Source organism: Electrophorus electricus, chromosome 4 (assembly GCF_013358815.1).
Source record: "Electrophorus electricus isolate fEleEle1 chromosome 4, fEleEle1.pri, whole genome shotgun sequence".
Classification (NCBI taxonomy): Eukaryota; Metazoa; Chordata; class Actinopteri; order Gymnotiformes; family Gymnotidae; genus Electrophorus; species Electrophorus electricus.
In genome coordinates, this window is record NC_049538.1 from 19,581,069 (window position 1) to 19,651,741 (window position 70,673).

Here is a 70,673-nt window from a genome sequence, read left to right on the forward strand (position 1 = left end):
ATCAGTGGGTTAGGTATTCAGTGGCATAATGTGACTCAGACAGCCTTACCCTCAAGCACATCAAGCATAGCCTACTTTCAGCAGGCCCCATGCCAGACAGGGAGGCTGGATTGGAATGAGAGGAAGCAAGAGGGAGACAGACAGAGAGAGTGAGATAAAGAGAGAGGGAATTCTTTCCTTTCCTCCTCTGCCTCTCCATCAATCTGCAGCACTCTATCTCAACCTCTACCTTCTCTCCAGTTCTCTTCTTGACTGTCTCCCTCATTCTTCCAGGGCTTATGCAATGCATGCCCTATTTTTATGGGGGAGGCTGTGAGGGGAAGTGAGAGAAAGATGGTGCGTGTGTGTGAGAGAGAGGGAGTGTGTGTGTGTGTGTGTGTGAGAGAGTGAGTGAGTGAGTGCAGGTGGGAGGGAAACAGAGGGGGGGGGGGTGCAGTCAGTGCATACCGCACACATCAGGTGGAAGACAAACTGTCCCGACCTGCCGCGCTCCCCTCTCCACCCCCCTGCTCAACACCACCTCTCTCCGTTTCTCTTCGTCATCGGTGCTCTGCGCGTGTCACCCACCTGCTCAGAAACCGGGAGCAGCCGAAGAGATGCCCTCTCCACTCCACGCATAGCAGCATCGTTTGTGTTGAATGAACCCTGACACTGTCAAAGCCAATGAAATTCGACTCCCTAGAAAGGCGTTAATAACGTAGGAGTTAATTTAACACTGTTGAGTTCACAGTGTGGCAGTCAATGGCAATGAGCTCAGTAAATGGCATCCTTAGTCAGAGGAGACTGACTAACAGCTTTTCTGTGTGATAGGCTTTTTAAAAACTCTGAAATAAAAATTACAGTCAGAACTCCATATAAGTTCCATAATGTAGAGATCTGACCTGATACAGAGAACATGCTTCAAAGGTTGACACTTGTTGAAAAATGCTCAGGCTTTTTTTTAGATTAAATGCCAATAGGGATTATTTTCAATAAGGAAAATGCAGAGAATGTGGGCGTGCTGCCATGAGCTACATTTTCAATGACTAGATTGGACCACCGACTGGAGTTGTCAAAAACCTGAACCCAAACCAATTAAATAATAATTATGCTTTACAGTATCATTTATTTTATTTTTTCCAGGAACTAGAAACCTATGCAATTGTGTAATGAGGAACAATTACACCACTCATGCAACATGTATTGCAGATTATGTTCCCCACGGCACAGGTATCGGGGTTTTCTTGTTCCCAGTTGTCATGGTTTATGTACTCCTCTGATATCATAATCATATCTGTGGTAACGACACCTTAGTCCTGGCATATGGTCCTCATGGCACACCCCCAGAAACCTGACTAGCTGTTTCAGGGAGGCTCATGGCCAACCTGTCTTTACACTCCACGAACGTCTACACACCTGTGCTGCCAGTCTGATTCATCATCTCATTACACTGCAGCAAATGATTCAGCTATACAGTAGCAGTATGCATATTTCCCCATTTAGCACACGCCATATGTAGTTTTGAAAGGTTATTACTAATTACGTATCTATATTTATAATTGTGATGTTTGTGGTTTTTTAAGAGAGGTAGTTTGGCAGGAATTGCTGATTCTGTTGGTAAGATTCACAAAGCAGCACTGTGTGCTGGGGCAGTTCTTTCTGTTGACTGGCAGATACAGGCTCAGAATGTGAGCTGATAACATCATAAGAACTGGAATGTTGTTTCAACAGTGCATTTCCATTTCTCAGCTTGAGCGTCTCCTCCTTTGACTTTCAAAAATAACAAAGAGCAAACGCATCCAACCCCATGATTATGGTGTATGTATGAGCGTACTAATAATGTTAGTACTAATAATGTAATAATGTTATTAATTTTTTTCAGTTGTTGGTCTTTTTACTGTTTTAAAAACACTGATCACAAGATTAATTAAGTAAATGACTAAAATGATTAAGCAAATAAAAAAGATCAGTTTCTCCTAGTCTTATGATAACATCTCAGAACATTAATAAGCACTTGTTTGGATTTTTCTTTGGACATCTTGTGCTCAATTACTGATCGATTTCGTTCCTGCTCAAATTTGTTTTAGCATTAACAGAGCACAGTACGGCTTATACTAATTCCACTGTAGATGTAGAATAGGATAAAAAAAATGTAATAAGCTGAGGTAAAGCAACCTCAAACCCAGCTAAACCTTCAGTGTGGGTGCCAATGCTTAAATCCAGTTGGAGTTGCCTGGCATTAGTCAGAATTCACACCCAAAAAGATGACATCCCCCCCCCCCCAACTGTTGCTGTTCGTAAGCAGTGACTCCTATACACCCTCTAGTGAACGAGGTCATTTATAGAAAACCGCCAAGGCTTTGACTGTACTGACGAGTAAATAGCTTTCAATGTGATGCAAGATAATTGAGCAGCGAGGCGTTGGGGTGCATCCAGCATTCTGTCTTCGAATATCACGCATTTCCCCTAAATACACTGAACACTTCATGCCAACACATCTTTAAATACACCCTGGTGACGACTTCACCAGCATTGTGTTCATCAACATCAACACGCCGGCCGGATCTGTATTTGCGTCTTGGCAGGCTCTTCATGTGAGCCCCCCCTCCCCCCTTCGGCTCCTGGTCCCGCTGGATGCCTGACTTCCACTGCTCCCCACCTCCTCGCCCACGTCGGCAGCCTGGCGAACACCCCCCCCACGCGCTGCACTACAAATCTGGCTCTATTCCTGTAGCCGCCCCCGGTGGTACCGCGCCAGCAATACTAGCGCTGGCAGGAACAGGCGCTGGGCTGTGTCACTGCAGCCTGGCAGCAGGATCAATGGGGGGAAGAAGGGAGTGGGCCGAGGGAAGAGAGAACACGATGGGGGCGAGAGGAGCACAGATGGAGAGAGGTGGACGAGCGGCTGGACCAATCTCTTCGCACCCCAGCCCCCTGCACCTCTGAATCAGCCGGCGACAGAGGCACACGTCCCTGTGAGCTGCAGCGCTGTCGTCCATGTGCTCGGGAGGAGGAGGAAGACTCGGTCAGTTTCGGCAAAGGGGGATGTTTTGCATGCCAGATTGCGTGCTTGGGTTTTTGCTGTGCTTTTAGTGAAAAAAGGTGACCGTCAAGACTTCACTCACGGCCAAGCTCTTTGGGACAGATTTGACTTATGATAGTCAATGTGCATATATTTCTGCAAAAAAGAAAGTTAATTGAAAAAAGATTAAATGAACACATAAGCACTACAGTAGTGACTAGGTCCTTCTTGGTATGAACAGGGCAATATTCAGAAAGCACAACTGAGAGGAAATGCTGTTGTTTCAGACCGATTCACTTTATCTGCAGAAAGCCATTGTTTTTTTTTTTTCCTTTATTGATTGCACTACATTGAACCAGTCTGAATTATAAGTTGTCTTACATATAGTAAAAGTATATCTAAAGGTTTGGCATAAATGTTTGGTATTTTCAGGAAACTCATATGCATCAAGGGCACTCAAGGATGAGTTACTGTTCTTGTGAGGCTGTTCCAATCTTGCACATTTTTTTTGCCCGAGTTGCTGTTGGTAAATGTGCCTCTAATAAGGGTTTATCATGGCCTGTGGTGCGTCTGCGTGCACCCATGCTTTTACCCGCCGCTGTAGCACACAGACACAGCACAGCCCCTGCTGTTGTGCAAGAAAGACAGAATGAAATTGGGTTAGAGAGATCTGATCACACTGTGTAGGTAGGGTGTGGGGGGGGTTTGTCCTGCAAGAGACAAGGAAACCCCCGGGGTGAGTGGCTAGACAGAACCCAGAGTTTAAATGACACCAGGGTTAGAGAGAGAGAGACACTAGTGCACAAAGACGGAGGCGAGCAGAGGAAAACGCGCAGAGAGGCACTCGGGAATAAAGGGGGAGAGGGAGAGGAAGAAAGAACAGGTGTTCCACTGCAGCGACAGGTGTTCCTTTCCAGAAGCGTGTGGACTGTTGCCGAGGGCAACCTCTGCTTGGTCTCCTATAAATACACATCTATAAATAGGAGCCGCAGAAAGGACGAGAGGGTATGAAAAGTGTGTTGAGGACGTGTACATGGAGAGTCAGTGTGTGCGTGCATGTGCGAGGGCGCGAGGGAGGAGCAGACGGAGACAGTTACTAGAGAGAGGGAGAGAACGTGGCGGAGGAGGGAGCGATGGCGTGATGACGCCGTACGTGGCGTCAGAGTGATAAGAATAGAGGCGATGCGTGCAGCGCTGCTGAGACATCGCTTTTAATACCCGCAGTCACTCTCGCTCGTGTGTGTGTGTGTGTGTGTGTGTGTGTGTGTGTGTGTGTGTGTGTGGAGGTGGAGATATATGCACACCATTTTTTAATGCAGAAAGGTCCCACTACAAAACTAATGATTTGCGTTTATATTTGGCTATTTGTTCAGAAATAGACACATGCACCTGAGAAGAGAAAGTAAAGGCCACACAATACAGCGTCTGCAGGGCATCTCATTCCAAACAGCTCTTATTTGGATTTTTTGTTATGGTTTCCAACTACATTCCATTTTTGGTTAGCTTTAGGCCTTAGAGTGATTGTCAACATTCCAGCACCAACACTCTCCCTAGCCTTAAGAGGAGCATATTCTTGAAATGACATAATACTGTTTGATAAAAAAAAACAAAAACAAAACCCAAATAAACAAACAAACAAAAAAAAGCAGCATCAAAAGGAATGCTTAAAACTCTAGCTAAAAATATGAAAAGATATAAACACAGACTTGTATGGATAAAAAGTACTGAACCACAAACTGAGCAGTTTTAAGAGTAGCATATTCCTGAAATGGCATAATACTGTTTGCTAAAAAAAAAAACCCAAAAAAACCAAAACCCACCATCACCAACAACAACAATATATGTTTAAAATAGATTATAAACCTATAGCTAAAAAATATGAAAAAATATGATGGCTTGTATGGATAAAAATGGATGTATCAAAAAACTTGTATGGATGTAAAAACCTGTATGGATACTGAATCACAATTATCTTGAGTAGGGATAAATGCCTCTCTACTTTGCTATTTTAAAAATACTGATGAGGAAAGTGACAGCATGTACATGGCATTTGTCTGGAGATGACCAGAAATGACCCATATTGCCAGTGTGGTGGAGGAAGGCGTGGGTGGAGGTGACTGGTACATGACATGGGTCCAGAGGAAGATGGCGTATGGAGAGAGAACGCGAGCACATTATACGCAAGCCCAGGTGGATGACGTTGGAGCAGTCCCGGCCAGGCAGGTCCGTCCTGCTGAGGTGTCGCATCCGAGCGCGCTCACACGGCCAGCAGCTTGAGCATCCACTGCAGAAAAGACCGTCGACGGCAGGCGTTAAACCCCGCCCACCAGCACGCAGGTGCCGCTATTAATAACCCCACTCTGCTCTTCAGCCCGACACAGTTCTGTGCCCTCATGCTCGAACACAGAGGGATCCGAGACAGCTCAGCTTGTGTCTTTGACGCTGGTAATTACATTAAAATCTGCACAATACCCCGAGGGCCGTGTCGTACCATGACTTAGAGCTCTAGGCTCAGTTCCTCGTGATAAACACAGAGCAGGGCACGGCTGGCATGCCAAGGTGTGGCCCGACCTGTTCTGGTGGTGAAGGGAATAGTGCAAACAGCTAGGAGAGGCACGGGAGGCGTTAGGCAATGGATAAAGAGGAAGGCGCAGAGGAGTGGCCCGAACGGAGCTTACCGCATTGATGCCTCTGGTCTTCACCTCCGAGCTGCTCTCTGACTCATACAGCGCTGGGGAGAAACACAGAGTGAAATTCCTGCAGTCCCTCCAATTAACATGTTTACACTCATGCTGCTGCGCCATGGTAATGACGTACGAGTGACGCAGTAACGCGCTGCAGATGCACGGTCATGCCGCGCGGAGTCAAAGATAACCTGACGGGGAACCCAACGGTTGCACGTGTGCCGTTGGATTCCGGAACTCGACGATAAAGCCACGTGGAAAGACATTCAGCATTTGAATATTTACTGCACTGTTTAGCACACAAACTGAAATGCTCAAAACAGTCAAAATGCTCAAAACTCCAAATGATCCCTCAAGTCAGACACACGCAATAACCGGAGTTGATGAGGGACAGCTGTTGATTGATCATTGCCCGCCCTGTTTGATAACTAACAGCAGAAGAGAGGTCCTAGGCAGAGCTGCATGTGTCGTGGTGGACTGCACGAGGCAGCTCAGGCTCTTTGAAGGAACAGAGAGAGGCTTACTGAAGAGCGAGCGCAGTCTTGTGACACATGCCACGAAGCTGTAGAAAGCCAGATGCTGCTCTCCAGAGCCAAACCTCTCCCACAGCACCTGCAGTATGCTATTATCGCACTCCACACCTGTGGGAAGGAACAGGGAGAGAGAAAAGGAGAAAGAGAAACATGAAAACGTGTGTGCGGGGGACAACCAGAGAGGAGCAGAGAAATAGGAATGGGGCTTGCGTGCGGTTTCTCTCTTACGTCATATACATGCGTTTGTGAGTGCGAATATGTGTGTGTAAAAATGTGTGAGTGAGGGTCTCGAGCCTGTACCTGCTGCCTTAAGAGCCTGACTGAGCTCAAATGGATTCATGGTCCCTGATGAATCCTCATCATACTCAAGAAAGATTGACTACAAGAAAATTTTTTTAAAAATTTAGAAAATGGTCTTTACATTACTTGTGTCCAGTTTCTATGGAGAATCAGGTAAACGGAGTGCAAGTAATTCCCTACACACATGCACGATCTTCAGTCTCTGCACAGACCAAGAGTTTGGCTCAACTCTGCATAATTTATTAGGCCCGAGTTGCAAAATTACTTGAGTTCAGGGAGAGGACATGGACACAAATCTTTCCCCAAATGAAGCTCAATCCATCTTCCTGCAACCCCACTCCAAAAAACAAACACCTTTAAAACTGGCTAAACCTTTCCATGTTTCCTTTGCCATTCAAATATTCACGCGGAGAAATCTGGACAGATTGTGGCCGTCGAGGAGGTGCAGGTACCTGCAGGGTGCGCAGAGAGGAGAGCAGCTTCTTTGCTTGATCCCGGCTAACTCTGCCTCGACCGCCAGTCTACACACACACACAAACTCAGGACATTAACCAGTGGAGGGAAAGGACAAGCGGAGCATACAAAAACAATGAAAGAAAGGAGAATGGAGGGAATAAATAGTAAGAAGAAGCAGGAAGATGGCACGTCCAGATGAAAGGATACATCTTCCCCAAAAATAAGTTGCCTGCAAGTTTCCAGAGGGAGATTATAGTCCTTTTCCAGCACTACAACACAAGGCAAAGACCATGAGACTCTACAGAAGAATTACATTGAGCATACAGAACATATGCTTCTAATAAAAGGTAACATGGGGTCCTTGGGTTCATGAACTTGCCCTGACATCAGTACAAGTCAACTCAATCCTGCAACCTTGTGGCCATTGTGAGTACTACAACAAACGTGAACACAAAATTGGATGATAAATGTAACGGTGGTACTCTGCACTTTGCTTTAGTCAAAACGAAAAGTATCATCCTATGCTGATAATCTACAAATTACAAAACTAAACATAATAACTGTTATTTTCATGTTATTATGTCATATTATAGATTAATTCTCTCTCTAAAAATATCCCAGACTTGGTCACCTTGGCCACTCTCCAACCATTTAAAATGTTTTGTTTTTTTAATTTAGTGATTTTGGTGTTGGTAAAAAAAAAGCCTTTGTCCATCTTGTGCCTAACAGGGGAATTCTCCAGACCTGTGTTTGCCAGCTTCATGAAGTCCACCGCATTCAGCCTGTCATCCTGAGGAGAGAACGCTTCGATCAGCAAGGATGTCCAATCACACATATATGCATGTCTTAATGAACTTAATTCATCCAGTGTAATGTGTGCTCGGGCCAGAGCGGGGAAGCTGTCTGCTGGAGGTATACCGGTCCTGCTCCCTCGTCAAAAAACTTCTGCACTCTGTCCTGATCCTCTGGCAGGGGAGGCTTGGACATTACGGTCTTTAGGACAAGCACACGGGTGTTAGCTCGTGACTGGACGAAGCCATCGTAACTGGAATTGAATTCTTATTAACAAAATACTCACCGTGGTGATGGCAGCGGGACAGCTGATCTCACGGACGCTGTAACAGGAGTCGTCACTGTTTAAGATGGAGGTCTTCGAGTTTTGCAGTTTTGCAGACTTGTAAATCACCCGTTTTTAATCTGGTAATTCTGGTTCCATTCTGGTAATTTTATTCTGGTACTTTTATTCTGGTAATTAAAGTTCTTGAGCCTTTAATACTAGCTCAGGTGTATTGACAGCTAGATTAGAGCACACATATGCACTCGTTTTAAATGATAAAATACATTTTATACTTGATATTGACCACAGTTTCCCCTTTAAAGCTTCATTAAATCTGTTTGGAACAGATGTCATTCTCTAAATAACAAGGACAGGTGTAAAACACTTGCTTAAGCTTGGTGTCATTAGTGAAAATCAGGCCCGCATGCTGCTGCGCCCCCTACAGGCCATGCTCCTGCATACCCAAGCGTGTGGCCTTCCTTGGCATAGACGCGGAGGAAGAACTCCCCCTGCTGGTTGGGCCTCTGCGTGGAAGACACGATGACGTAGTGGCCCGGGTCCAGGTGCACCTTCCGCCACACGGCCCGCACATTCCGGTACTGTCCGGAGCGGCTCACCAGCGTCTTAGTGGTGAAGAACTGCTGGTCAAAAGAACCTGTAAAGTCCTGAAGCTAGAGGGGGATTGTGGGGGCAGAGGAGGGCACATGTAAGTGAAATATTTATATGATATATATGATGTATATGTGTATGTACATGTGTGCATCACTCACCTTAGGAGGAACCTGAAAATACAAAGAGGAAATAAAGATATTTAGAGAGAAAGAAAAGTAGAGAAAAATAGAGAGAGAAAAAAGTCTTGAGTTTGTGAGTGCTACATGTTTCCATCATATTTCATCACAGCTTGTTCCACTATTCTGTGAGCGGCCGTCTGGCTTTGGCTCTCACTCTGTAGATGTGGAAGGCGATGTAGAGGAAGTTGATCTTGTCTCGCTGCCTTCGGTCTTTCTGCAGCAGCTCGATGAGCACCGTGCACTTCTTCATCTTCTCCTTCTGCTTCCCTGTGCTGCTTTTCGCAGGGACAGCATCGTCATCGTCGTCGTCGCCAACATCCACGTCATCCTCGTCGACCTCCACGTCCTCCACGTCCTGCTGGGACAGCACCAGGTGGAACTGCGGGTTCTTCCAGAATGTTCCTGTTGAAAGGGTAAATACAGTCAGGAGAGCTAAACCAGCAAGAGCAGACAGAGAAAGAGAGAAAGAAGGGTCAAAGGGGAGAGAAGAGAGGGGTATGGAGGAAGTGAAAGAAAATAAAATGGAGAAATGGGTTAATGATCTAATTTAGGCTCTCGAATTACTCATACAACCATGTACAGGGGCAGGTCGCTGCGTAAACGCACGCATACACACGCACGCTGGTACTTGCGGCTGCCCCCTGCAGAGCACATGGGAACCCAGGAGCCCTTGTGGGAGGTCAGGGCCCAGGAGGAGGTGGTGGTGACAGCATCGCTGTCCTCTGCATCATCAGAGTCAGGACTGACACTACACAACTCCACCGTATCAAACAGTCTGCAAAAGTCCTCCATCCCAATCCTACACACACATGGAAATACACATACAAGAAATACATATGCGCGCACCTGTAAGTTTCTGGCTAGTAATATTACATGATAAAAATGCATACCAATTGGTGACTGGTAAAAGCTACTGTTGTTGTTCACTGACCAAAATTCTCCATCCTCTTCAATGTTCAAGTGGATTCTGGTTTTCTCAGCACTGTCTATGCCATCCCAGTCTTTACACCTGTCCACCCACACCCACACCCACACCCACGTGCGTGCACACACACACACACACGCGCATGCACACACACACACGCGCACGCACGCATGCACACACACGCATGCATGCACACGCACACGCATGCGCACACGCATACACATGCACGCACGCACGCACGCACACACAGACGCACGCGCACACACACGCATGCACGCACACACAGACGCATGCACGCACACACAGACGCATGCACGCACACACAGACGCATGCACGCACACAGAGAGAGAGCTGAGCAGCAGTTGGGAGCAAGTCAGTAATTCTAAAATCAGAACTGAGGCATTTCTCACTTGTCGCTCCAGGGGCCACAGAACTCCACAAACCCCCAAGGGTTACGCAGTCTCACCAATAACACCTCCTCAGTTTTCCTGTGGACCTATACACACAAATCACACTATCTACTCAGGCCCAAACGAGGTGTCACCATGTCTATGACAAAAAAGCCACAACAAATAGCCCATCTACTGTACACAGCTGCACATCTCACCTTATCTGTAGCAGTGATAGCATAGGCGTGACCTTTGACTAGCCCCTCTGTTGTCACTGTGCCAATCTCTTTCACGGTTTTGGCCTGCAGAAACATACACAAGCTTAACTAATCCACCACCATTCCTCCAAAATTCTTCATTTCAAGTCTGTATTCATCCTCTACTAAATGGTAGGACATGCTACTGCTCACGGGTTTAGTCACTGTGGCACATGAGGGCATCAGTCAGAGGGATACATACAATGGAAGACTTTTACGATTAATTGACGAATTATTGAATTAATTTGGGCTTTTATTTATTTTCTAGCAGGCACGTCCAGTGGAACATTCTGATAATGCTTTGTTTATATTTCCACTGTCTGCCCAGTGAATGATATGGCTCCGCTTTAATTAATTGATAATAATAATAATAATAACAACAACAATAACAACAACAACAACTACTACTACTATTATTCAAATTGTGAAAGGATTTCCCATTTGTAGATTTCAAATTTAGACAGATAGTAAAGTCACTGGAACTTCATGCTGGAAGAAACATGCATAGAAAGGAACATTTGAAAATGGTTGTAAAAAGTAAAACAAGTAAAAAAAAAAAAAAAAAAAAAGTTTTTCATTTTTTCCTCAAACAAAACTAAATATGCATTTAAAGCAAAATAGTGTACTGAAGTTGAGGGAGTTTATATATGTGACAAATGCATATTTCTACTTGTAAAATGTAGTGTGTGGGTTTATGCATCTGTATGCGCATATATTAAGCTCTTTGTGGAAACCAAATGATGACAGACAAACATGACATTCAAAAGTCAAGGTTAGTTAGGTTAATGGGCAGGCATAGCATTACTTGGCTATAGCAGTAATCCAATCAATGGGAATACCCTGTAAGGATGATATGGATATGTGGTGTGTGTGTGTGTGTGCGCACCTGTATAAAGCAGCTCAGCAAGCTACCTCTGGACAAGGCTGCAGTGAGTGTTCTCCACAGCACGGGTGGTGTGCGGGAGGAGACAGGACGGGTGTAGGCGATGCCCCCTGTGAAGTCCTCCATGCCTTCAGAAATGTTACCCCCCTTCAAACTGCCATAGGAGCCAATCAACCTGGAAACGCGTGCACACACACACACACACATACACACACACACACATACACACACACACACACACACACACTATTCCTTACAAATTGTGCAGTGACTACAGCCTACACTTTCTGGAAATATCCACTCTAGTGATTGTAAAACATCTGAAACATTTCTGCAGGTAGAAGGTGTACAGGGACACACGTCCACCAACCCATGGACCTCTGGATTTTACTCAAGTCTAGAAATCAAGTAGTATATTAATAGAAATTTGTTTACATGCAAATAAACTGCAAAAGCATGCTGAGAGAGGCATGAATGTGGGCCACTGTTGGCACCTATCCCACATGCTCCCACACACTCTTGCACACATATGGCAGGACTGACTTGGCGTAAGCCTTCTCCACCAGGGCGCTCCAGAACTCGTTGTTGGTGCGGGAGTAGCTGAAGAGCAGACGGCCCCCTCGCACGGGTAGCCTGTCATCGACCACCACCTCCACCCACTCCCCATACTGCCAGAACTGACGGAGGGGGTGGGGGGATAAGAGGCAGACTGTCAGAGACTGGGGAGGTTGTGCATAACTGCTTTACCTGTGGCTTTTTTTAGTGTTTGAAAAGAGCACTACAAGTTTTGTGAGTGCTATATCCACTGCCTTCTGAGCAGGCCATAGGGCGTCAATTAAACTCACTTAAACAGTAAAAAAACTTCAACGGTAATACTGGGCTTGTGCTGGCTTGTTGTTAGCAACATACGAATTTGGCTGGGTAGGTATAGGTGTGTGTGTGTGCGCGCATGTGTGTTCATAGCCTCAGGCAGTGGCTGCGTGTCAGAACACTTCAAACGTCATCCGCTAAATAACAGACTGACACTTCTTTTCTCCATCCATCACCTCCACCTCTCCTTCTCTTTCAGGCTCTCTCTCTCTCTCTCCTCAGAAAAAAACCCCACTCTGCTAACAAAAGAGATCCACAGCTCGACATAACGCACTGTGACTACAACTTTTCACTATACAGTTGGGAACATAATAGCATGCAACTATCTCAACTATCATCTTAGATGGCTCGCCACAGTTTACACAGGACTACCAGTAAAACTCACTGAGGATTGGTAATAACTCTCATTCCTAATACGTTAACACCACTTCATTAAATTGGTATGCTCTCAGCAGATAAGGGTTTCTTTATTGATGTGGACAGATAATCCACAATTCCAATATACTAATATAATCTAATCTCATCTCAAGTGCACAATGCTTGCCGTCAGTAATTCACTTATCTTTCATTCATTCGTTCCAGCAGGTTTGCTGTGCCTGTTGCGTTGTGCTCGAGCCTGTTCTCTCCTTAGGAAGCCTGGTCGTGTGGAGCTGATCAGGGGACAGCAGACACAGTTCTGGGGGTTCTATTACGGACCCGGAGGGGCCAGGGCCTTAGCTCTGCCTCTACTCACTCCTGGAGGTCTTAAGTGAGGACACATGTAGAACGGAATGTACTACCGCACTGCACATGCAAGTCCGGGGACGAATAAAGCGCTTACGCAACGGAGCCACGCTGGAGAGCGTTCGGACAACAGAAAGCAGAACGAAGGGATTAATCATAGCGTGTAAGAGAACAGGCTGTCGGCAGTGGGGCAGGGAGATGTGTACGTGTCACTTTAACATCAGGGGGGTAAGGCTGGGGGCAATATGGAATGATCCACAAATAGCACCCATGAGGGGGGAGGGCTCATGCAAATTACCAACCCTGACAAAAGTCTCAAAACACACACACACACACACACACACACACACACACACAATGAAAAATTAAGCGCCCTCATCCTCACTTCACCTCACAAATGAGTTCCTTTATGTAAAATTTATGTCCTTTGTGAAATTGGAGCCCTGACTAATATGAAATTGGATAAACGTACATCATCTTTTACATTTGTGTTGTGTGTGGAGATTTGTGCTGCAGAAATTATAGCCTGTGCTGGTTTGTTTTTTGAGATATTAGTGTTATATTTCAGTACAAGTCTGACGTGCATTAAACCCATTATTCAACAAAAATCTAAAATTAGTGACTTGTTACATGAAAATATCACAAATAAAACCCAAATAGCACAACCAGTATTTTCTCAGACACAATTCAGCACAAAACATTTTGATTTGGTTTCATTTTAGAAGGGGATCCACATTTATAGTGTATGCCCCTCTTTCTTTTCTCCATCATTCTTTAAAAAGGTAAAGAACAGTGCTTTCTGAGTTGAGAAGTAAAATGTGCTTTCCAGGTGTACTATTTAAATTCCTGTCTGTGATTTTCCTACATTAACTGCCATTAATCCACTTTACCCTGAAGCGGAAGATGCCCACGTAAGAGACGTCCAGGGTCTGTCCCGCTGGGACCACCTTCTCAAACAGGGTCGGGTGCATGGTGAGACAAGACAGGGCAGCGAGTAGCCAGCAATTCCCTACAGACAACAGAGCAGGGAAAGTCATTAGTGTCTCCCGTCATGTGAAAGTGAAAGCACAGAGTCATACAAAAATGAACCAAAAAAAGCAGTGAACAAGCTGTGTCCGATGGAGGAACAGCTGCCTGTTCATGCACATGCGCGCGCGCACGCACACACACACACACACACACACACACACACACACACACACACACACACACACACACACACACACACACACACACACACACACACACACACAGCATTCCACAGTAACAGTAAACAGCTGGTCATCTCCTGTGTAGGGATGTGTTAAGAGGTTTTGGGGTTTTCATCTACAACTCAATCTCAATGCAACATAAGCAAAACCACATGCTTTACATGAAATTTAATCTTTCACACTTCATAACTGCAATTTTCTTTGCACTTAAATGTAATTCTCAGGTAAGAGGTGTTACTATAGTAAAAACTCTGTATAAAAGGCTGACAATCTGAATAATGATCGCTATGCATACTCAATATTCACACACAGAATATACTGCAGAATGTACTATAGGTACAAAAATAAGATTCCATATTCCTCAGCATGTAAAACTGCTAAAATACTGTTAAGTAATTGTATTAGCTGTGTTTCTGTAGTGCTGTATTAACTACAAAGAAACATGCAGTCTTTGTACTGTGTAAAACAATGTTTTGACACGCTAGGTGCTGACTTCCCTTAGGATAGTTTGACAAGCATAGAAGCCACCTCCGAGAGGCTTCCCTTGAGATCATCTGTCCGGCTCAGAAGCCACCACTGAAGACCACCACTGTATACCTCTTTGACCGCATAGCAACCACCTCTGGCCATTGCTTAACTTTGAGCAGGAGTGTTGTTTTGAAACTGCCCTTTCCGGTCAGAATCTGCGGGAGACTTTCAGAGACATTAAAACCTTGGCTGCAGCCTGTGCTTTTAACACTAATCCAAACCAGTGCAAGAGGAAGAAAAAGTGGGTGAGGTCAGAGGGGGAATAACCCAAAACCTGCTGTGCAAAATAATTGTTATTGTCGAGGTGGGAGGAGGGAAGTGGGTGCATGCAGATGATGCCACCATCCCCTCCCCGGACCCCCACCCGTCGCCTTTGCAGTTTTGAAGTTGGGGCCCTCAGGCAGCTCTGCTTTTATGGCTCTCGGCAGGGAGTCCAGATCAGGGATCTACACACAGCCTCCCAGCTAGGGGGGAGGAACAGGGATATTAAACATTATAACGTGGATAATGAGGATGAGGCAATGAAGAGGAGATAAAGAAATGAGAAGGGGTGAGGGAGAGCAGGAGTGAGAGAGTGGAAAAAAGGGGGAGAGAGAGAGAGAGAGAGAGAGAGAGAGAGAGAGAGAGAGAGAGAGAGAGAGAGAGAGAGGGAATCTGCATGATAAGGAGGAGAGGGGAGGCAGGAGTCTCGCCAAAACAGATGTCTCTCCGAGTACGCTCATGCCCAGATGCCCAGAGGCCATCCTTTGGTGATTAGGTTTTTTTTTTTTTTTTTTTTATGTTGTTGTTGTTTTTGCTTTTTTACTGGAGATACAGTAAGGCTTTATCCATTAGACTAGCTCAAAATCTCAGTAAGGGGGCACTGACTCACCCAGCTGACCCTGGCAGATATCAGTGGTGCCCGTGGTACCCTCCACAAAGACAGCATTCTTGCTGATTTCCTGAAGACAACAAGAAAGAAACAGTGAGTGTCAAACAGAAACAGGCTGAATGTAGAAAATCTGCATATAATAAGATAGCACTGTATAAAATATTAATGCACATCACTGTAAAGTGAACTAAAAAGTCACTGGAGCAAATCTATATTTTATTAGTATAGTTTAACCTGTACACTTATGTCTTTTAAAATCTTAAAGCCTGTTTCCAGTGTGCTTGTTGATTTATTAGTACTATCCAAATGTCGTGGCCTGCATCTCAAACTCAGGGGACTTCCTAAGGTCTATAGACTAGCTCCTTTTATAGGTCAAAAAACAAGACGGGGTGGTCTGCATGATGCAGACCCAGGTAGTGCACAAAGCCTCTATAAGTGGTTGCCATTAAGTCTGTATAAGATCAGAATACCAGTCTGCAGCTGATGCTCTTCCACTGAATAAAAACTCTGAAATTCATAGGACGCATTTGAAACGTCATTGACATGGGAAAATGTCAGCATTTGTCCATTTAGTTACCTTTGGTCGCAACCACTTGATTGCCATTTTTGGATCAGGATCTGCTGGCATGCGGATGGAAGTTTGATCAGCTGCAAAAGTCGGGTCCAAGAAAAGGCAGCGGGACTTGAGACACTCGTCCAGCAACGACGCATAGTCTTGATTTTTAAATTTGACCGGGTTTGCAATTGAACCCGGATCGGAGGAGCTGTCAGACATTTTTAAAGTTTCTGCACGAGCTCAGCGACGTGAACGCGGAGAATTGAGCCAACGTACCTGGTCTAAGTTTGAGTTTAGACAAGTTTTCAGAAACTGGTGTTTAAGTAGTCCACCTCTCCGCCCACTGGTGTCACGCCTCCGCGGTCGCTGCTGTCCGCACGCTTCTTCTTTTCTTTCTTTTTTTTTTCTTTTTTTTTTTTTTGAACGCGGTGGGTCCTGCAAAGTCTTGCAGTGAGCCACGCGAATTTATATTGATTCATAAGGGCTAACAGCGCTTATGTTAGGTCATCTAAAATACATCATTTAACGAAAACGATGTACGTCCAAAGAAACTGCCATATCAACCCAGAGCGGACTCCGTTCACCTTCGAAAATGTAAAAACGAAAACGGTGAATAATAATGTAAAGTAATGTAATGTAAAGAAGCACTTTACTGCTGTTTTCTTACAAACCCAATTACAAAACTAAAATATTTCCAACCGTAATAGTAAATGTCATGTAGCAATAACTGGAACGCCAAAACAGACTCATTTACCGTGTTTTGACTGAACATACACCAAACTAGTCACTAGATGGCAGTACCCTCCATTCAGTAGACGACATCCTCTCTAGTACCTGCACCAGTTTGGTAACGACGTTTAAATTTGCTTGCGTAACGTGGCGTTTGTTATGCTCGTCGGATAGACACTAAAGCCCAGCAATAGCGCTGTTAATAAAAACTAAATCCCGACACTGTTACTGGGTCATTTGGACCGGCCAGAAACATGTAAAAGAACGAGAGTCGTATTCAAAAATTGTACTACTGTTCGAATTAATCCTTAAAAAAAAAGACTATATATACATACGTGTGATAGGCGAAATGATGAAGTTTGATCATTTACATTCTATTAACTGGATTCTTCGTCAAGAGTTACTTTAACAGCCTGCGTCTTCAAAACGCGAGACAAACTATGACAAGGACAAACGTAATTGGGAACGTAATTAGGAGCCGGCTCTAAATAATTGTTCCAATTTAAGCCTATATTATAGTGCTATCCCTATTATCTCCGTATGGTCTTTGAGTTAAAGGATTATGTACGGAATTGTGAGGCGCGACGACAAAGGTCGCTGACCCGCCCCGTGCATAGTGACACTGCTTCAGTGCCCACGACCTCACTGATCCCACGACCTTTAGGCTACGCAAAGCCTCTGTGGTCGACGCACCAGCCGCAATTAGCGGCAGCAGGTTCCCAGGCCAAATCTCCAGAGTAGAATGGAAAAAAAGGTCACACGGGTAAACGGAGGCATGCTGGTTGAGAATGTTCATCCATCTGTTTGATTGTCGTATGTCAGAAGATGATCAGCTCATTTCTAACAGCTCCGTGTTCTATGTTTTGTGCCCCCTGTAAACCCTGTGTCTTCTTCTCCCCCTTTCCACTTCTGTTTTGGAGAGCGTTATGGTTCACTCCAGAAATTCAAGCCTTATTCTTGCCGATCGAGCAGAACTGCTCAGTTCAGTTTCTACCTGCGCTAACTTAATTGACTCACTAGTGAATCCTCGAGCCCCATCAGATGAACGGGGACTGGAGGAACACCAAACCCTGCAGTGTCACTTCACCATCTCCCTGTGGGTGAAGGGTGGTGCTGTTGAGAGACACCGATGGCTGTTCCACGGTGCCATTTAAGACAGTAAAAATTCTGCATGCCAGGGTTAACCAGCTCTAAAACCTCCAACCACCACCACCACCACCACAGTGAGGCACAGAGCTGCCATGTGCAGACAGAACACTGCAGTAAAACACACAAGTGCTAAACAGTGTTGTAGGCCATGCCTACCTGAGGTCACCCTGTACTGTGATGTGTCCAGTTCTACCAGTCCATCCAGCACAAGAGTGTGTGTGTGTGTGTGTGTATGTATGTTTGTATGTAATACTAAACATGGAGGTCACCAGATGGGGTTCAGTCACACAGGTTATCAGTTTGCATGAAGGCGTTGGTGCTGGCTTGAGTTGTTTTGGCCCGATTTATCTTTCTGACACCCTTAAGAGAGGTGTGAAGGCTTGATCTCATGCTTTCAAAGTAAGATCTGTAGTTGTAAATAGCTGGTTCAAGATTGTATTTGGTGTGAAAACAACTCTGTGTCAGTAAGGAAGCAGACATCAGGGCATTTTGTACACTCACATCTTAGAGGGGCACACACGACCATACATCATTGTCACAAATATACAAACACATAGTAGCATAAAAACACGCAAGACCATGCAAACACATAATAGCGGCACATTACCGCACACTGTAATGATTAATCGCAAAATCTCATCCACTGTTTTTTTTTGTGGCATCTCATAATGAGTCAATGCCCTCATTTTGAGTGGTGACTCCAATTCTATGAGGAGACCTTTTTTTTTTTAAAACGAAAGCAGCAAAGTGTTTGACCACATCATCGGTGGCCCCCTAGGAATGTGAGGATCCCAGTGTACAAGCCGCAGCAAGCTCTCCCTCATCCCCCCCTCACCTGTGGGAAGAGCTTGTCATTATATAAGCCCATATCTGCGCCTGTCATCTCCATACACTCTGTGTCATGGTTACCTGTATGTCATGGCAGGGCATTGTTAGGCAGCTGGACTGTTCTGTCCCTCTCCCAAGTGTGTGTGTGTGTGTTGGGGTGGTGGGGGGGGGGGGGGTAATTTTAGGCTTCAGGTTTCTCTCTGTGGTCTGTGTGGAAGACTGGGGCGGGACTTTCGGGCAAAAGGATAAAAAAGCATTAGCGAGTGTTGCTGTGGTTTAGCCCTTTAACACGTCCTTCCCTCTCTCTTCCCTCCCGTCCACCAGTATAGCTGCTACAGGAGCGGAGATGACCAAACTGGTGGCGGTCAGCCATGCTTCTCCGAGAAACGTAATTAAGAACACTTACTTGCCTTTTAAAGAGCGAGAGAGAGAGAGGGAGAGAGAGAGAGAGAGAGAGAGAGAGAGAGAGAGAGAGTATGTGGGCATATGTGTGATATTTTTCCATGCCGCAAACATGACAAATATCAGGTCTAAACTTGCACTCATTTGTTTAGCCTGAATGATTGCTATGTGTGCAGGCCTAACCACAGGTCTGCTGTGATATTTCAATATATTTTATATTACAATTGGGCACAAATTCTGATTTAATTGAACCCCCAGTCACTGTTCTCATTAATCGACACAGAAATGGGTCAAGTGAGTTGAGCAGCAGTGGGTCAGATGTTTAACAATAGACAGAAATAGTTTGAGAAAGCCATTAGCTTGCCTGGGTGAACGCAGAGCGAGTGCGATAAAACACCAAGGCAGTACAGAAGGGCATGCAGTATGTGTCCTTGACTGAAAGGATTCAAAAGTCTTCTCGACAGATTAAACCTGGTATTACACTCAATTGCATTTTTCTTCTACGACTAGATTAACTTGTGTTTAGGCAACCAGCCTAAAGGGCATGAAGCTCTTTAGGAAGAGGTGCCTTCTAGACCTCAGACGCTCCCTGGATGTTTCCAGACAGCTGCCGCGTGTGAGCGTGACCTGTACACCTCCTAAGGCCTCACCCGCAGGATCAAACAAAAGGTGTGTGGACCGTGTAGACTTTGTTGCTCAAAGTCCACTGTCTCACACACACACACACACACACACACACACACACACACACACACACCTGCAAGTTTTGGGCAGTCAGCTGCAGGAAGCTCGGGGCGAGAGGTGCTGCCCTCTGATTGGCTGTCGGGGATGTGCACTGGCCAGTCGCGGCCCTGCTCGGCTCTGTGCCCATGCGAAGGCGTGGAGACGTGGTGCTACTGAGACAAAGGGCACCTGGGAAGGTTTTCCACCCGCCAGGGGCGATCTCCACTCTCACAGGCTCACATTACATTATGTAATTACGTCCATGCGGTCACCAAATGGTGTTGTATGACCTGCGTGGTTTCCAGCAAGGTGCATGCAGGAGATGGTGTGTGTGTGTGTGTGTGTGTGTGTGGTCAGAGGGTTGTTAAGGTGTTGATGGGGGAGTAGGAGTGGTGCAGGTCCCCAGGCACTCACCTGTAATTCACCATCCCCTGAAGAGAGCCAGTGAAAGGAATTTGGCTAAACTGGAGCAGTATAAATGACACGCTTTGGTCCTCGCCCATGGCGCCCCTCCCTCACCCCCTCCCTATCACCATCGTTCTCTGATGCAGTGATAATTGGGCATCGGGGTGAGCGCTACATATGGTCCCTGCGACTCAGCCTCACTCAGTCTGGCTTGAAAGCTCATTAAAAAGGCTGGTTGTTAATGAGCTATAGGGATCATGGAGCAGCTCAGTCATTAGATGAATTTGGTGGGGGTTTGAAGATGCAGCTATCGTAGTTGTGTCCTGTTACAAAAGAGACAGGCATTATTATAACTCTCACCAGCACTCTCTCAAGACCTCCTTTTGCCCAGTTTGGGTATTCTGGTTTAGTCCGGTCACAGCAGCTCCCACCCCAGTCTAAAAAGTTATAACCCATTCACACCATTCAAAAAAACAAACCTAATATTCCTGCCAGTCTTAGCTTCCCACACATAAAAGCTCTCTTTTTTTTCTCTCACACACACAGATGGATTACATAGATAGATAGATAGATAGATAGATAGATAGATAGATAGATAGATAGATAGATAGATAGATAGATAGATAGAGTTAGACAATCTAGACCATCTGTTGCCATTTGCCATTGTTGCAATAGCCATCCCACTCTTAAACAATGGCCAGTTTCTGAACATAGGAGCACTGTTGGCTGGCTTTGACATTGTCTTGTTGAAAAACTCCAGCAACTCTTCTGTGCCTGATAAATGCATGTGAGGGCAATACCCACTGCTGTGTCAGGGTAACTGCTGTGTCTAGAAAGCTCTGCCGCCCCGATAATACCTAACCAACCGTGGTCCTTTGGTCAGAGACTGACCAGTGATAATTGGGGTGGAGTGTGGCTGATAGACTGTGGATGGCAGACAAAAGGGATGCAGTCTATAATCATACACCTATAAAGTAGACCTATAAGATAACTGTGTGAGCACAGGGTAGGTGTTCATAATAAAGAGAGTGGTGAGTGTATACTATGCCTTGTGAAAGTGTTCAACTCTACATTTGTTTTGTCTGGATCACAAATGGGATATTTTCTATTCGTATTTTATTTTAAAAATACTGAGCCTCCACATTAATTAATTTGGAGTGATTTTGATGTTATGTAAACACGTTCTGTGACACAAATGACTAAGTGAATAATCATGTTTGCATATTCACCCCTGTGCTGTGGAAGCTCGAAGATTCCATAGATGAAAGATGTTGCCCTAATGAGGACACAGATGGCTTACAATTGGCCTCTACCTGTGAATCATTCCAAATGTTCCCTCTTTTCTGGATAAAAGATCCTCTTATTTCAAGTACAGTTGGTTAAAATGTATCTAAAGCTGTGAAAATGAATATGGCAGAGAATTCTAAAGAAATTAGAGTTTAAGTCATAGACATGTTAAAGTTAGGAAACGACTGCAAAATAATTTCAAACTGATTGGATAGCCAAGTGATCATTGTTGAATCAGTTGTGATGAAGCTGCCTAGATAAGGCTGTCTTTCAAAACTCAAGTGCAAGTGTCAGAGCAAGATGAGAATGCATATGGGAAACCACAGCGAGGCCAACACTTGCTTTGAAGGAGCTACAGAGCTCAATGGCTGAGACTGGACCAAAGGTTCACTCATCTATGATATCAAGCGCTCTGAATACAATTGCTTTATATGGGAGGGTGGCTAGAAAAAAGCATTTACTGAGGAAAAACCACAAACCAAAACACATCTGATTTTTGGCGAAAACATTTAGGTTTTTGACCAAAATTCAAAAAGCTATGTGGGGAGCATACGAAACATGGGTAATTCCTCAGCAAACAGCAGACCAACAGAATGGGGGTGGCACCATCATGTTGGGACAATATCTTTCAGTGAGAGTTATTAGGTTTTAGTTGGTGCAAAATACAGAGTAATATTTCCAAGACATCCTGCTTCAGTCTGCTAAAAAAAATTTGAGAGAAGCTTCACCTTTCAACAGAACAATGATCCAAAGCATAAGGTAAAAGCAACGCAGGGGTCGTTGAACAACGAAAAGGATGATCTACAGTGGTCACGTGAATGTTCTACAATGTGAATGATCTAGCTCGCAATCTAAATCTGTAGCACTGTTTAAAATTGCAGCTCAAAGCAACGTTTGACCAACCTGAACAACCTGGAGCAAAACTGTCAAGATGAATGGGTCTCAAAGAGTTTGCAAAGCTGGTAGAAACTTAACCCAGCCCATTTAAAGCTGTTATTGCAGCAGAAGGTGGTTCTACTAATTCCTAATCTGAAGGGTTTGAATTTTTAGTTGTTTTAAATTGTACCTTTTTAAAAGATCTGCTGACACCTTGATTTCTGATATTTTTTCTTTATTAGCATTAGAAATTCTTGCTGAAGCAGCCTGTGTGTCATTTGTAATCCAACAAATAGGATCACTTTTAGGGGGCCGAATACTTTTGCATGGCACTGTGTATATATGGACCCACAATGGTGTCCCTGCTGCGGCAAGAGTGGGATACCACCCAAACATATCCAACCAGCAGAACTGGGGATAGCTAACACAAACTGCACAAAAAACAGGCAGGATATCACCTCTAATTGTTAAGTGTAATAAATACAGTTGTTATAAAGTGTCTGGTAAGTGTATATTAATAAAACTGTAGGCTATCTGTGATCTGTTGCCATGCCCAATTTATGTTAGCCATCCTCTAGCCTTAAATCAGTGGTTAGTTCCTGACCGCAAGACCCCTGTTGGTGGAATATTATTGGCGGGCAGCCCTCAACCCATCAGTGACACTGACTTGTGGAAAAACTCCAGTAACACTGCAGTGCCTGACACAGTCATACCAGTGCACCTCCCACTACCCCTCCACACCACCATGTAAGTGTCACTGCTGCTTGGAATGCTCCTCCGCCCATAAATATTTGTTCAGTAGTGGTCTTATAGTCCGTTGGGCATATGCTGACCAATGAGGAACAGGGCAGATTATGGTTGATAAATCGTCCACAGCAAGTAACCTTCTCTTACTGTCAGTCTTCTTTCCCCAGTCTTGTTTTATTTTTTGAACACATTTATGCCTCAGTCAGGTTGCTTTTAAGGTTTACTTTCATGTAAAGCGGTACGTCAGCTAGACTCCATTTGACTTGACGGTTTTCTTTTCTAAACTACTGTTAAAACATTGAAAATGTTGAGCACCATTGAGGAATGCTTGGGAAATCAGACAGTTTGGATGAATTAGTGGTGTGCAGCTGTTAGGCAGCCTATATGTTAAACTACTGTTGCTCATATAGTTTTTGATTGTTATTTAGTCACTGTAACAAACACTGATGGAGTAGTGTTTACCCCTAAATAAACCTCGTTAGTCTCCAATATAGGGTGGACATTTTAATATCCCCTAAAAGGACATCACAAGGACATATAGGGTACAAGGACATGACACGACACACAAAACTAAATCCATAACCTACCTAGCTAGTTAACAGTTGACCATTGGATCTAGAAACGTGAAATGTAAATGAATGTTTTACTCACCACACTTACTACCTACTTGTAGCATTTATGTCCAATGTAGTGTACTGAAGGCATGAAATTCATCTTTCTTTCTCTTTGAAAGGAAAGGATGTGCTGACCAGTGAGAACTGAAGTCAATTTTTCATACTGGTATTTTCATACTGCTGCCAACAACCTAACCGACTAGCGCTTAGAGCAGTGGCTTTTTGCAGGTAGCCGGTAGGTGAAGTACAAGGTGATCTGTTAAGCCGGTGAAATACAAGGTATTTGCTTTGACATGTGTGTGACCCAGTCGCACCCTAAAATAATATTGATAAATGTAAAGCAATTACCAGTTCACTCCAGAAGGATGACAAATGGGTGTCTGTCCAGGCGTACTGCCGGCCGCAGGACAGGGAGCTGACGAACCGGACTGTCTAGCCTAAAGCCAGGCGTCTGGCCACCTTACTTTAATGTTATTGTAAAGCTAACAAAGAAAACGCGCTTGTTTATTCACAAAACATTTTGAAAAGGCTGGTGTCCTCAAGTCTGCCTATCTATACACAAAAAAATTCAAAATCATTATATGTATAGATGTTTATATGTATGCGCGCGCACACACAAACTCATGTCTAAAAATGTGTTACTTTCACTAGCAATTCACCATTTATGGATAGGGGCATGCCTACGGCTACATAAAAAGACCAGAAAATAATTGATACATTCTAACTGGGGAACAAGGAGACACACACACCAGATCAGGAATAGTTCTATGGCCTTTGAGCACAGTTCCAAAGCCGTCGGTTTAGAAGAGTGTAGCTCTCCAATGCAAACACATATGAATTCTTGATGTGTTCTCAAACAAGTAGTGGCAGGTTCCATTCCATGGCAGGCGCGCATGTGTGCGCCTGCGTACATGTACACACAGACACACAGTCTCTTCTGGCTTTTCTCCTTCAGTCGTTTTAATCATCATCATCATCATCTGCACAAGCATAGAAGTAACAAAATTATGGCAAGTTTACAGAGCAGTAGAAGCATGAGCTTCAAATGGAACAAATCCACACACATACATGACAAGTGAAATCCACAGAAGAAGACCACAAGAAAAAGCAACATAGGTAGTGGGCTGAGGGGGATGGTACCTATATACAGCGTGTTGGTCCCTGAAGAGAGAGATGGACACCATGTGCCCAGCGGCCTTTCACATTTGTCTATTCAAATAGGCTCAAAACTATATATATATATATATTTATATATTTTAAACAAAAGAAACAGTACAACAGTTCCCTGATAGCATACAGAATTCAATAATTAGAGAAAATAAAGTAAGTTTTCCTGTAGACATGAAACGCGCCCATGCACACACACACACACACACACACAAGTGCTCAACAGACCAGCGCTGCAGTGCCCTACCCACTAGTTACTCTGTAGGAAGGCTTTTCATTTACACGGCCACAAAACATGCAAGACCCCCAGACAACTGACTCCACAAAGAACATCTGAAGACATGAGTATGCGCTCACAAAGCTCACCTAACAAAACATGTAAACAGAGCAGTCTGTAAACAGCACGAGTCCCATGGAGTAAAGCAGAAAACAGAAAGCACAGAGACACCCGTTTCTCTTTAATTCTAGAATTTTCTGCAAAGGAAAGCAGCCAGCGAGATGAAGAGTATATGACAATACATATCAGTTACAATAAATGTGAAGTATGTGTAAGCACAGCCTAAAAATACATTTACAAAAAAAAAAAAAAAAAAAATCCCTAAGACCTCAGCAGAGAGCTCTCTAGGCAGAATTCTGTAAGATTCTTAATGGTCACCATCACATACCTGCACTATGCATTGTTTATAATCAATATATTTTTTTTAAAAAGCACACAAAAGTACAGCGTATACAGGTACAGTGTTCAGAACACAAAAGTACAGCGTATACAGGTACAGTGTTCAGAACACAAATTTAATCCTATTTCTAGGTTTAATGGGATTTTCAGTGGAAATCCCCACCATCTCTGCTTCGAAATTTAGCGCATATTCATATAACCCTGTAGAAGATTTTTGGGGAGTACAAGACAAACTTCACTTACAGCGTGAGCATGCCTTTGAGAAACCCTAAATGAAGTGCACACATCCGAGTACACTTTTACTGTCTGCGTAATTTTTCCTAACAAACTTGTCTAGCTCTGTGGTAGGGCTCAATAACAGCACCCCCTCAGCACTTAGAATGACACACTGACCATGACTGAGAATCATGGCCATGGTAAATCTTTTCCATACGATGTTTGATGATATTCCACGACGGCTGCCCGTTTCTCGGTTGCTATGATGCCCCTGGGGCGTGCCTAGCATGCTCCTCTGTTGCGTGCTCTCGTGCCCCTTGCAGTCCCGGACACGTTAGGTCACCGCAAGGTTTGAAGACCTCAATCATACATGTGTCTCAACCCTCAGTCCTTACCAGAATTAACACAGTAGTCTATGTCTAGGCACTTGGCTTCAGATCCACATCGATGAATATTTGCGCGTTTTCAGCTACACACAACAGACCATATCTAATATGTTGTTGGTTAAAGGGATTTTTTCTGATAGGGCTCAGTTATTGATTGGCAAGTGCAAGTCCGACCCAGCTGTAGTCTGCGTGACCCTCAGTGGAAGCGTCCTTTTTGCTCAGGCAGTGCTCGGAGTGAGCCGAAGCTCCACCCCTTCACCACAGTCGTCAGGGGCGGGTGAGCCATCGGCGCTGACCCTGATCTCGGAGTCTTCCTCCTTCAGCTCATCGGCCATTTCCACGCAGGCGTCGGCGGCGGGTGTGCGGATCATGGCAGCAGAGTGCTCGTCGCTGGGTTCATCTTCCATCTTGACTGCAACGCTTGTGTAGGCGAGCGGGCCGGCCTGCAGGCTGTAGGTCCCGGCGGCAGGGGTGGTGTTGTTGACACTGTGCACCTTCTTCAGGTGCTTCTCCAGTGTGGCGTAGACAGTGAAGGGTACGGAGCACAGGTGGCACTGGAAGGGGGCCCGGCTGCCACGGGCGCCGTGCGTCTTCATATGCCGCGTCAGCTTGCTGCTCTGGGCGCAGGCGTAGCTACACAGGCCGCAGCGGTATGGCCTCTCGCCCGTGTGGCTCCGGCGGTGCACCGTCAGGTTGCTGCTGTTGCGGAACCTCTTGCCGCAGAACTCGCACGCTTCCTCACGCTTCCTGCGGGGGGCGCCAGGTGCCTGCCGCCTATCCTCTTCCTGTGGCCAGTCATGGGTGGGCTCAGCACCCTCTGCGTCGCGCTCCGCCTCCCAGTCGGCGCGAGGTCGCTCGTCCCGCTCGGGCCGCTTGGGTGTGCAGCTCCCACTGGCAATGCCACTCTCGCCGCTGCCTCCCGTCTCGCCGCTCTCTAGGGAGCCCTCTGACGGGCTGCCGTAGGGGGAAGGCTGCTGCTGCTCACCCTGCCCCGCCTCGTCTGCCTCTCCCTGGGGCTGGTAGTAGCGAAGCAGACTGCGGCCTGCCGTCCCCGATTGTGAGGACAGCAGGATCAGGCTTGCACCAACTGAGTGCTTGCCGAGCTCCAGGTCGCTGCCCTGGTGGCCGGTGCTGGCAGTGCAACCGCTGTTTGGGTGCCCCTGTTGAGGCAGCCGAGTCTGGGCTTTGGCGTCCTCATCGGCAACGGAGGCCGCGAGGTCGGGTGCACCCTGCACTGCAGCCCGTCGGTGACTCCTCATGTGACGTGCCAGCTCCCCACTCTGGGCGAAGGTGAGCTCGCACAGGCCACAGTGGTAGGGCCTCTCGCAGGCATGTGTGCGTCGGTGGGCTGACAGGCTCCGGAGAGACTGGAAGCTCTGGCCACACGTCTCACAGGAGAACGCACCCAAGAGGGGTGGGGCTGAGTGCGGGAAGGGAGAGGCAGCTGGCGGAGAAGGCGAGGGCGAGGGTACAACCCCGCCATTCCCGCAACTCACCTCTGCCAGCCGCTGTAGGCAAAGTGAAAAGTTTAGGCCCTGCAGGTCCCGCCCACCTGGCAAAGGGGCGGAGCTCTGTGGCTGATGGGGGCGGGGCAAGCGTTTTGAGTGGAAGGCAGAGGCAAGTGTGGCACCCAGGTGGCGAGGATCCATCATGGCCGGTGGTTTGGATAGTTCAGGGGAAGTGTTGGCCTCCACTTGGTAGAGGCTCATGGAGTGGATGTGCTGGGCATGTTGCAGAAGAGCCCACGCGCTGGGCAGCACACACTCACATGTTTGGCAGGTGAAACTGGACGGCTCACCTGTAGCACACAAACGGGGGGGGGGGGGGGGGGAAGAGAGAGAGAGAGAGAGAGAGAGAGAGAGAGAGAGAGAGAGAGAGAGAGAGAGAGAGAGAGAGAGAGAGAGAGAGAGAGAGAGAGAGAGAGAGAGATGATTTCACTAGTATTAATTCAAGTAACAAGTCAACAAAAACAACCCCACACACTGAGCCAATGTCAGAGACAGCATTAGTGAAAACCACAAAGTAGAATGAAAACAGGGGCCACCCGAACAGGCATGGCTAGTCCCATGAGGAAATGTTATCCTTTAGTGCCTACGGTCATGTGCGGGAATGCGTGGCGATAAGTAGCGATCGCAGAGGCACGAAAATGAAAGGACATCAGAAGGAGGTGGTGGCCTGTAACTCACAGATCTTCATGTCGGCGGTGGGGCTAGAAAACAGGTTCAACGGCAAACGTGAAAGTAGGGCAACCTGCAGTCGGAGCTCCAAGAGAAGCTGACAGACCCGCGCGCCATGTCGGGGGGGGGCTCTGATCAGTGCGAAGCGAAGAGAAGAAGCCTTTAACAATCAGACACGGACATGAAACGTGAAAAATGGCAAAGCCCCAAACCGTGCGGTTAGAAGGCCGTCTCTTAAGGACTGGAGAAGGGCAGCAGAGACCTTGAAAAGGGAGGAAAAGACGGGCTTCACCAGAAAAACAGCTGTAACTTTTTTCTGGGGCAAGGCCACTAGGTGTCGGAGGGTGAGGTGAGTGTCAAGACCAAGACAGGCGAATAGGTGCCATCTTCCTAGCAGTTCTGGTGATATTTTTAAATACTGTGAGCTTTGTCTCTTTCTGAGAGACCACTTGCCAATTAAGTGGTAAATTGCTAATTAGTGTGTGTATGTGTGTGTGTGTGTGTGTGTGGGGGGGGGGGGGGTGTTGTAGACTTTATGCAAATGAATACTGAGTCAGCCTCCTTGATAAATGTGGCCTCACTGCATAAATCAGAATGGGAAAGAGGATCCCAAAAATGAAAACGTATTTCAATTTTTTCTGCCAAAAGGCTCAGGGCTGAATGGTATAAGCCTCTTTCATGTCTCCTCAAGTCAAAATCCTTCTTGCAATTTATAGGGGGGGGGGGGGTTGAAGGGAGAGAAGATTAAAAAGTGTCTCTCCGTTTGCCCTCCATCTGAAGCTCTAGGCCTGGAGAGGAGCACATCTTAAAGGAGAAGACAAGCGTCTGTGCCTCAGGGAAAGGGTTAAAAGGAGGGGTAGGGAAAAAAAATGGTGGAAGCAAGTTCATCTTAAGAACAAAGAGAAGAAGCCCTACATGTCATGAAACGACCCAGTAAAATCATCACCCCTATGAGGACACCTTCTGCCCCTCCATACAAGCCCACCCCGCCTTCACATCTCTCCCTCGGGTGGAGGAGGCATAGATGGTGGTGGGGGGAGCGGGGGCTTTTGTCTTGGGGTCCTGGAGTGAAACACAATACCCATGTCTCTCTCTGTCTCTCTCTTGCTCGCTCTCCCTCACTCTTGGGGGGTGGGAGGGGGTAAGGATTCCCATTTGGCCCAGGGTAGCACTTGCATATTAAGCAGAAGCAATAACTGCTAATTAAAAATGCAGATTGGCTGGGAGCTCTAACGAGCAGCAGGCAGAATCTCCACTCCCTCGGGAACAGAGGAGAAAAGGAGGGAGGGAGAGAGAGAGAGAGAGAGTGGAAGAAAAAGATGGAAGAATAATGAGAGTGTGAGAATGAAGGATAATGGATAAAACTGGCGAAGATAAGGTAGCAGTGTATTGTCTGAATGATGCAGCAATCCATCACATGGTACCATTTACTTTAAACGTTCACACATGCACACACATACATGTGCACCCACACCCACCCAACAAAAATCACAAACACGCATACGACATGGGGCCATCTAACTGTTGTGGGGTAACTGAATTTTCACAGGATGAGTCAGAGTGAAAATGCACAGACGACAAACTACTGTCCCTCGCCCATCCGCTCATGCCGCTGAAGATTTAACCCACTCCTGCGCACCAACAATCAATGCGAGATAAACTCACTACACTGCAATGCCACGCTCCTGTAAACAAACAAACAAACAAACAACCCCCCTCCCAAAAAAAACAAAAAACAAAAAAAAACCCAAGCACTTAGGTAGCTGCATTACCCTCCCTGACCACTCAACTCTTGGTAACAATATTACAATTTCTTGAGTCCCTCTTGCTGCAAGGCCTCTCAGAAGCACATGAACGCACGAAAAAAAACAAAGAGGGCCTGAGGCGCAGAGCGACGTGGACAGGAGGAAGCAGGCCTGTCTGTCCCTTGAGCTCTCCACGAAGGAAGGAAGTGCAAACATGTGCGTGTCAGGCTGAGCGCATGCGTGCACTGCTGATAATGATCAGCCAGAACCACTCGCTCCCTTGATGAACACTTGTCACCTTTAATAAACTGTCATGTTTGCTTTAGCTCAGCAGCTAGAGGCGGTGGCGCACCTCGTCTCGGGACGGCTGCCGCGCGGCCGCTCTCTGGGGCCCTAAACGGTGGGCAGAAGATGCGAAGCCACAGTTCGGTGGACAGACAAAAGTAACAGAGCGGCAGTGGCACCTGTGCAGACTGGCATCCCCACTGGATTAGTGGAGCAAGGAGAGCCCCGAAGAAACAGTGCACACTGCATCCATTTGTATGCGTGGAGCGCTGCATAGCCTCGCCCTGTGGAATTCCTTTTCTGAGAACCTCGGTCGGTGATATGTCCGCCTGCTTTCAGTACCAGTTTAGTTCTGAACACACTGACTGACAGGAAATCATTAATGATTGAAATTGAAAAAGCTGTGGTATTTTCAGTGTTGTAATGTTATAATGTCAATGGCCCTATACAAAGACGCTAATGTTTGCATTGGGGTATAAACTGCAAACAGGACATCCAGTGAAATGTTTTCAGACAGGTTAAGCACAACATTCGAATAAGGATAGGACTACTTTTTGTTGAATTCCAGACATGGCCCTTTATGGTCTAGAAGGTCCAATGAAATGGGCTAAAATGTTTAAAGTTTGCATAAAGCACTACGATTGGACTGCGTGAGTCACACAGAACAGAGCTAAAGAATTTCCCCTACACTAAAGAACCACAACATGAAAAGTCACAACACACTAGCTTGTCTAGTTGTACACACTTAAATTGCTCTGTACAGTTAAAGTTAGTGAACAGATAACTTTCAGTATAGCTCTAGTTAAAATGTTTTTTTTAAAAAGAGAGCAGAGACAGCAGATAAACTATCAGTGCTGAAACTCTGCTGGTCTGTGGTAAAACAGTGCATGAGAGTTCAGGGAGTGCAAATGTCTGCATGTGTCTTTGTGGGTATGGTGCTCTGGGAGTTGTGTGTATGGCCTGACTGTACTGTGTTTACCTGGACATTTCACCTGTGAGACTGAGTCAAGGAGATGCTCAGGTGTGCCTCTCTCTCACCCCCCCTTGGGTGTGTATGGGTGTGTATGAGTGTGTGTGTGTGTGTGTGCGTACATGCGCACATGTGACAGAGTGTGTAACTGAACTGCCTATCCGTTCCACACAATTAGCGCCAGCGTCTCTAACTCACAAAGGCCTCAGCGTCGCAGCAACGGCGGCCTAATGAGACGGACTGGGGGCAAGTTCGTTAAATGGGAGGACAATAAAAGAATGACACTAATTAGTGCCCAGAACTCACCTGCTCGACTAGCCTCCGCCTTCCCACCTGGCTCTTCCTCCCACTGCCTGTCCGTCATCCTACTGAGCGCCATGTAGCCTGCCTCCACCTGTGTGCCCGGGCCCCGCTTGACCACGTGATTGGCTGGAGATGGAGGGGCGTGGCTCAGCAAGGCAGTCCTGGCGTTGCCGCATCCTCCCTGTTTGTGCTGGATGAAGGTCAGGATGTGGGCCAGGGGGAAAGCCTGGCCACACTGCCCACACGTCAGCAGGTCACTGCCACCATCCGCCGGGTCAGCTGTAAGGTCAGGAGAGGGGGCGGAGACGGGCGTCATACCACTCTCTGGGGCATCTGAGATGGAGGGCATGGGGAGGGATAGTGAGAACGAAAATCATGCAAACGTATTCCTGTTATGAGAAATGAAACTCAAAAATACCACCACCACCCCCCATCGGCCCTAGACTTGCACCCCCACTGACAACCTCCCCAATCCCCACTTCCCACATCAACCGCTGTCACCCCACTCCACCCCTCACGCAGCCCCCTGGGGCTCTGTGAATGACCAACCCAACCGGCTTTCAAAGCAGCACTAAACTGGCCTGTTTTTTCCCCTCTCAATCACCCTCTCTGCTGAAGCGTTACTTTCGCTTCTCTGTAGATGCCTGGGTCTCTCATACATTTGCCATACTTCACGGGCCGCTGTTTGGTCAGCACACACTGACCACTTCCTGTGTCTCTGCCACTCAGCCTGCTTCACACAGGAAACACACTTGGTGCAGCTACGGCACACTCCGGCGATACGCTCCATCGACCACTCCAGTGCACTGATACGTCACGCGCAAAAAAGACACACATTGCAGTCACCTCTCGCGCATTCTCTCAAGTCCTCGGTTTTCAGCTAGGCTGCTTTCACACCACGCACGACCACTGTGAATTCCGACTGGGGTACAGTTACAACTATGTTAGTGCAACTGTCAAACAAATATGGTTTTTGTCAGGGCTTATCAGGGTGTGCAATTAGAAATAACTCCAGAAGACAGACTGAATATTCTGCCGTTGAATTTATTACTATTCTTATTTTTTTGCTAAACTGTGTGCAAACACTAAAAGTGTGACTGAACTCTGTCCAACCTTGGAACCAGCTCTGAACACAATCAAATAATTTCATCTGCTGACAAAACAACCCAGATCACATTCACGACAAAATCTCTGATCTCTCTACTCGATTGAGGCCATTTCTTCCTCAGAGTGTCAGATGAGTAACTTGCCCTTTAGGCTGGGTGCAGTTGTGGTCACAGCGCAGTCCTACCTATAGCAGCCCGGACTGGATCCACCTGCCCGGGCCAGGTTAGCCACGCTGCTGCAGGTACAGACAGTCCCGGAGAGGGAAGGATTTCACCGGTGTTTATTCAAAAATGTCACCTTTCCTGTTTCTAGTGCCCCGGCTGTTTGCGCAGACACGCACAAGGCGCGGTTGCACCCTCTCACCATGCGAAATTTAGGTCTTGTGGTCAGGTGAGGCACGCACGGCTGACCTCCGTTGGGGGAAGAGGGGAAAAAAGACATCTTGTTCCTGGTAATGATACATATTTTGGTAGGCAATGATAACGCTTTGATAAATACTGAGATGTACTCTGTCGTCTCTCGACCCCACTGTGTTTGTCAACAGAACCAGGTGGTCCAAATTAAATAAATAAAACCGTTTTTTTTTTTTTAGAAGCATCGACTCCCCGTCTTTACTCATGTAAACACAACTGCACGGCCTTCTACCCGGCATTCCATCATAAAACGAGTATCGAAAAATGACATGGAGCAAATAATTATACTAATAATGAATGAGGATTAAAGTACCAGTTACTATAACGACAAAGTCGAAAAAGAAAAAGTCCGATCGGCCGTCGGGAGGATGCAATAAGGAAGTATGCTACCACGTTGTTGTCTCCCACTGGAAGAAACTGTCCAAGTTACGCTCGAATTATACATCACGTATAAATGATAGCCTGTGCTAGCTATAACGAATACAGTAGATAAATAAATAAGGCAGTAGTAGTCATACCAAAGGTTAGTTTATAACGCAGTTATGATTTCGACTTTAATTTTCTGTCAAACTTGGTCAACTGTCAAATTTCTGGCACATTATTGCAACTCTTGGACAAAAATGAACAGACCTCAAATTTGTACTTTTTGACTGGGCTACTGTCAGGGCAGCATTCCCCAGTCACTGTTAACTCTGGAAGCAAGCTATCGGTTACGTTTCGTCGTGTATACCCAAAAAAGTTTACCTTGAATTACGCTCAGGTGTTGCGGTCGGCTTCCGAGTTTGCGCCTGGACATTCTAAGCTTTTCTGCAGAAGTCCTGGTTTTAGTCAGTGATATGTCCTTAAACAACTGAAGACGACCGATTCAAAGCGTGTCATAAAACAAAGCTCCGCAACTTCGTTATCTCCGACGGCTGTGGTCACGGTCGTAACCTTCTAACCGTCAGTGTTCAAGTTCAGACAACTAGTTCAGTAACGCCGCTAGAAAGGGGCGTGGGCAACATTATTCAAGGCCCCGCCCGTCCGCCAGAGCTGCTCCGACCTCGACCCGCCCCCTAACCCTCACACAAAGTCCCACAGCACGGTAAGACCGAGGTATAGAACTGGAGTCTATTGATCAGACCTGTATCAATCAGTCATAAACCAAACCAAATACATGGGATGCTCGTATGCCTTTATTACACGATACATTAATCATTGATTCGATGATGCACAGCTGCACTGCCTTGACACCAATAAAAGGTACTGGCTGAAGGATGTGGGTAAGGAGGAAGTGGGTTTATTGAGGTCGCCTAAGACAGGTGTTTTTGCTGTCCTCTTGATTTCGAAACCAAAACGAATTACTTTATTAGACATTTTTGGAAATAATTTTCCCTTATATATCAAGTTGGATAACACAGTGGGAATACAACAAAATACAACGGAAACTCCTAGAATCAAAAAGGTTTACAATTTAAGACCTTATTTCTTAGACTGAATTGCGCCATCTGGCGATGCAACAACAAACATGTCGGCAAGCTTTGGAGTCGAACGCTTATTTTAAAAATGTATTTCAGTAATTACATAGACTCACCACTCTATTATAAATATCTAAACTGGCTATACATTTATTGGTCACTTTATTAGGGAACTTCTCTTTTATAGGTGCATATGATAGGTGACACAGCAGTGGGTGTTGTGCTTGTACGGGTTTATCAGGGTGTTCAACAGTGTCACTGCTGGGTTGAGTTGTCTGCCACCCAAATATATCCAGCCCGCACTGGTGTTATGGTCAGGCGCTGACCACTGAAAATGATGAATATCAGGTAACAAATTCTGCATAGCCACAGATGGGCTGTAAGTTCTAACTGTATAAATATGTTCAGGTTATATCTAAAATAAAGGCTTCTATTAAAGAGGGAGGGGAGTACAACAGGCCTGGTGGGAAAGTGATTTGTGATGTAATAATCTGAATATAACTTATGTACAAAAACAATATGTACAAAAAAAGTCTCAATGCAGTTTTTTTCCCCCATACTCTGTAAGCATTTTATTTGCTTTTCCCAATATCTGTATATTGAGGTCTACTCTGGGTAAAACAAGGCCAAAACATTACTGATGGCAATTAGACATATTTACAGTTTGAACATTAAAAGACAAATCATCCTCCTCCTTGCATCATGGGTTTTAAGTTGTCAGCTGGGTGGGTACACACACACACACACACACACACACACACACACACACACACACACACACACACACACACACACACACACACACACACACTTATGTACAAATGTACGTCTGATCTCTCATACACACTTCAAAATGCTGAGCTCCCTCAAAAGCTAAGACCATCCTTAGTTCCATGTAATAGGAGAAGGGAGGGAGATACACAGGAGAAGACAAAAAAGAGAGACAGAAACATAAGCACTTGATTTAATTCATCCATACAGCTAACCTCTGTGCAAAAGGCAATTCAAACATTTGAGAAGTAAATTTTTCCCACATTAGGCGAATGCCCCTAAAGCAAGGGTAGCTCCAAGTATGCTATAAAACATAATGGGACAGTGTTTAAAAACCAAGTGTATTTCCACTGAAATACTAGACATCATTAATACAACAAAAGGGAAATCTAACCTTTTAAACAGGGTACTTATCAGGAATCAGATTATGTGGGAAAAGAGCAAGAAAGCAAAAAATGAAAAAGAGAGAGAAAAAAACTTCTTCCACCAGCCTCCCAGTTCTCCCTTCAGCTCCTCAGATACAGTATATGCCTTGGGTCAGATGTTCTCATTCTAGTCATCAGGGACCCCCAGCCATTCCATTTTTTTTTGTTCTGTTCGGCCCCTCATACACCTGAATCAGGTAACAGAAGGCTGCAGAGCTCTTGAATGCCTGGCCAAACTGGGAGCTGGAAAGGAGTAACTGATTGGACCCTAAGCACTGGACTGAGATTCTCTGTCTTACATCATCTCCTTGTTCTCCTCTTCCCACGATGGCCAAGCTCTCACAGTGGCAGGGATTGGGATCAGTAGCGATAGTACGGACTCCGTGACCTGGAGCGGGACCTCCTGCATGAACAGACACGAGCTGAATTCAAGTTCATCTCACCTCCTGTAAATACTCCAAACATTTTGACTTTTGTTTTGAGGCTATTAGAAATACAAATTTCCACCTACCGCCTGGATGAACTGTAATCTCGACCTGGGGAAACAAATGGTCGTGTTAGAGCTCATTTTTTTGTTTTCAGTATATACTCACCATCAACTTTGTTAGAAACATTTAGGCAAAACATTCAGAAACTTCAGCCAATCTGTTGCCATGCACAGTTCCAACTCCTTTTCTAAAGTTGCCAAGCCTCATTAACTGACATCACGACCTTGCTGTGTTGAGGCCCTGCCTCCCAAATATCAGGTGGCCAATGCTCAGAAACTGACCATTGGTGAATGAGGTGGACTGCATGCCATAGGTTACTGATAATGTTCCTATACAGTGCACCTCTAAGATAGGTGTGACTAATAAAATGGCCAGTGATCAAACTCCTGAGAAAATTTTCAGTGGTATTAGGTCAATCACTGTCAACGTCATTAAGGACAGGGTGTTTAGTTACCTGTCTGCTCTCTCCGTCCTGCCCTCTGCAGGGGGCAGTGGAGAATGACTCACCGTATTTGGAGCTTGGGGAAGGCGAGTGGCTTTGACGGCCATACTGACGCTCCCACTCGTCCCTCTCTTTCTCCCGCCGCTCTCGCTCCCTGCAACACACATCATCCGTCAGCTTTTCTCTGAGGAAGAAAATGTTGCACACTTAAGACCCACACATACACGCAGAGAGTTACAAACACAAAATTATAAACAGACATAAACTTACTTCATGCGTATTTTGCGTGCCATAGCTCTTAGGACTCCTTCTCGTTCCTAAGGTTTATTGGGGGGGAGGAAAAAAACAAAAACAAAAACAAAAAAAACACATTTAAAAAAAACAAAACAAAACCGCACAGACTCATACAGCTGTCAGGATATGAATGAAATGGTATTTGGGTGCTGAAAAGTGCTTTAATGAGAAAACCTGTGAGAAATGGGTGAGAAACACGTGTGCGCACATGCTCACACACCTGTCGTTTGTGCTCCTGCTGCTGGATTTTGACCTGTGCTGCCTTCTTATCCGCCTTGGCTGAAGAGGCAATAGGGGGAGGGGGGTTGGTTAGAGGAAGAAGAGAAGACAAGAGGGCTCATTTCATCTGAACTTCCCCATTTCCCGCCACCAAGAGTGTCTCATCTCATTAGCCTGGGTCTAGTATTGCAGTCTGTGCTGACATTGCATAACTGAACTATAATTACTCTCTACCTCAACATTTGAAGAATGTGATGATGTACTTGAAGACATTTTGGAGAAGTACTCTCAATGAGTTTCAATTAAAGGTGAAAAGAACATAAGGAAAATGTGCTCTTTAACATTTTTTAGTACTTTTACTGTTTCATTTGAATACAATCACCACACCCACTTTATTTGAAGCATGTACTTTGCACCCATACTCACTGGCCTCTTTATTAGGAGTAGCTAATTTATGCATATATTTTACAGGTGTACAAATACAGACTGTAGCCCGTCTGTTGCTATGCAGTATTTGGAAGTTTTTGACCACACGGCGGCTGTTGGCTGGATATTTTTGGGTGGTGGCAGACCACTCTCAACATGGCAGTGACATGGTAGTGTCAGATGGGCTATAAAAACTGGACACCTACATGGGGTTTCTAATAAATTAGGTGGTGATTGCAAAGCCTGCTAATGGACATACATTTCTTGGACCCCCCCACCCAAAAATACACACACACACACACACACACACACGCAGAGCAATGTAGACCAACCTTTCTATAAAATGAAAAAAAAAACAAAAACCAAAACTATCATCAAAAACTAGAAATGAATTGACTTCACTTTCTCAGAATCTTTTTGAGGGCCATGTATGTGGTCACATGTGAAGTGTGTTGCAACTCACATTGTTTGTTGAGGGCCCTCTGCATGCGAAGCTTCAGCTTTTCTTGGGGGGTCATCTTGGGCTGTAATGGACATGCTGTTATTAGACACAAATTCGAGGGGACGCTCAGACTGAAGAGGGGCAGGGGGATATTAGGGCTTACACATGGGCACAGTCATCTGCCAAGTCGGCCTCGTTCATGAACATTCACTCAGCTATGTCTTACAGATCAGACATAGAACCTCCACACTGGACATGTCAGGGGGCTGTCCAACAGCAGTAGAGGACTGCAAGCGATGGTGCCTGCTACTGTTTTTGCTTTGAGAGTTTGTGTGTAGAGGTCATGATGGGTGTTTGTGTGTATGTACATGCAGGGGGGGGGGGGGGGCTGTTATGGGTGGAGTGTGTTAAGTCCTGAATGGAGTGGCCCATGTTGGGTCACACACACCTCCCCCCTTCCTCATATTTAGGCATTTAGCGGATCAGTAACAAAATGGCTTCCAGTGTTGTTGCCATGGTCCCTGCGGGAAGACCTTGCAGAGTAAGGGCTGCGGATGTGCTCATGCAGGTGAGGGAGCAGTGTAGTCCTGCCTGTCCCAGCATGCCCCACTACCGAGACCTGAGCACCTGGGTTCCCTCATACTGCTCCTTACAAAACCTTGCCTTTTCTATTCACTCCTCATACTCTCATAACCGTTCTGGTCTGATGAAATACTATGTAAACATTTTCAGAAGGTGAGACAGAAATCCTGGGAGTGTTTAGAAGGGAACATACACAAATACATTGAGTATAAAGAAAATATGCCCTCTCCCTTATACCTCACACATTCTCAGAGCTCTCTGTCACACACACACACAAACTCCATAAATGAGGGTTAAACAGGTTCAGAAATAGGTGCCCTTGAAAGGACCACTGTGTTTTCGAAACACAGGGCACTGTGGTCGCCTGGTGCAGAGCTAATCACTATGGAGACAGCCAATCAAAGAACAATTCCAACGATACTGGACGCTCTCTGAGGAGCTAGGGTTGAATGAGGTGGGTGGAAGGATCGGACTTATTGACAACTGCGTCAGCCTGTCAGGAGGGAGGGAGGCGTAGTCTTTAGCAACAAAACCAGCTATATCAAATTCTTACTGACTTTGGCAGCTCCCGTCTCTTTACCACCCGGAGTGTCAGGCCTGGGATTGAAAGGGAGAGGGAGAGAGAGGGAGAGAGATGTGTGATGGAATATCATCCAATTATCTATGGGTTGTAAACGGCTTCAACGGTTCCAAACTAATGATAATGATTTCCATTTAGCCATTTTAATATAATGGAGTAATGCACCCATTCTGTTGTAGTGGTAACAAACACAGGACTCACTTTCTCAGTTTGTCAGAGAGAGCGGTTGTCGCGGCCTGGCTGGAGCGGGAGGACGGGGAGGGGCTACGGCTGGTGGGAAGGGAGCGGGATGGGCTTCGACTGCTGCTGGCTCCGCCCCTCCTGTAACCAGAACCCCGCCCACATCGGCGGCTACGGTCAGCTGAGCGAGAGTGAGAGCGAGACCGAGAACTCCGCCCACCTCGGCGACTGCGGTCAACTGACCGTGAAAGAGAGCGCGACCTTGGGGAGAGGGGACAATTAGATGCACTGTGAGGAGCAGGTCTGGAAAAAGCAGAGATGTAAGCTCATTTTTGGACTGTCAGTGGACTGTCAGTGTACGCATTTTTGGACTGACAGTGTACTCTGACCAGGTACGGTAAACAAACAAAATCCTTTCCGGGACATGATGTGCGGAAAGAACTGTACATGCCTAAAATTGAGATCTCAGAACGGCCTCTCACCTAGTTCGCCTGCGTGGTGCATAGTGCCTCCCCCTGTCCCGGTCTCTCTCTGTGGAGCGGGAGCGCGTGCGCTCGTAGCGTCTCCTGGAGCTGCTGGCACCACCGCCTCCTCCACGCTGCCGTGATCTGGAGTCAGAGCGCCGCCTCGAGTGTGATCGCGAGTATCGCCCATCGCGGTCGCGGCCCCCACGCACACGCCGTCCACGCCTAGACCGGGAGGATGAGCGGGACGAACGGCGCGAGGAGGAGCGCGAGGAGTAGGAAGAACGACTGGAGGAGGAACGCCTCCTGCTGGACAGAGAAAAGAACACCCAGTGTGCACTGTCATTACAGGTGCATGGGACAAAGGAGGCCGAACACACTGCATGCCATGGTTAACACTGGTCGGTATCTGTGAGCATGGATTTAAGATCCTGGATGAAAGAGCAATGCCAGTGGTGATTCAGTCCTTTGTATTTGTGTCTTTGAACTAACAGTGTGGAAAATTTATTTTTATTAAAACGTATTAATTCTGGCCTGGAAAACTAAGCTTCAAATGTTATTTATAATGGCTCAAACCTCATCCCACTACCTAAATACCCCCACTAATCTCAGGGTACGTCTGCTCACAACATGTGCACAGCATCTGTGACTGTGCCATTACTCAGCAAAGTCCTCACACAAGTTAGCTGCAGCAACTGCACATTCCAATCCAGAGACTAGAATGTGTCCCAAAACCCTGAACTTGTGACTCAGCCTCAATGAAACGCCACAGAAGCTATTGGAGTGCAACACATATGAATGACAGGAGAAAACATCCAACGAAAAGCCAGGGGGAGTAGAAGAAAGGGGAAGTTACCGACCGGGAGCCCCTGCTATGACCTGCAGGGTTGGAGGGGGCGTGGCTTGACTGTGCAGAAGGCAGGGCTTGTGTGGTCGCGGCACCCTCTTCGTCACTGCCCCCAAAGCTGGTAATGAAGGTGATCTTATCGTTGCCTGGGGAACGCGAGCGAGAGCGCGACTCTGAACTTGACTCAGACTGGGGTCTGACATAGAAAGAGGAAACAAAAGGGATAGAGAGGCAGGGTGTGTGAGAGAGAGAGAGAGACGAGAGCGAAAAATAAATATGCATGCGTCTTAATTACTAAGCCAATTCTAACACTTAGCTACTAGGATAGGTACTAACAAAGAAATAGCCAAAGTTACAGCCCCATCACACACCACTGAGATGGGGGGTACCACCTACAGCTGAAATTAGCACATGGTAACAGTGATATAAGCAGATGGCCACCACCACTAACCGTTTGTAGGGGTCATAGGTCGGGCTGTCTCTTCTGGCATAGCTGTAATAAACAAATAAATGTAATCAAAATATGTCAGCGCGTGAAAGCTGTTTTAGACAGCTTCGTTTAGTGACGGTGATGCATGTGGTGAGGTACCTGGGAGGGCTGATTTGCCTGCCCTTCATATACTTCTCCCGGAACTCTCTCCTCTGTCTGCGGGATCGCCGGCCCTGAAACACACGCAAGCACATTTATGTCTGTTGCTTAGCGATACACATTGGTCACACACCGACAAAAATACCAAGGGGGCCTCTCAACAGTCACAGCAGTAGAAGGACCGGTCTAGTTCTCACCGAGTACATTGCCTTTTCTGCCTCCAGTGCTTTGGCATGCTTTATGGCCTCCACTTCCTCTTTGTCCTTTCTCAACATCCTGCCACAAAGACCTGTCGGTTATTTGGCCAGCCACACATGCTCCATGACATTTTTGCTATTACAAGACTCTCATCGATAACAGACCTCATGTGGCCAAGGACCTAACGTATGGCTTCAGTGCTGCTCTAGTCTGGCGCTCTGCACGTTTCAGTGCCTTCCCTGTTCTTACACACATCAGACTCTTCTGATAAAGAGCGTGTTAAAGGGAAGTGGGTTCTGTCAGATGTGCTGGAGCATGGATGCACTAAAAAGAGCAGGGTGGAGGTACTAGGACTGTGAAAGGCTGGTTTGTAGATGAAAGATGATCCAACAGACCAGACAAAGTCTCCGTCTGCCATGCCGTATGGCGTGGCCATCTTGTTTAGCTCCATCACCTGCTCCGGGCTCAGCTCGTCCACGTCGACCTCAACATCTACAAACCAGAAACAGACAGGTCGGCATTCCTGAGCTGGAGTTCCAGATTCACTTTAACCTGCGAGAGGAAAGCAGGGACAGACAGAGCACGAGACACACCGATGTCAGGGATCACTTCATCCTCTTCTGACTCGCTGTTCTCCGAGTTCTCCTCATCTCCTTTGTCTGACCGCGCATCCTGTTCGGGTACTGTGCTGTCCTCATACGTGTAGCCGATCTGAGCCTTCTTTTCAGCCAGCCTTAGAGGGATAGCAAAAGGGTCTCTTATCACATCTTTACTAAGAGGCTTAGAGTGCCCATCAATCCATCCAGCCAGTGTGGACTTACTTTTTCTTCTCGTCCTCATTTGGTTTTTGTAGGCCACCATATAGTTCATCCACATATATCTGGTACAAACACTGCTCCTCAGAGACTATGAAAAGACAAGAACACATTAACAACACAATTTCCACAGACCTTTTTGCACAGTCGTGTTATGCTTCTAACACATTTAGTTAAGATTTCGCCTTCCTTCTACAACATTGTCAAACCCTATAAAAACGTGGAGAGTGCTGGACAGTCCATGGAGTCACTCACTATTTGCAAAATCATTCTGCACCAGGCCTCTGTAGCGTTCATAATTGCATTTCCTTTCCTCAGACTCCTGCTCAGGGGTACTGCAACACAAAAGGCCTGATCAACACAGCTGGCAAAAAGCTGCACCAACGAGAACACAGTTTTGCAAGAAAACAATTATTTTTAAAAACAGCTAGTACTATATGCCAATAATTATATGCACTGTGTCCTGATACGAAAAAACAAACAGGTAGTGAATAATGCACAAAAATAATGCAGATGCTGTTTCTTGAGACTAAAACGCGCTGTGATATGAGTGGACTTACGTGGTGTTTAAAAGAGTAGGTGTGTACATAGGAATGTAGTCCAGGTGCGCCCTCACATCGAACCTGTCAATCATGTTATTGGGGTCTCCCTGCCAAGGCATCCTTTAAAGAAATTCAACAAAAGTTACTTCTAATGAATGCAACACACAGATTGCTCCCTCCAAAAAAACAAACAAACAAACAAACAAAAACAACAACAACAACAACAACCCAAACAAAAAGCAAACTATAAAGCTGAAGCCTAAATACAGCTATAACTCACATGTTGACAGGACTCTCAGCAGCCAGGGCTACAGCCGAATCGAGGTGGATTTTATAGGTACGGCCATGAACCTGCAGGAACTGGGCTGGATCCTTCTTCTGCAAAGCCCCACACAGGGAACCAAGAGTGAATGAGAGGACTAGAGAAGCAAAGGGTGCTAAATCACAATGCATTAAATAAGTAACAGTGTTAAAATTACTACTCCAAAGCTATAAGAACCAATGTTGATTGCCAGTGGGAATCAAAAAGGAATGAGACATGATGGCTTTGTGTAAAAAGACATGAAGCCAAGCTCTAGAATAACTCAATTCAGTTAAATTTCAATAACATATAGCTCTTTTAGAATAGACATCATCTCAAAGCACCTTTTTCAGGATCTATGTCTATGCCCCTAATGAGCAAGCTAGAGGTGACAGTGGCAAGGAAAAACTCCTTGGGTTGAAAGAAGAGACGCTGGGAGGACCAGATAGTTGATCATGTATTAGTGTACACAACAAAATATAATATATTTTGCTGTATGACCTTTCTAGTGTGACCTATCTGCCTATGGCTTTTGAAATTAAACCACATTTATTATTGGTACACATATGGTATGAGAACCATATGTACTTATGCTTTTAGTTTTACTATATCCGTCTTGGAATAGAGCCTGGTATAAGCTGCACTATGCTATGGAACTAAAAGAATTACAGCATAGTCTCCACTTACGATTTTTTCATAGTATTCCCGCCGTCGCTCCCCACGGCGCTTGTAGTCCACCATCATACCGCGCAACTTGCGCTCATGTTTGCGAGCCTCCTGCCACATGACAGCTCCGCTCGGGGTGGGGTCGCGGCGGGGCACGGCTGCTGCTGCAGCACACAGGGATGGAGAGAAATTACTACATTCTATGACATTCAAAACTACTACTACATTCAGCCACCTTCATTCCCCCCCAATTTACTAGGCTTTTTATTAGGTACAATTATAGGTGCATTTTATAAGGAACAAACACACAACATGGACCATTGTCCGGCAAAGACAATCTGTTGGTCACTTTCTGCCCACAGGACCACTGCTGAACAGTTTTCTTTTTTGGATGGTAGACCATTCTCAGCACAGTGATGACACTGGCATAGGCATCTCATGGTAGTGGGTGCTGTGTCGGTTTTAATTACAATAACCACAGGAAAACTGAAGACATTATTTGGCACAGCAGCGTTGCTGTAGATTTTATACCTATCAGTGTCAATGCTGGGTTGACTGTGGTGTTCTACCCCAAAATATTCCACAAACAGCAATCCTGTGGACAAGAAACTGACCAATGATGAAGAACGGCTACTGAAGATGGCTAACGCAAACTATGCATAGCAATAGAAAAAGTATCCAACTACACATACGAGGAATTTCTAATAAACAAGAAATATGAGTGATTGAAATATGAGTGATGAGTAATTGGTATATATGCAGACCACCACTTGGACAGCGATATATCCTGGAGAGCAAACTACAAACGAAATGTTAGGTGAAAACGTCGTTTTTATTTTTTGCTAACGAACGTGCAATTTCATTAACGACTGCACATGGTGTGCCAACCTCCTGTTCAACCTACTCTTATATTTGTAATAAATAGCAATATTTCAGCTGGATAACGATACAGCAATTACTATTCAAAAACCTTTAGGTTAATATAGCTAGTCAGCTGGCTAGCTAACCTTAGCCATTGGCTAATATTAAAGGTTAACCGAGCTAAGATAACCTAGCTACGCTAAGTTAACAAACGCTAGGTTAGGTAGCTATGTTGCCTAGTTTGTCAGTAGATACATCTAGCATGTAAGCTAGCTAGCTAGTTTGCCAAGTCAGTACATTCAGAGTACAAAACCAGACTTGACAGTCTACCGTATAAAATACCGTAAACGATTTATCATACATAAATTGGATACATTGGGTAGCCAGCTAGCTAGAACTGTAGCTAACATAGCTACTTTATTTGGATTGCAAGGTAACCCAGCTATCTAGATAGCGTTAGATAGTTAACTTGGCTGTACCTTGCTAGCTAACATCTATATGTTAGTTTGGGTTCGCCGGAGTAGCGTAATCTAATTCATAAATAGTTTGTTGATATACAATCACTTATTGCTAGCCAGCTAATAAAGCCAGACCAAAATTAATTAGGCAATTGTCTGCTAAAGGCTGACATTAGCGTTAGCACAGCCGTGAACTAGCCAGGACACAGCCCGTCTCGTTTGCTCCTGGCTTGGTGAGGTTTAGCTAGGTAGCCAGCTACAACGCTACAAGTGTAGTAGGCTAGGACGTTGCTTACAAGTTACTACATCGTTACAAGCACAACCTAAAGCTGTGTGGCGCGTCAAATTTACCTGTTTTTGTTTACAACAAATGGACTTGAGTTTTTCGCTCGGCTGCGCGAGACAGGCGTGGGACCAAAGTTATGACGCCGCCTTTCTCGCGCCGGTACAAAAGTGCCCACCTCCCAGGATAGCTCGGTTGGTTTGGTCCAGGATGTCTAGTAGCCAGTTGTCTTAACTTCACTTCTAGTGTGCGTATGCTTGCCGAAGAGGCGGTAACGCTGCGTTCGTGCACATTACTTGCTTTTGTCGACGCGTTCACACACAATTTATTATAACCCCCTTCCCTTACAAACGCAAGCTTTAAATTATTTCGAAAAGATAACAGAACACCCCAAGTGTGAGTTGAGAGCTTTTTACATGTATATAAATAGACATTTTTCTAAGTATCAAAGCGCCTGCAGAGCCTGTTATGCACTAAATATATGAAGCATACAAGCTGTTTTGATAGTATACAGCATTGGGCATTATGGAAAGTAACAGGAATTTCTACAAGAGTTGTGCAATAGCTAATATGTGTGTTCAGGGTGTTTTAAATATAACTTTTTCTTTATTAATCAGGAGAAATGTAGATCTGTATTTTCATATAGGGATGCCAGTTACAGCGTATGCATCTAATATACAGGATGTAATATTCAAACCAGCCCGCTAACAAATCACTTTTTTTTTGGTGTTCTGTGAACAATCTTAGATGCTCCAGATGTGTGTTCTGTGGGTGTTTTGATGAATCATAACATTCAGATGATTCAACAAACAAATACTTTTGGTCAAAATAATGCAGACCATCTCACATTAAAGGCTCAATAATGTGCTTTTAATAGAGTCCAAGACATATTACAATTGCAAAATGTAGCAATAGTATGGTATATATCTTGTACAAAGCCTGCAGTCCTGACAGGCAGACATGCAATGCTTAGCATGGTATTAGAGACAAAGCCCAGGAGCATATAGGTAAATATGGGTTACATGAAAGCAAGTTCTCTGGTCATTATTAAGTTTGAAGATGGGTTGAAGAGGATCTGAAGGAAAACACGCTCCTGGTATTCCAGGAAGAATGGCACAATCTGTTTCTAACTAAAATAGTGATGCATAATTTAGCAAAGTTAAATTCCATGCACACTAACAGGTTCCATGCGGATGGATGTTTGTATGAAGGTACATGACCAGAATGCAAGTGATCAAAGACAACAACTTAATGTCTCCTTTAATGCTTGTGTGACTATCTCAGGGTTTGTTATTGTTGGATTTCATTCACACCCTGTGCAGGACAGAACAAGACTACAAATGAGTGGAGTTCCTGCTCAAGGGTGTATCTGAGTTCAGTCTGAAGGGTGCGGCTTTGAATTGTACGAGGTCCTGGTGGACTGTCCCTCTGCGTCATTGTGGTCACTCGGGAGTCTCCCTAGGGCACCGTTTCCCTGCCTCTTCCCCTTTTTAGTTATTCTCTGCTCCGGGAGTAAGAGGAATCCCACATGGCAGGGTCTCCACCCAACTCTGAAGCTCCTGAAACAGGAGAGAATGACATGCCAGACCACAGGCCTCAAAGAGGGACTCAGTGTATATAAGGATAAAGATCACAAGGACAGTGGTCATGAGTGGCAGATCTGATGTCTTTAATACATTGTGACTACCATGTCTGCTATAATTGTTCAAAGAAATTTTACCTTGCTATGAAGTTGAAGAATACAAAAAGTTGAGTTGACAGCTGCAAAAGAAAACATTAAATGTTAACTCCTTTTTAATACTAAAAGCATTTCTGTTTTCTCCTTCTAAGAGGTCTGACTCAGTGTGCAACAAAATATGAGTGCAAATGTAGAAAAATTGGTCTGGACATCATGACGTTCTTAATCCAAAAGGAAAACCAATTTGACAAATACTACCACCTGCTGGTTCTTCAGTGTAAACCAAATATACAGTAGTTACTTTGCACTTAAACAATGTCTCATGCAATCAACTGTTCTATTCATAAATACAGTTGTACACAAGGAGTCCTTTCATTTTCACACATTTCATCTACAGATATACAGACTGAAAGTCTACCTGATAGGGCTTGGATGACTATGCACTCTGTCAGCTGCTTGCTGGCCAAAGATTGAGGAGGAACAAGGGTGCAGGTAAAACTCCATCTGCACTGTAGATGGCACATGCTTTAAAAGCACAGGGCCAGTCACTCCAGGCATAGCGCAGTGCGGCTACATAGTCAACAGGACACTTGGCCATGGATACTATAACATAATCTGTGCCCCATTCATCCATTGGTGCAGGGAACCATTTGGAACCTGCTTCACACGGTTTCTTCTCCTCCAAGCAACAGATCTATGATGTAGACAGACAAGCAAAACACAAACAAATTATGGAATAAAGCAGGAAACAGTGTGCAGTGTTAACTTGTGACTTTAATGGCAAGTTTGACATGAATCTTATGAGCACAGCAGTGCCTTAACACAATTAACTTTTTATGTGGATAATAAAACTCAGTGTTCTTATAAAAGAAATACACCCAATGACTGTGCTTACCTCAAACATATCATTGGAGAGGCTGGCTGTGATCATTTGATTGAATGTAATATTTATGAAGGTCTTAATGATGAGGGCCTGTTTGGGGAAAGGGCCTTGGAATGACACATTCATCCCATAGGCTACAGCTTGTGCTCCCAGCACCAGCCTATATGCCACGTCCTGTTTATCCTGTGGGTGAATACTAGACACACATGCGTGCACACACAAAACTAAATGTTGGCATTTACATGTTAAAATTAGCTGCATAATAAAGATTCTAATCATTAACTCATTTTTAAAATCTAATTACTTTTACAAGGAGTTAAAAACAATCCCAGAGCCAACGAAATGCTCTCCAGAACATTACTTTAATATACATCTTACATCCTCACCAGTGCTTTGACCCTGTATATTTTTCTGTACCTGCCCCAAGGCGATGTCTCATCTGGCAAGTCCATAGCAACAGCCATGAAGGTTTTCTTCATACGCTCATTAGGGACAAAGCCATAGTCTGCTGTCTGGTGCCAGCGAATCTCTGGGAATCCATCTTGTGTGGTATTCTTATAGGTACATAGCTGAAATTCATAAATGCTTATGTAATCAGCTTTCATGTTAGAAGTGTTTGGTACATGTTGAAGCTTTCTGAAGTAAACAATCTAGCTAGCTAGTCTATAGTAGCTAGTCTGTATAGCTGTATACCTGTTTACAACAGGTAGGCAACCATGTCATAGCAAACCATTCAAATGGGAATGAGATCAGCACCGGCATGTTGGAATATTTATATTGCTTCAGTTAGTGGGCAACATTGGTGATTTAACTGACCTTCAAAGGTGTAGAAGACAGTAAATTAATGATCCATTATACAAACGAGTTATATTAAAGTTTAGATGAAACCATTTTGGGGTGCAGTGCTCCCTAAGCCCGATGGGGGAGGAGCTACTCCTGATGCTCCACTGGTTAAGTGCCCGTTTGTGATGTATACAGTCCTGAAAACCAAGGTAAAAAAAAACAAAAAAAACCCCAGATATGATTCTGCACCTGTACAAATCCAAAGGGGAAGTCTTCTGCAGTCTGTCCCTCAGAGCTTGAATGGAATGCCATCCTCCAGTCATCAATCAAAGCAGGAAATGTGCATGAGTACTGAGCTTGGTTGTAGAGCGTGTTCGCTTCACCTGAGAAACAGCAGCAGCATGAGCCAAGTCACTTTCTTACATCACCACATCACATACAAATTAATTATTAACTTGGTGAAAATGATAAACCATTGAATGTCCAATGTTTAGCCAGAGCTTTAACTTGAGAGCACTGAGCAGATATTTGATGGTTATTTTCACCAGCTTTGCCATTTGTTTACCAGCCTCTGTGTTGATTTATTTTGGATGTACATGCACTCTTTGCTTACAGTAATTACCTTGATACCATATAACTCCTTTGATGGTAACTTTAAGCAAAGGGTGGATCATGGCATTCCATAACACTCCATTCCTCCAATGTTTACCCCAAAGATAGCTTCACCCATGCAGTGCCAGACAAAGTGGACAGAATCAGATAAAAGTACACACACACACACAAAAAAAACAAACAAAAACAAACAAACAAAAAACCCCACAAACCCCCTGCCCCCCCACAAACAAACAAACTAAAAAGCCACAGAGTGAGTCACCCAGCAATCTTTGCATGGTGTACATCATTTAAACACCTCAGTGATGATGAGGCTCATAGGAGAAGCATGTAGGGGGAACTTTACCTGCTCCCAGATGTCTGTAGCCCACACTTGTGTAGCACTCTTGGGGAGGACCAGGCCTCTATAGGAGTGCCAGACCAGCAGGACTCCACTAAGCCTATTGGGTACTTCACAGTCTCATGCAGGTAGCGGCCAAACAGCCAGCACACAGCTGAGAAGTGGGTGAAATCCTTTCCCCCGAGCAACTCTACAATCACAGATTTAAAATGAACACAGATATTACACACAGTCAGCATAAACACATTTGTAGTTCCCTGCTCTCTACACAAGTTCTGCACAAATCAAATCTGCACAGCTAAGCAGACTTGTGGTTTATGCAGATGCAAAAATGTGTTGCAACGACAGATTATGCGGATGAACTATATGTGAGCATCAGCATACTGACTTAGCATGTGCATAGGGAAACATTCAGCAGGTATTATACACATATGCATACAAGATTAAGTGTGTGTTATTCAATAACTTCTAACAGTAGCTGATTATAAACAGTAATGTTTGCACTACACCTCTTAAGTTAAACTAAAGACAACATAGAAACCCCACCATGATCCTGTGGTGTACCTGGTGTAGGCCGGGACCACGGAACCTCTACCCCAGCGAGGTCAGTCAGCTCAACACTGCTCTGCTCCAGGGCAGCCTGGAATATCCTAACATCAGGGAAGCTGGAGGCCATGGCCAACTCCTGCGAGGCATTATATACCTGCAAGAAGACCAGAGGAACCCAGTCTGAGGTAGTCATCATCTGACTGCATCTCAAAGAGTGCAATGACCCACTGGAAAGCACCAGTTAAATACCTCTGAGTCAGCTTTGCTCCCTGTCATACAGAACAAGTCTTTCCCTTTATGAGATGTAAAGAAACTTAAAATGAAGAAGTACTTGTCACCTGGGCAAGTGTGAAGGCCATGTTGCTTTGTCCTCCACATAACCACACATCTCCAAACAGTATATCTGTGAGCACGATCTCAGTAACAGTATTTCCTCTCTGAATAGCAGTCAGGTTATAGGGACCACTGGCTGGTACTGGCTCAAGAGTCACTGTCCAAACACCTGTAAAGTGAAATATATGCATGAGTTAAATGTACAAGTAATATCCTGTCTCCAGCCTAAGTAGTAAAAGAAACAACTTATAAAGTTAAACATCCTTGCACGAACTGTAAAACAATATTTTACTGTGCAATTTGTAAGTAGGCTAAATGTCTATCATTGTTACTCACCACTAATAACATGGACAGATTTTACTTGTTTAAATTTCTGTCCTGATAGAGAGAGTTCGACCTTAGCTCCAAGTGTTGCATATCCCCACACAACCGCTCTCTCCGGAGCTCTCTGGAGAACCATGTGGTCCCCATAGTAGGAAGCGAAGCGAAAAACATCACCTGAAAATGACAAGCATGTAGCATACTACAAGTAACCAGCGGCAACATTAGTCAAATGAAGGCGTCTTCTGTGTGGTGTTTTAATTTAAAGGTAAAACAAATTTAAAAAGCGGTTCTGCAGCGATTTTTTAGCTTTAACAAGGCGTGTATGGTTTAAGATACTTGATGGGCTCAGGCTCCACAACGTTTATAATCTAGGTAATATATGCTTGCTAGCTAACTATACTGCTAAAATGTGTTGAGTTACAGCCTTTATACAAAAATCGAGGCTACTAATGTAGTTATAAAATAATCAGGGGAGATCTGTTAACAGTGAGCTCCAATGGATATGGAATATAACTGGACCTTGTTAACAAAAGCAGAGAAATGGAGACTTTTATTTTTAAAGAGCCGGTTACTGTCAATACAGGAATAAAAGCCAGGACCTAATGCTGCCTTCAAGTCGTGTCGGAAATATCGTATTTACGAGATGAGCGCACATGAACGCCACCACAACGCTGTACTTACTAGCGGAAATGGATGCTGCTCCTATAGAAGACGGTTAAGATCATTAGCGGTAGTTTTGCATGTTAACTGTACAGTTCAAGCTTGTATACATTGTGTACAACTTGCACTGATGTTGAATAGCAACACAGCTAAATCAGAACCCACTGCCTCGTGCAGACATTATTTGTGTATATTCATTTTTCAGTAAGGCAAAAATAAAACGTCCTGTTTTTGATGGTACAAAAACAAAACGAGTTGTCATGGCGTACATTTCCCCCCGATCAAAAACTACTCGGACGCACACCATGTCGTAAACACGACCAGTACGAACTAAAAACATGAATCTATGAGGTGGACTTGAAGGAAGCATATAATCGTCCACAAAAAATGCGAGTCTACCGTTTAAAAGTAAGGAATCGAAGAAACTGATTTGAGTGAGCCCGACACCAATTTCTCTTCACTGCAGGTGGCGAGAATTGTTTTCTTTTATACCCAGTGCAGCGACACTGAAACGAGACCTACCAAAAGAAACTGGTGCAAAGACGCAAAAAATCAGAGAAATACAAGTGCAAGCCTGCATTGTCCCACGCCTCTCAAGCTAAGGAAGTACTGAGTGTCCAACCTCGCACGTGGGCGGAGAAAACAGCGCAGTACGCAGTCACTACCATAGAGTGTGCAGTCTATGGTTAATACAGGCATGGTCAAAAGTAGAGACTGGAATTTTTGGTTTTCACAAAGTTCTGCTTTAAAAAAATATCTTTAAAAGATCCCTTTGTCAGCTGTTTATATGGTATAGTGAAGTACAAAACTAATCATTTCACAATTTGTTTTTCTATTTATTGACAAATGGATCCAGTGTAAGCAAAGACTTCATATTTACAGTGTTGACCTTTCTTGCCTAATCAGTGCTTGGAGTTGATCAGTTTCTGTGTTTGTCCACCCTCTTTGAGCATGATCACAGCTTCTCAATGGGATTGAGATCTGGGGAGTTTCCTGGCCATGGGCCTAAAATTTAAAGGTTTTTTTTTCAGTGAGCCACTTGGTTATCAATTTTGTCTTGTGACATGGTGCTTGATCACCAAATTGCTAATGGATTGTTGGGAGAAATTGCTCTAGGAGGATGTTTTGATACCATTTCCTTATTCATGGCAGTGTTCTTAGGCAACATTTTGATCAATCCCACTCCCTTGAAGGAGAAGCAACCCCACACATGAATGGTCTCAGGATGCCCCACTGTTGGCATGACACAGGACTTATGATAACGCTCACCTTTTCTTCTCCCAACAATCATTTGTCCAGATGTCCCAAACAGTCTGAAGGGGGCTGCATCAGAGAAAATAACTTTACCCCAGTCCTCTGCAGTCCAGTCACAATACTTCCTGCAGAATGTCAGTCTGTCCTTGATGTTTTTCTTGGAGAGAAGTGGCTTCTTTGCTGCCCTTCTTGACACCAAGCCATCCTCCAAAAGCCTTTGCCTCACTGTGCATGCAGATGCACTCACACCTGTCTTCTGCCATTCCTGAGCAAGCGCTGCACTGGTGCTGACCTGATCCTGTAGCTGCATCCTCTTTAGGAGATGGTCCTGGCCCTTGCTTGGCTTTTTTAGCTGCCCTGAAGCCTTCTTCACTGCAACTGAACCTCTCTTCTTGATGTTCCTGATGATTTGATAAATGGTTGATTTAGGTGCTATCTTACAAGCAGCTATGGCCTTGCCTGTGAAGCCCCTTTGATGCGCTGCGCTGCGATGCGATGCGATGCGATGATAAATGCACATGTTTCCTTGGCAGTAACCATGATTAACAGAAGAAAAGCACCACCACCCTTTTAAAGCAACCAGTCTGCTCTTCTAATTAGCATGACAGAGTGATATCAGTTGCTTTGTCCTTGTTAACAGTTTCTCCTGAGCTAATGAGAACATCACTGAAATGATGTTAGCAGGCCATTTTGTGGCAGGGCTGAAATGCAGTGGCTGGAATGCAGTAATTTTTGTGATTAAGTCAATTTTCATGGCAAGGAATGACTGCAATTATTTGCAATTCATCTGATCACTCTTCACAATCTAGAGTTAATGCAAATTGCCACCATAAAAACTGAAGTAGCAAAATTTGTGAAAACCAAAATTTGTTCTTGTCTCAAAACATTTGGCCACGGATGTACATTTAAAAAAAGGAAAATAGAAATATAAAGGTAAGAATAAATCATTCAAGCACAGAGTGGCTAAAAAAATAGTAACGACAAAAATTGTAATAATGAATGTAAAATAATATGTATTTATATTTTAAATTATAATTATTGCATTTATTAATCTATAGATTAAACATTTATGTGCCCTTTAAAGAAATAAAATGTGACACACATATATTCAGCTGCATTCAAATAACTACAGGCTAAGGCAGGTCCCCAAGAGCCAGATAAATGAGACTAATAAAACGAAAGCCATACATGCATGTCTTCCAAATCACCAGATACCGAACAGGCACAATAACTTAGCCAAGAGAAGACCTGGAAGCTTCCGACATCGAGCCATGAATACACCAAAGCAATGGCACTCAAAGTTGAGCTGATGATCGGGCTGGGCTACTTGATTGAAGTTATTTATTGTTGCTTTATGAGAATTATGTTTTTGTCCATTGTACTATTCATCATGAATTAATAAATAAAACAGTCTTAGATACTCATGTCAAAAAGCCCAAATTATATCTGTTTAACAAACAATGAACCTGAGTCAGACAGGCAAAGGTTTAAGGAGGTCTCTGCAGGGACCTCTATGGAGGCAGGTGTGTGACAACCAGCCAGTGACACTGAACAATAGAATTTAAAAATAACTGAAGCATAGATATGTTTTGCACTCTTATGTGGTCTTACTGTTTACTGGTCATTTGAAATACTTTTTTTTCTCATTTCCATCCAAAACAAGATGTGCTAAAATTGATCAAGTTCACAAACAAGGACGTGTCAGATCACAAGAGGTTGACCTAAACATCTCATTCACCGAATTGTTCTGTATTTTTGGCTTTTTCTAAATTCCCATAAATAGTAGGCTTCATAAGGGCGGCATGAATACCTGGTCTCAGATGTATCTGAGAATTGAGGAACATGAACAGAGTGCTATGCACAGAGAAAGCACAATGCACATTTCTTAAGAGCCAGCAAAGCAGATATTGAAAACTTACTGACCTCTAAGCAAATGTAAGCACAACGAGAGCAAGTGCGCCAAAGGCTTTATAGTGCTGAAGTGTGTAATCAGCATTATTGAGCTTATTGGTAAGCAGGGTCTTAGCTATCAGACTCGTCAGTCTTAGGCAGCAATGAGTTGGTTAATGAAACCACTGATCATGGTAACTTCTTGGAACTTCTATTGAGCAACTGCATTAAAAAAAGGCACAGGGGTAGGGGGGTAGAGAAGGATGAGCGTCCCATATTATCCTACTGTCAGAAACTACAGTACATGCAGTTATTATCAGTCGAATGATGGAGGGGAGTATTGAAAAGGAAATTAGGGAAGTTGAGATGTTTTTGGTACAGCCTGAAACAACACAAGCTCTCACTTCCAAGGAGCAAATTTCAGTTATGTCACTGATGTCACTGATGCTGTCTATGAGAGGCAGTTGTTGACAGCCATGTGTGAAAACAACAGAGACGTTGCTTGCACAGGTTCTAGAAGATGTCAAAATAGACATAAATGTATTGCCCCTAGCAGAGCTGCAATAATCAAGGGAATATACCAGGGCTTGTTCTTACTGTTATCAGAGAAGTCAAATCAGGTGCACATATGGAGTTATGCACACAACCTAATATGGTGTTGGCAGACTCTACACAGGTTGGCATTATTACTAGTTATGCTTATATAGCACATTTCTCATACTTAAGGACAATTTTACAATCACTCAATCCAAATTAGCACACACAGATGAGAAGCAGCAGCCAATCACGCACAGCATACTCTTAACCAGAAACCACAGCCCCCTGGGGGACAACACCAGGCACAGGGAACTGGAGGGACGATAACAGCCAGGACAGAGCACCATCCATCACTTGTTATGCAGACATACAGTCATTCACACAGATTCACATCAGGACAAATTAGAGTGTCCAACTGACCTAACTGCAATGTTTTTGGATTCTGGGAGGAAAGCAGAGACCCCAGAGAACACCCACACTGATGCAGCGAGAACAAGGAAACTCCACCCAGATAGGCACATGAACCCAAGACCTTAACAACCAAACCACTGTGTTGCCTATGCAAATTACAATGCTTCTTTGTTGTCTGAGCACCTGACAGACATTAGTAAAGAGGCAACTAATTAATGACATAGGCAACTTTCTCCAGAAGGGGAATCTTCATGGTGGGCCAAAGACAATACCATCAGGAAGGTATTCGGTGCTTTGGCAATCTATAGATGGGGCTATTTGTTGACCTGATTGTCACAATATCAAGCATGGGAGAAGACACCACTCTCAAAGCCCACTGCTTGAGTCAATGTGGAAAACTTCTCAAATATGAGACCATCTTCACTGCCTAGGTGATTCTCAGAATATTTGAGCACATCATCCCTTTCCAAATACATGCACTCAAGGGGCAAGGACATTCTCATTGTTCAATTGGCTGGTTAAGGGGACTCAAGATAGCTTAAGGAAGTGTGCCAGAGAATTAAAGGTGTTCAGAATGTAGCAGACCAGTTTATAGTGTGGCAAATGAGAAGATGCAAAGCCACAGTGACTATGAGGTTGAGGACCAGAGTGGCCTGCCAGAGGTGAGGAAGAAGAAAGCAGGAGAATTGGGATAGGCTGAGAGCCCCTCAGACCCTGTCTCTGAGTGTGAGGTAAAAGTCCATGACATAATTCTTGGCAGAAGCGAAAGAAGACATCAGGTCTTGGTTTGAAAATGAAAATAATAAAACAGTCTGCAAAATATTTCAGTACCTGGAGACAAGGTGCATTGCTGACATAAGATAGAAAGGTATCCAGAAAACAGCCTTGGAAAGTCTCAGCAGGTGTTTAATCAAGTTTGATGACAGAGCCATAGCAGAGACACTTGAATCTGAATTGAGGAGCCTGACAGCACACTAGGAAACTCTGAAGATGCCACCTTTACAAGGCCATGATCTTAGAGATGTGGAAGCTGATGAAGGTGGACAACTATATGATGAGGAAGCTAATGAAGGTGGAGATCCACATGATGAAGGACCAGGGATCAAAACATGTGCTTCCTGCAAAAAGGGTGCCATCTGTTTTTTTCACATTCTAAATTGACAACTTGTTGACAGAGGTATACAGTGTTCTCGGTCTCTCATACAAATTTCTCCTCACTCTGTTAGTCACTCAGGTGGCCTTGTGAGAAGAGCTTTTTCGACAATTAAGTTAATCAAGAATAGACTATCTGGCACCATGACTCAGGACCATCTGGAGGCTTTTATGCTGATGACAACAGAGAAGAAAAGCTTTATGGGCCGTAACTGTGATGTTGTGACAGTCCAAACAACAGATAGGAGGCCGCTGCTATGCCATATCCTGACAACGTAAGAAAGTCAGTGTCTGTAGGCGTATACTTGTGGCATAAAGTAGTTGTACACACCTAATGTTAACATTTGTTGTTTCTGATTATTGTGAATATAAAATCAGTAAATGTCATACAATTCCCATTTTATGTAAACAAAAGGAGCAGACTGTGTTTAATTGATCATTTTTCCTTCTTCAGAAGATGGGTATGTATAGGTGGGATGACAAGTATGAACGCAATATTTGTCTTTGGGTGTGTTTGTGACCTAAACCAAGGCAAACAAATGGAGAACAACAGTCCATCATCCATGATGAGTAACCAACTAGCTACCTGAGACACATGCCAGGGAGATCTGTGTGCACTTCTCAGCTATCTCTTCTGGCCTGTTATGTTCTTACCATTCATGATAGGATCTCATGGTAGATATATAAAACCTTGACATTCTTTCAGAAAGGAAATAACAAACAAAAACATTGTGAATATAGTTTGCTGTGTGTGATGTGTGAATATAATATGCTTTGTGTGATACTGCATAAATATAGTGATGTTTATGCAAATTTAGTTTGCAGTAAATATAGGGTATGTGAATACTTTGATATATGTATATATAATATGTAAATGTAAAATTAGGTGTCAAGTGATCATGACATTAATTACTTTAATTCATAATAATTTTCGCTTTCTGCACAGTCAAACATAGGGAGGAAAACTTCAGAAAATTAGTTTCATTTTACGTATTAGTCTAACAGATTGTTTTTTTTTTAAATGAATGATTCATTGACATATTGTGTCAGTTTGAAGTTGGTGTATCAAACAATTCCTGGGATGCTTGTTGTTGCCAGTGTTCCCCTCAGCAAGGGTGTATTACACCAGACAAGACTGAAGATGCAGCCTGTGTAAACAGGCCCCTGAGACGATCCCATCTAGTAGCAAGATACTGGCAGGAAAAGCATACACTGAGAGTGTGGAGAAATGTTTCATTTTCACTGATTCCTAATTTGGTTTCACAAAGTAATGTGAACACAATGTTAACAGTTTCATATAGAGTTCACATTATAGCTTGCTTGGCAGCATCAAAAGAAATGATAAAAAAAGGCTCCTATATTATAATTGTAACCAAGATATAAAAGTGATAAGGTACTAGAGTGATTAGCACTAGAATAGATATGTCCTGATTTCTTGGAAACAACATTGTAACTCTGCTTATCTAGCGATAAACAGGCTCTGTCTGAAGGGAAAGAACTTGAGGGTGGTGATATCTACATGTGGTTATAAAAAGGAGTGTGTAATCTGTGTTACAGCAGAGAAGTGCTGCTTGTAGCTGTGTGTTCACAGTGCAGCTCCCCGATCCAGATTGTTGAATAAATAACCTTTGCTCACTCAAGCACGGTGAATGCCCATCCTGAATGGGGAATTGGGGAATTTAGGAACAATTTCTACTACATTTTTGGCATTGTTGGCAGGCAAGAATCATATATGAACATATGTGAGGTGTATAGGCTGGACACCCCCAACTCCAAATGGGAGAAGCCACAGAGGGTGGTGGAGAACAACAAAGCTAAGATCCTGTGGGACCTCCAGATACAAATAGACAAATGTGCAATAGTGAACCAACCAATCATAATGATAGTAGATTAGACGCAGCAGAACTAATACACGTGGCAAATTCTGAGGCAGGATTATCCAAAGGAAAGAACATGAGTAATTGGAGAATTACCAGAGACCAAAAGAGGAAATGGAGAGAATGGGGCCAGCCATCACTAATGGCAGGGGCATTTGTGACCCCTAAACTGGATGAGTGGCTTCAACATATCCCAGGAATGACAACACTACCGCAGTCTAAAAGAAAATACTGTGCTGTACCTCTTCTGCTCCCACTTGCCTGGAATCGTTTTCTACACATATATGTGCACATAAGCAAGTCCAGAGTTAAGGTTGGACTGTGTGTACATGCACACATTCACTCACACAGCATAAAAGCAGAGTGGTGAAATGTCAGCAGACAACTGCAACTTAGCAGTGCACTAACAAATAATTGGTTTTGTTCTGTTCAGTAGACTGTGCAAATACCTGGATCTTCATCACACAAGAAAATCTGTCTTTTCTGTTTGTAGTTATTCATGCCCCTCTGCTCCTGCTCACTTGTACTTATAAACAATCAGCAGAGGCAGGGACAACAGTAATATGATTACTTATTAACAATAACAATAAGCAACAAAGACTAGCTTGCATTTCCTCACTATTCTTTAGATCTTAGGCTATATAAACTGAGATTATCTGATATGAGTTGGGATGAAGAGAATAGAAGTCTCTTCTCTAATTGGGGAATATGTCCTGCTAAAGGGTTTCATCATTGGTAGCAACGTTAGTTTTATTGTCTGCACAATCTGTAGCACAGTGGCTGTCAGGCCCAGTGTGGAACTTCATGAACTGGGTGAGTTGTTTTTCCATATGTACCTGACCCAGAGCATGCAGGGACCATAATTAGCCAGTGAGTTGAATCATTAAAAAAGGAGAACAATTGACGTAGTATCTGTGAAAAAAAACCCAGAAGTCCTATAACATGAAGCTAAGTCTTGTCATCAATCTGATCACTCTCTCCTGTGTGTCCACTAAGAGGAAGGCTCTAATTGTATCTTGGCACAAGCTGAAATTGACAATTCATTGCTTAAGTTTAGAACAGTGTTTATAGAGCTTATACAGTTGATGGAAAGAATAAAGAGTATAAGACTAATGAAAGAAAATGTGTGGTGATCAATATGATACTTATATGAGAGCAAGAGAGAGGGAGAGAGGGCCCAGTAAGTAGAGAGACTGAGAGATGCAGAGAGAGAGAGAGAGAGAGAGAGAGAGAGAGAGAGAGAGAGAGAGAGAAATCAGAAATTTTAAATGGCTACTGGAGTCATTACGGTGAAATGGGTTCATTACAAAAGTTATTGGGCACATTTCTAAAGCAGTAGCTTTCCTATCAAATGAAACTGCTGTGCTTGAGACTGCAGTTGACGACCATAACGCTCCGCTGCATCCTAATGGATGCGTAAGGATTGCTTATTTAAACACCACTGAACTGCATATCTTCCTCTGGTCATTAGGTTAGGCATGTGCAGTAGAGCTAAGGCACTCTGCCTAAGCAGATGAAATACATCCAAAAGAATTAGATATGGTAAATTAAAGAGGTTTATAGTGCAAATGAGATTCACCAAGCAATTATAACTCACATTGATTTTGCCCTTGAAATGAGTGGAAAGATTAAAATTGATAGGCAATTAAATTAGTAACAAATGCAATTAGGTTTAAAGCTATATAAATATTTTGCTAAGAAAATATCATCTTGAGATTCATCAGATGAATTGGTTAAGATTTGCATTTAGTATTATGAAAAATATTATCTTATGTGAGCTGTGTCATACTGTGAGTCCTTATTAAACAACAGCTATGGAATACTTTATAACAATAACACTACTTATTGTTAATTGCTAAAATAAAATGCTACAACCTTTTAATAGAATCAAATCGAGCCATAATTCAGGTTCTGTCAGAGCCACAGTATAGATTTAAATGATCACCAAAGCATTGGTAATGATATTTTCCAGAATAAGCATACAGCTAATTCTCTGTGCTTTCACTAGAAGTGTGTGGGTGAAATCAGGCACAACCAGATTTATGGGGGAGAGTTGAGCCTGGCCGCAGAGCATAATAACACAAAGGCTCTAATCTATCATAGATGCCGTTTTGCACATTAGAGCCTTTTTGTAGCTCCAGGAAACTGATGCACTGTGGCTGCTAGCATGGCAGCTGCTGATAAACAGCACTGTGTTCAGGTAGTATGAGAGGCTACTGCTATTGGATAGGCACATAACAGGCATATGACAGGCTCATGAGATGCACATGACAGGCACATTGCCTGCCACATGAAAAATGAAGCCAGGCAGGTACTAAACTGCTGATATTACCTGTCTTTTGCCTGAGATGTGCTGCTTATTCTTAGACAGGAGGAAATTCCTTTGTTTATTGATCTCCAAATTTCGTTTCCGATCAATAAAGTACATATATCCAGCTGTCTGCTTTTCTGTCTATATCTTGTCATGGAGAAAATGAGTTCTTGAATACTGAAAGTACTGTATAGGCAGCAATAGACAAACCAGAATGTTCATTGTTAATGACTGCGACATTTGACCGCACCCTCTAAATAATCTTATTTGTATGAAAGAAAAAAGAGAATGGAATATATGAGCATTTGGGCCTATGTTTGCCACTGAATGAACAGTTATTATATTCCTAGATGGCCAAGTCCTCATGATTATAACAGTATGAAATAGGGTGTCCTTTAAGTGAAAGAATATGGAACTAGTGTAAAAAATGTAGGATGGTGTGTAGTTCAAGCCTGTCATTGTCATTACTTGAACATCTGGCAGGAATATAGAGTTTGGACCATAGGAGATAGTATATATAAAATGTATAATATATTATAGAATTCTTTCTGTTTTATATCCAAGGCCTATATGGGATACACCCACAAAGGTGTTGGAAAATGAGTGTGCTAAGATCCTGTGGCACTTACAGATACACACAGACAAGATGGTAATGGCTAACCAACTGGACACAGTAGTGGTGGATACGCAGCAGAAGAGGGCCGTAGTGGCAGATGTGGCAATTCTGAACGATAGCAAGATCAGGAAAAAGGAATACCAAAAGCTCGAGAAATCCCAAGAGCTGAAGGAAGAGCTAGAAAAGATGTGGTTCCTGTGGTAATCAGAGCTTTAGGAGCTGTAACCCCCAAACTTGGAGAATGGCTCCAACAGATCCCAGAAACAACATCCAAGATCTTGGTCCAGAAGAGTGCAGTCCTGGGAACAGCTAAGATCCTACACAGGACTCTCAAGCTCCCAGAGGACCCGTGCTTGAAGTATTTATATATATATATATATATATATATATATATATATATATATATATATATATATATATATATATATAGTCACAATGTTACAATGTTACTCAGTTCTCAAATATTATCAAACAAAGGGCAAATGCTAAAGTCCAAATAGCACAAACAATCAACATGTGTGAGAATCTATGAAATATAAGAACCCAGCTTTGTTGGAAGCTACCATCAAACAGTGTGCTTGACAATAAGATAGCAAGCTTGTCAAGAGAAGCTGTTGATATCAAAGCCAGAAAACACCTCACAATGCACAGAGCATTCTACCAACTAAAGTCTATGCACCAGCCACAAGGACAGAAAAGGCCTACAAAATGTAAAATCCACTGTTTGGGATGAAAACATTCACGAGTACATCCTAGCAATGGCCCACAGGAATAAACTGATAGAGAATGTCTCAAATGGCTAGTTGACGTAGATACTATGGAAACAGATCACGCAAGATAAACCCCCCCATAGAATGTATCATCAACAGATAGCACTGGTGGTTCTGATAGCCATCTTACTGACTGGAAAAGCATAACTAAAGGATAGAAGAGAAGCACTAATTATGGCAGAACAAGAATAAACACTGAGTGCTAGGTCAATCAAAGCAGGGTGCATCATGTTGAGAAAACATCATGTTGAGGGCCAAGTAGCAAATCTACAGAAACATTATACAGGGCATATTAGCTTCCCAAGCTAAGATACTGTGGGACCTTGAGATCTGAACAGATAAAGTAATAACAAACTAACCAGACATAGTGTAATAGATGTGGAAATCCCAAGTGATGGAAACATCCAAATGAAGGAATACAAAATTGGAAAAATACAGAAGACTAAAAAAGGAACTTGAGATAATGTGTAACCATAATTTTGAGGAGTAAGGCAGGCAGAGTTTAGCAGTTAAGGTACTGGACTTACAATGAGAGGGTTGTTGGTTCATGCACTACCATTACCGTATTACCACTGTTACCACACACACACACACACACACACACACACACACACACACACACACACACACACACACACACACACACACACACATATATTCACACAAGGCTAATTTAGAGACTCCAAAGACCTCTCAATATCAGCATCTCAATCCGCCTCACACATTATACTCAAAACATTAGTTTTCACCAATGGTTCCACTAATTTTAAGCAATTTAGTCCTCCATGCATTTACAGATGGATTTGTGATGTTGAGTGATTGTTTTCTTTGTGTTTTACATATTAGCTTGTCTCTCTGTGATGGGTGGGAAACATACTGAAGGTCAGACTGACTAGAAGGGAAAAGGCAAATCCATAGCAGGTTAATGGTGTCCATTATCGTTTTTAATGGAGTTGTGTTACATAATAAATCAATAGCAGACAGCGTATGTGAGGCTTGAATTCTAATGTGAGACTGGTCATCTCTTTGATGACACCAAAAAGGAATGGAGATTTTTTTAATAAGAAGCACAGCCTGACAAAGCTTAGTAAATGGCTGTAAAGTCTATGATACTTTAAAACCAGATAGCACCTGGTCGAGAAAATAAAATAAAGGAAAAATATTGACCCCAATTATATGAAGCAGCTGTTAATGCACAGGTGCAATGAGGTGAACAATGAAGGGAAATATTGAGTTCGAGCCAAATACAGCCAAATATGTGACTTCCAGATACCGCTCACTCATTTAACAAAATAACACAATCAGTGATTGACCTGGCCAATACATTTCAAATAAGAGCAACAATGCACTGCTCTCAAGAGCTGAAACCTGTAATTTTAAGATATTGCTCCATTGCTAAACAACTGGCTTATCCATGCCGATCACCTAAGGAAAGAAAAAAGAAAAGAAACCAAATAGAAGCTATTGGAATGTTAGTGAACAAACCAGCTAGTATCCACAAATTAATGCCTTAGATCACTGCTGGAAAATGCAGGCCAGGTACTTACAATGAAACATAAACAGCACTTTTAAACAAAAAGGTGCAAACAGCAAACCATAAACTATACAAGCATTTTACAAGCATAAAAAAAAACAGCAGATGGCAATCACAAATTCAGAACTAATGAAGTCAAACAACATTGTCAGAACACTGTCAAACAACAGTGTAAGACAAATGGCAAACTAACTGCTACCATATGTATTTTCAGGGTTATAGAGGCATCAGAGACCTGATGTGACATCTGGCAATAAATGAAAATAGACAGCAGGCTAAACCCTTATGTAAAAAACTACAGTTTGTAACTTTAAAACATTTCTATACATCATCTTCAACACTATGCAGCATTAAATCTATCTAGGATGTTTCCTGCTCTAAAATGAGGTTTCCCCTGTGTGTAGAGAATTAAACAGATAGCTTTGAGAGTGATGGCAAACACTCTGCTAAACAAATGCATCACAAATCAAAATGTGAAATTTTATACCTCCTTTTATGATGTTGATAATTCTGCAGTATTTACCTGTTGCAGCTATGTGATCACTTCTTTTAGAAAACAGGAAGCTAAGTTTATAATCAGTGTACAAACACAGCTAGCATACACATTGTTGCATAGTCTATGAATATGAAAAATAAAAGGTTACATGAAAATGAAGTAAACAATTAATTCTAAAGAGGTAATAAAGTGGTTATCCTCCCTGTCTGCTGGCAGGGATTGCAATTTTTGTGCCCACAAAACATTACTATCACATCCTCCTTTGAAAGGTCATTTGAAAGCTACAACTACACACCAGCAATGTCCTGACTCAAAAGAACCAACCTCAGAAGGTTTTTAAGAGATAAGAGTGCTAACCATTACAAATAAATTTCTTTTTATCTCCCTTGAGTCCTATGTCCTATTACCTATCTTGATGGATTAAAAACAAATGAGGCCTTCTTTGGTGACAGGACACATTTTATTTATTGTTAATATTTTTGTATGTGGTGCAGATAAAAATGATACTGTTGTAGTTATCTGTGTCAATAAGTGTGAAGAATTGGTTTTAGCTTGACAGTAAAACATGAGACTGCTATCTGGGAAGATGTAAAGGAAAGAACAGTGTCTTTACTGCAACCCTTTGAAGTGAATTGAAAAAAAAAAATCTCATCAAGTGAGCTGAAGTGAAGGCTACTATGCTTAGTCACTCCTCACTTTCAAATATGTTAACGTGGGATTGATGTGATCCTCCTCTCATAGCTCAGCACTACAGAGGTTCTCCAATTAACATATCTCATAATACAAACTTAGGTTCTATCAACTGTTATTTACTTGGATGGAAAATAAGAAACAGAAGCACTGAATACATTCATTCATTGGGGATCAAAACGTAGTCCACTATTATGATGATTTTGACTTGGCAATTTGAATATTGTCCTCCTTGTTTGACTATACTATCATAATCTGTCATAATTAGTTATCTGGGAAATACCGTGTAAGTTTAACATTCTCTCTGTAAATAGATAGTAGGCTGCTCATTACGTTTCAGGTGCTACCAGAATTCTCTTGTCCTTGTGTGAAATTAGTGCACATACACATCAAAGCAGAGATTAAGAAATTATTCAGTGTCACTTTCGCCTCTGCCCCATTGATGTTTAATTCACCAGAGCAAGGGTGTGTGCCAAACTAGTCTGTCACTCCATCTCAATTCAGAACTCAATTATTTTCTGTCACAGCCTCAAACAGATAAACACCTGTTACCACACCTTAGTTATCAATCCAGTGCTTACAGGTTACAGGTGATTTGGGCAGACAGAACCGTATTTTTAAGTGGCAATGTTTTGTTGTTTGATGAATGATTCACTACTTACAAACATCAAACAAGGCTTACACCATTAATAAAATAAATCAATGTGCAAACATTTGAAGCAGCCTCTTATCTGTATTGAGTCCATTAAAAATGCAGGAGCACACAGTCATTGCTGTTTTGAGTTATAAGATGAAGGGAGTTGAGGGGACTATGGCTTGGTGGTGTTTTTTGCTGGTGTGCTGTTGCTCATCACAGACTGCAATGAAGCTCCTAAACAGCAGGGGGCGCTGTGGAGACAGTCATTGCAGCTTTTCGGCTGAGCTGTGAGGTGCCATAGCAATACTCATGTTTACAGTGAACACTTAAAGAAACTCACTTTCAGAATAATGTTGTGTTTAATGGTTAGAAAAGGGGTAAGCAAGAACTGAGTCATTCCTTCATGTGTAATTGCTTAATTTGTAAGCATTACTGCTATAGCTGTTATGTCCACATGCTCAGTGGTAATTTAGCTGTAGCTGAAGGGAATAATATCAACATTTTCCAGTGAACTAATAATGTAATAAATGTATAATTCACGTAAGTGGGCACATTTTCACAGGTACATAGATAGCTATGACAAAGTTTGGAGAGGAGAACATGATGAGTCTCCCCATTTGACACCTGGCTTTATTCTTTCTTTGCTATAGGCCCCCTCATGGTGCATTAAATTAATAATTAATTTAATAATTAATCATATATATTAATAATACTTAATAATATCCATCAGAGGCACTGACAGTCTGGGTAGGAATTTCATTCAGGCAATTAAAACAGAGACAATGAAACATCTATCAACAGTGGATAGCGATGGCTGTCAGTTGGTCTGACAGCTATGTTTACCGCAAATTAAAGTACCTCAGTGAATAGCATAACTATGGAGAAATTATTTTCCGACCTCAGTGGTGATCCATTATGGCTTATTAACTTATTAAGGTAATACTCTGCTCTTTCACATGCTAGAGAAAGGTCATGGTTAGCGAATGAGGGTAGGAGGTCAGACTGAAGAATTACCTTGTTATTCCAATCTCACTCCCGAGTCTAACACCTGCAGTTCAAAGCAGGTCTTGCCTCCTTCTGCTCCCTCCAGCTCTTTCTGTGAAGAACACTCGAGGGGCTCTGACAGCAATTCCTTTCAAATGAAATCACATCTAGATGTGCTGTTTCATGCTGTGCAGATGTGAACACAGCCCCTATTTTTAATGATGCCCTGCCACAAATTAAATGTATTAATTTAGCAATAAGGAAATAACACCACCCTCCAGTACTACTGCATAGTTCACATGCCATAATGCCTGTTTGGCAACAGAGCTTAAAATATTACACACGTTCACCAATTTAGACAAACAGCATAGCTGTAAAAAAGACTGTGCTACAAGTCATTTGTGGAGCATGCCGGGCTGGCAAATGCAGCTCAGATCAGATCTCCCAAATAGGTGAGGAAGTAGGGACAGAGGTGAGCATTTAGAGAGGAAGAGATGAACTCTGTGAACAGGTCAGAGGAGAATCCCAGCAGGCCTGCCCTGCATACCACAGACACTTCATCACGCTTATATTTGACAGCACTATCATGTAGGCAAATAAAATAACACAATAGCAATAAGTCCTTCATAAATCATGCCAACGGGAACAGGCCCATTGATCCCAATCGAATAGCCAACATTCAGCTCCTCTGGCAGCCATTTTCAGGTCCTAGTGTCATAGGAAATGGAAAGTGCATGTCTAATCATACTTAGAAAGTGTGAAACTGCAAACTGGGATATACTTGATGTAATGGTGGTTATGTGTGCATGTCACTGTCACTCCCAGTTGGTTCGAACAGTGACACTGACACTGGCGAATGCTAGAGTTGAAACGTGTGTGTGAACACACAGCAGAAGTCAGGACTTGTACTCTCGTCTGCTTCATTCCAGAAACCTCAAAGCCTCTCCAAGTTGCAACTCACAGCTAAGCCCCATCAGAAGTCAAATATCATGAATATATCCAAAAGCAAGCACTCAAGCAAGACTTATCTCTGGTCCCAGCCCTGTGCTTGTACTGTTCTGGCCATCTATACTCCACATTCTCCCTGCTTTGGGCTCTCTCTCTCTCTCTCTCTCTCTCTCTCTCTCTCTCTCTCTCTCTCTCTCTCTCTCTCTCTCTTTCTCACTCTCTCTTCCCCTTTGTGGTTTTTGCACTAACACTTAGATTTCATTTTAAACAAAACGGATGACAAACATGCTATAAACAGTGGTTATAAAACCTCACAGCTGATGTGAACAGCTTCATGATGGCATTAAATGCAAATGAACAAATTGGAGAACACATTATGAATGGAGCACAAGTGGGAATTAAGTTTAACATGTTAACATATTGCTTTCAGATCTGATAATCACAATTTCTGTTTTGCATATCTTCCTTCAGGCTGCTGAGGGCAAATATGATTATGGGTGTTTATCTTATGATAAGATTTGTGCCTCTGAGACTTTCATAGCCTGGAGCCTAACCAAAGTCCTCCCACTCTGACACCATATTCCTACTGCCCTTGGCTAGGTATTTTGAGGCAAGCAAAAAGCAGTCCCTTATTTGAATTGGGAGTTATCCGCATTACAGGATTTGTTCAAGTCCTGACAGCTATCAAAGTGGTCAAAGGTAAGTATGACTGACACAGTCTCTTCAGTATGTACTTAAGAACACTAGACTTTTTGTATTACTCCAAAAATCCTTATTTGTTCCTGTGAAACGAGACATGGCAGGATGGAATTGCTCCAAATTAACCTCTTTAAACCCAAGGCAGAATCAAGTCAGATTTCAGAATGCCCTTTTATGAAGACAAGATGTCTCATGACATTAAACACAGTCACTTTTTAATCAGCGAGTGGAAATGGGATAGAGAATCACACAGGATGTTACATAATGATGATGTTACATAATGAGAAGATGTGCTAACTCCAACTCTCTGGCTGGTAATAACATTTCTAATTAGATGGAGTGCTGCACTTCCCCTGCAGTTCAGAGAGCAAACAAGGGAAACTTCCTGCAAAGACCACTGACCACAGATCTCTGACCATTCAATAGGGGCTACACCCCATGTCATCATCTAAACCAGTTTCATAGACACAGTCATTCAAAAAAGGTGCCTTTTCAGTAAAAGCCATCTGTAAAAGAAAAACATGTCAGGAAGTCTATTTACACAGATCACCCAAGATGAAAGGGTGCTACAGAGTGTCCACAGATTAAGCCAAAGTGTGTTTCAGTAATTCTTGTTTCATGATAAAGGATCATCTTATCATCATATATATTTAACAGTTTGATATTTCAGAACTGTAATGCAAGGAGGCAGGGCAGGATGCGGGGATGAGTCGTGTACAACACAATGACACGTTTATTGAAACACAAAACAAGGACAACTACATGGCTCGCAGGCTAACAGGGTTCAACCATCCACAACATTCACGCTTACACACAAGACTTATATACATGCGCACTAAAGATACACAATGAGGAGCAGGTGTGAAACACAGGGAGGGCGTGGCCATACAGACGAATGAACACACATGCACACACACACACACACACACACATGCACACACACACACACACACACACACACACACACACACGCACAAACAAAGGGACATGTTTGGGAGGAGGGGCCGTACTGTGACGAGAATACATTTACATTTGTATTTAAAAAAGCGAACATTTACAATGGATTAAGCCATCATTTCAGATCTACCTCAACGGACAGCATCAAAACCAAGATGTCAGGATGTCAGATTTCTACAGTGTATAAGCATTACAAACATGGTCGCAATGATTTACTTTCATCGTAAATCTTGTTACCTCAGATGCCTGTAGTCTGTGAAGACAACACTCTGTGCTGTCACTGACTGAGCAGATCTGTAAGTGTGAATATATCTGCTGAAAACGCAAACAACTCACACAGAGTGCTTAGTATCTAATGGTTCTGTGGATGAAGGAAAAAGCTCGTCAGCGGATGATCTGGACACCTCTGAGTTTAGAGAGATAAGCAAAGTTTTCCAGTGAAGAAAACAGATCTTTCTGCAACTCTATGTTTATTCCAGAAAAATAGGGTCATGACAATTTACATGACAACAACTTTTACTTTTCTGCACACATCTTGGGATGTTTTTTTTTTTTGTTTGTTTTTGTAGAAAAATCTAGAAAGCAAAAGAAGACAATATTGGACAATGCTGTAAAGATAATTAAAGGTAAAACCTTCCCCCACCTAATTACCTTATATCATTCCCAATAAATGTGCAAATGTCTGTATGTACTTACATAAAGCAGTATTCAGGAAATATTCACTATTGAATTGTCATTGTAAAAGTGACCTTTTTCTACTGATCAGGTTTAATATTTCAGCACATGCTTTATGCTTCTGTTTGTTGTGCTGAATTCTGCTGAATGTTACATTACATACCAATTTGCTTCTCAGCTCTAGAAATCCTTTATTGACCTAAAATAAAACATTTAGGAATGGATACTTACTTTACTTTGCATCCCAAATTCCTTTACATGGCTGCTAATGTAGTACTTACTGTATATATTGATATTAAGCTCAAACATTAGTGAGCTCTTCAGGGTCTAATTTAATTCTTTTAACACCTTTGTTTATCCTGGATCAGAACATGATGAACTTTCACTTTTTTGGATGTTGATTCAAGTGATTTTTTGACACATTACTCAAGGGTGAATTGTCTGAATGCAGGATGATGTCCAGAAATTTCCCACATCAGAAATGCCACACATTGCAGTGTGC

General features: G+C 43.7%; 4 protein-coding genes across 13 annotated transcripts; all 4 read right to left on the reverse strand.

Annotated features, from left to right (window-relative positions):
* Positions 1-4,339: 4,339 nt before the first annotated feature.
* capn12 (calpain 12) lies at positions 4,340-16,395 on the reverse strand. Of its 4 annotated transcripts, XM_027012746.2 has the most exons (22): positions 16,313-16,395; positions 16,058-16,128; positions 15,481-15,550; positions 13,761-13,879; positions 11,821-11,954; positions 11,281-11,452; positions 10,356-10,439; positions 10,159-10,244; positions 9,754-9,831; positions 9,443-9,621; positions 8,977-9,224; positions 8,802-8,813; positions 8,494-8,702; positions 8,053-8,089; positions 7,893-7,967; positions 7,719-7,764; positions 7,182-7,243; positions 6,971-7,039; positions 6,519-6,597; positions 6,210-6,326; positions 5,680-5,732; positions 5,312-5,577 (listed from the first exon to the last, which is right to left on the reverse strand). In XM_027012746.2, exons 2-22 carry the CDS (start codon positions 16,106-16,108, stop codon positions 5,425-5,427), a joined length of 2,133 nt encoding a protein of 710 aa, XP_026868547.1. In that variant the 5' UTR covers positions 16,109-16,128; positions 16,313-16,395; the 3' UTR covers positions 5,312-5,424. The 4 variants fall into 4 exon arrangements, with proteins under 4 accessions (XP_026868546.1, XP_026868547.1, XP_026868545.1 ...); XM_027012745.2 differs by lacking the exon at positions 5,312-5,577 and adding an exon at positions 4,340-5,285 and having other exon boundaries at positions 16,058-16,347; XM_027012744.2 differs by having other exon boundaries at positions 16,058-16,347.
* Positions 16,396-24,734: 8,339 nt separating this feature from the next.
* On the reverse strand, positions 24,735-34,187 carry znf296 (zinc finger protein 296). Of its 2 annotated transcripts, none has more exons than XM_027012738.2 (3): positions 33,986-34,187; positions 31,725-32,054; positions 24,735-28,039 (listed from the first exon to the last, which is right to left on the reverse strand). In XM_027012738.2, the coding sequence occupies exons 1-3, from the start codon at positions 34,035-34,037 to the stop codon at positions 26,460-26,462; spliced, it is 1,962 nt and encodes a 653-aa protein (XP_026868539.2). In that variant the 5' UTR covers positions 34,038-34,187; the 3' UTR covers positions 24,735-26,459. The 2 variants fall into 2 exon arrangements, with proteins under 2 accessions (XP_026868539.2, XP_035380901.1); XM_035525008.1 differs by lacking the exon at positions 33,986-34,187 and adding an exon at positions 33,192-33,234.
* A 1,461-nt stretch (positions 34,188-35,648) lies between these two features.
* On the reverse strand, positions 35,649-45,751 carry clasrp (CLK4-associating serine/arginine rich protein). Of its 5 annotated transcripts, none has more exons than XM_027012737.2 (21): positions 45,640-45,751; positions 43,991-44,133; positions 43,283-43,380; positions 43,021-43,122; positions 42,716-42,795; positions 42,467-42,551; positions 42,239-42,378; positions 42,041-42,137; positions 41,645-41,723; positions 41,448-41,521; positions 41,310-41,351; positions 40,872-41,054; positions 40,030-40,317; positions 39,569-39,808; positions 39,345-39,384; positions 38,227-38,287; positions 37,339-37,397; positions 37,095-37,141; positions 36,890-36,978; positions 36,406-36,430; positions 35,649-36,297 (listed from the first exon to the last, which is right to left on the reverse strand). In XM_027012737.2, the coding sequence occupies exons 2-21, from the start codon at positions 44,087-44,089 to the stop codon at positions 36,255-36,257; spliced, it is 1,971 nt and encodes a 656-aa protein (XP_026868538.2). In that variant the 5' UTR covers positions 44,090-44,133; positions 45,640-45,751; the 3' UTR covers positions 35,649-36,254. The 5 variants fall into 5 exon arrangements, with proteins under 5 accessions (XP_026868538.2, XP_026868535.2, XP_026868536.2 ...); XM_027012734.2 differs by having other exon boundaries at positions 36,890-37,008; XM_027012735.2 differs by having other exon boundaries at positions 40,030-40,320.
* Positions 45,752-46,419: 668 nt separating this feature from the next.
* On the reverse strand, positions 46,420-52,342 carry siae (sialic acid acetylesterase). 2 transcript variants are annotated; one of them, XM_035525009.1, is made up of 13 exons: positions 52,256-52,331; positions 51,755-51,775; positions 51,086-51,247; positions 50,755-50,918; positions 50,432-50,570; positions 49,874-50,057; positions 49,538-49,635; positions 49,165-49,298; positions 48,550-48,701; positions 48,145-48,328; positions 47,668-47,943; positions 47,292-47,332; positions 46,420-47,130 (listed from the first exon to the last, which is right to left on the reverse strand). In XM_035525009.1, exons 1-11 carry the CDS (start codon positions 52,311-52,313, stop codon positions 47,698-47,700), a joined length of 1,542 nt encoding a protein of 513 aa, XP_035380902.1. In that variant the 5' UTR covers positions 52,314-52,331; the 3' UTR covers positions 46,420-47,130; positions 47,292-47,332; positions 47,668-47,697. The 2 variants fall into 2 exon arrangements, with proteins under 2 accessions (XP_035380902.1, XP_026868555.2); XM_027012754.2 differs by lacking the exon at positions 51,755-51,775 and having other exon boundaries at positions 52,256-52,342.
* Positions 52,343-70,673: the final 18,331 nt, after the last annotated feature.

Excerpts from the sequence above, each read along its gene's own strand:
- capn12 (XM_027012744.2), bottom strand. The coding sequence starts at position 16,255 with ATGTCTGACAGCTCCTCCGATCCGGGTTCAATTGCAAACCCGGTCAAA. Across the intron at positions 11,955-13,760 it reads TGGGCATCTTCCGCTTCAGG|TTCTGGCAGTATGGGGAGTG; the intron begins GTAAAGTGGATT and ends CCCCTCCGTCAG. Across the intron at positions 7,040-7,181 it reads AACTTATTTTTGGGGAAGAT|ACTGGCGGTCGAGGCAGAGT; the intron begins GTATCCTTTCAT and ends GTGTGTGTGTAG.
- znf296 (XM_027012738.2), bottom strand. The coding sequence starts at position 34,037 with ATGTCCAGGCGCAAACTCGGAAGCCGACCGCAACACCTGAGCGTAATT. Across the intron at positions 32,055-33,985 it reads ACACCTGAGCGTAATTCAAG|ATGCCCCAGAGAGTGGTATG; the intron begins GTAAACTTTTTT and ends CCTCCATCTCAG. Across the intron at positions 28,040-31,724 it reads GGCGGAGGCTAGTCGAGCAG|GTGAGCCGTCCAGTTTCACC; the intron begins GTGAGTTCTGGG and ends TGTGTGCTACAG.
- clasrp (XM_027012733.2), bottom strand. The coding sequence starts at position 44,089 with ATGTGGCAGGAGGCTCGCAAACATGAGCGCAAGTTGCGCGGTATGATG. Across the intron at positions 41,724-42,040 it reads GCAGACGGAGACTTTGTCTG|GATGTTGAGAAAGGACAAAG; the intron begins GTCTGTTGGATC and ends TCTTTGTGGCAG. Across the intron at positions 36,298-36,405 it reads GATTACAGTTCATCCAGGCG|GAGGTCCCGCTCCAGGTCAC; the intron begins GTAGGTGGAAAT and ends CTGTTCATGCAG.
- siae (XM_035525009.1), bottom strand. The coding sequence starts at position 52,313 with ATGCAGGCTTGCACTTGTATTTCTCTGATTTTTTGCGTCTTTGCACCA. Across the intron at positions 50,919-51,085 it reads ATCTGTCCATGTTATTAGTG|GTGTTTGGACAGTGACTCTT; the intron begins GTGAGTAACAAT and ends TTCACTTTACAG. Across the intron at positions 47,944-48,144 it reads TCTCCAATGATATGTTTGAG|ATCTGTTGCTTGGAGGAGAA; the intron begins GTAAGCACAGTC and ends TCTACATCATAG.